The sequence below is a fragment of the Acartia tonsa genome, chromosome 4, assembly GCF_053477335.1.
Source record: "Acartia tonsa isolate MP-2025a chromosome 4, ASM5347733v1, whole genome shotgun sequence".
NCBI lineage: Eukaryota > Metazoa > Arthropoda > Copepoda > Calanoida > Acartiidae > Acartia > Acartia tonsa.
This window is the reverse complement of record NC_137263.1, coordinates 31,584,950-31,657,038: the sequence shown is the minus strand read 5'-3', so window position 1 is coordinate 31,657,038 and position 72,089 is coordinate 31,584,950. Positions and strand designations below refer to the sequence as shown.

Sequence of the window (72,089 nt, the reverse complement as noted above, 5' to 3'; positions counted from 1 at the left end):
CAAGATAGTCATCCAGCTCTGATTTCATTGATTTGATCAGCGGATATTTGCCGGTGCCGCAGTAGCCGCGGAAATCGTCCAGATCAATGGACCAGACCATAATGCCGCCAAACTTCTCCTCTTTCAACCATTTTATTTTTGTTTTTAATGATCTTTCATCATCAAAACCCACCCATTGTTGGTCTCTGTATGCAAATGGAACTTGTTGCTCGTTATCCCAAACCAATGTTGTGTTGTCCTTATGCAAGAAATCACAGATTTCATAGTAAGATAAGAAACCTGATTCTCCTGTGTATCTGCCCGGGTCACCGCCTCCACTAGTTGGGGCTCCAATATCAAACTGAGCAGGATCCTCCAGGGTGAATGTTCTGCCGTACACTGGCATACCAATAATCAACTTTTCCCTGGGAGCTCCCTGGCGCACCCACTCCTTGGCGGAGAAATCAACGGTCAGTCTTTTCTGGAATCCAGTAGCAGAGTTCAGAGGATAGAGGGGACTGTTGTGGCCAACCTCTTTCTCCCACTGTCCATGGAAGTCATAAGTCATAACATTAATAAAGTCCAGGTATTGAGATATTTCTGGAACATCATAACCGGCCTCAATGGCTTCAAAGCTGGCGGGAACGGCTGCTGTAAGTATCAGTTTTGTGTTCTTTGTTCCCTTGGCCTCGCCCTCAATGGCAAGCCTCAACTCTCTGACCAAAGAAACAAAGCTGGCCTTGTCATCAGGACCACGTGGATACTCCCAATCAATGTCAAGACCATCAAAGTTGTGCTTTCTAAGAAACTCTATGGCATCATAAACAAATCCATTCATGCGGAAAATATTTTCTGTCAACTCTTGGAATGGCTTGGAACCAAAAGCCCAGCCGCCAACAGCAATCAATACTTTCAATTTAGGATTCTTTTGTTTCAGCTTCATGATTCTTGTGTAAGTGCCATCTGTGATAGAATCTCCGATATCATTATCATCAGAATATGAAAGTCTGTTGTCTTTTATTGTGGCAAAAGCAAATACAACATGGCTGCATAGAGTTGGGTCAACATCCTCGGGGGTAAACTTGCCCATACCTGGCCGCTTATAGCTCCAATTGGTGAAGTAACAGAAAACAACAGGTTCTCTCACATTTTCTGGCAGGGCAGGGGTTAGCAAAGCTGGGCTACTGTTGGACTGCTTGTTTCTGGTTGCCAGTTGCTTCAACAACAGTTCCACATCAAGCTTCTCAGGGGGAGGTAAGGTAGTGATTTTTTGGCTTAGGGAAGGAGCAATGCTTTCCCAATCAATATCGGCAGGCTCAATGTCAGCAGCAATTGTATCTCTGGGTGTTCTGAACAATTCCTCTCTCATGGCGCCAATCAGAGGATATTTAACTCCACTGCCACAGACCTTACCGCTGAAGTCATCCATGTCAATAGACCAGACCATGGCTCCGCCAAAACCACTTTCCTTCATCCACTTCATCTTGTTTCTGATTGATCTCTCATCATCAAATCCAACCCATTGATCTCCTTGCACCAGGTAGGGCACTTTCATCTCTTCATCCCACAGGTAGCTGGCACCCTTCTGCAGCATCTGACACACTTCATAGTAGGCCAATGAACCTCCCTCCCTTGTGTACTCACCAGCAGTGCCACCACCTGATGTAGCAGAGTTCACCAGGTACTTGTTGCTGTCGGTCAGAGTGAATGATCTGCCATAGGTGGGCATACCAATGATCAGCTTCTCCTTGGGAGTTCCTAGCCTAGTCCACATCTTGGCCGCAAACTCTACTGACAACTGTTTTCTCCATTCTGAATCAGAAGAGGGAGGGAATAGGGGAGCATTGTGACCAGCCTGGTTCTCCCATTTACCATGGAAATCATAAGCCATAAGATTGACAAAATCCAGAGCCTTGGCTACCCTGGGAACATCATATCCACCACGAACATTGTCAGGTCCAACAGGTACAGCAGCTGACAACAACAATCTCTCCTTTCCACTCTCCTCAGCCTCATAAGTAAAAGCTTCAGAAAGTTCAGTCAACAAGTCAGCAAAGATCTCCTTATCAGCACTCTTGGGGTACTCCCAATCCATGTCCAATCCATCAAAGTTGTGCTCTCTCAAAAACTCGGCAACACTGAAAACAAAAACTTGACGTGTGAATCTTGTCTTGGCAACTTCCTTGAACTTGGCAGTGCCAAATGACCAGCCACCAACAGCTAGCAGAACCTTCAGATTAGGATTTTGTGCCTTAAGACCAACAACTCTGTCATACAGACCAACCTTGCCACCAGCACTCTCATCATTCTCTTCAAAAGATGCAAGCTTGCCGTTTTTAATCCAACCAAAAGCAAAGATGACATGAGTACAAAGATGAGGATCAATATCTTCCGGCACAAATTTACCAATTTTTGGTCTGTATTGGGACCAATTCGTGTAGTAGCAGACAAGCTTGTATTTGCTGGAATCAGCTGATGATGACAAGCTGGAGCTAGAACTACCTCTGGAGGATGTGCTAACAGGATCAAGCTTGAACCTGTCAGGATTTCTGTTAAACTGTGAGATTCCTCTGCTGGGTGTGAATCTTGGTACAAGATCATCTTCCTCATTACTATTATCATCACTAGATTCTCCATTTACAACAAAAACATCCTGCTCTGGCCGTCGCCTGATATTAGGCCGCCTTAGGCGAGATCTGTCTCTGTCAAGTTGTCTTCCTTCCTTCTCACTTTGGTCATCAACAGCATCAATTACTTTGGCATCATCAGCGTCACTGCCAACCTCTCCAACATCTGGGCGAGTGCGCAGCCTTGGCCTCCGAATTCTAGACCTGGAGTCCTGACCATATACTGCTACAAGTGTCACACAGACAAGGGCCAACACAAGGACCCTAGTCAACATAGTCTTTTTTTAATGAAAAATCCTCAAAATAATGTGAAATATTCACTTTATAAGATTGAGACGGCCAATGGGCTGGCGAGCTCGGATGCCCTAGCTAGCCACTCACTCACGCAGAACCGTACACACTCACAACAAACACGTAAACACTTTCACTCTATTATATATATATGTAATATACGAGTCTGTGTGTATATATAAAAGATGGAATTATTTGTAGCTGCTACTCTGCGCCACAGAGTACTGGAGCAGCGTGCATTAGCGACTGCTAAATTGTGGTGGATTATGCGCGGCGCTCTACTTGTGTGTGCGTCGCTGTGCGTTTGTATGTTTATAAGAACCACCCCTTGACTTTGTGTGTATGTTTGTTTGTGTGAGCAAGCAAGAGTGTTTGTTAGTGTGTGCGCACCACCTCTTGGATGGTTGTGGCACCACAGCCACAGCCTCCCCACCCCCCAACCGCCCCTTCCCTATCACCTCCACCCTACTTTCTTGCCATAGCTTGAACCTGACCTTTCACAACCAGAACCCTGTCATTTCATTCTCTAACCCCCTATCCCAATTCTTCCCAATCATATATTTTCCTTCAACCCCATGCCCCTCCGGGGTCCTCCCACCCCCCAACCTATACCATTTACTTACAACCAGAAACAATCGATATCGCCCTCCGTCCCTCAATTTATTTCTTTCTAATTCTCAATTTTACTCTTTCTATCACTCTTTCACCTTCTCTTTTAGATTGGCTATCTATCTATCAATTTCTCAGATTTTATTACAAACCTACAAATTTATATTGTATGATTTCGTGTTAATTAATTGAGGAAATGCTTATTGTTTTTATTGTTTTAAATCAAAAACAAGCAACAGAGCTGAATAAAGTATAGAAATATATATCAAAGAAAAAAATGTTGAAGCTTTTGGTGTTTATTTATATTCTTATAAAAAACTCCAATTATGCCTAACACAAAACATAACAAATCGAAATGTTTTAAATATTTTTTTTATATAAATCATTTGGAGAAACAATGTGTAAATTCTATTTTAATTACCTAACACATTTATATCAAGTTTATTGTCAATAGATTTTTAAAATCCGTCAATATAGAAAAAGTTTGCAGTATAATTTTAACTAACTTTCGGCGATTCTAAAAAAATCAAGAAGACAGCATAATTCAGAATTTCTAAAAATATAATGAATGGATATTGCTAAATGTAATTCAGCTTTTAAAAGAAAATGACGTATTTTTTTTAAAAAAATTGTCAGTTATAAGCGTATGTCATATATAAATTAGCATAATGTTAACATATTCTATTTATATTATTAAATCCTAATCTAACATGAATCCAGATGATTTTGTATATATTACAGTTTTAATTATCTATTGTTTATGCAATATTATGTTTTGTCTTAATTTTAGCAACAGGAATGCATTGTAAATTTTTATCTGATTTTTCATATTTTGTAAGATAACTAAAAAAGATATAGGTTAGAACGTCAATTACAGACGCCCAGTAATACCTTTAATTTTAATTACTTTGCAATTTTTTTGAAAATTACTTTTAGATTACTTAACTCAATTTTAAAAATGTTATGTTAACCTTTTTATGAGTGAAGCTACTCTATAAGTTATAAGAGTGCTTTAGTCTGGTTTCTATTGTTTCTCTGGTAATTTCTAACACGCCAACATTTCATTTTCTTAACTTTCTCGTTATATTACTGATTTACATTTGTGTGTGTCTTTTATGAAATCGTTCTTTTTTTCTTAATAGCGGCTACGCCCCTAGAGGCCTCTATTACCCTCTCCCAAAATAGTTTTGAACCATATCCTGACGTTTGCCAAGCTTCACTGTAAAAGAGTACCATATCGGTTCAGCCGTTAGCAAGATCCTTCGCTTCAGACAGACAGATACATAACCATCCTGTTATTTTTCTATAAGGATATACAAACAAAACATAACTTACATTGAACGTTTTTGTGTTTGTTAAACCTCTATTGGTTACTAAAACTGCTTAATTTAATGGTTTGATTGGAATACAAAGTTACGGGGAAGTGATGATAAAAACACTAGCACACAACATACTTGGCGTGAGCACAAAAATCCGCCAAGGGGGTGCAGAAAGTGCACAGAACTTTGTTTAACCCTTTTAAAATACTATTTGTTTAAGAATTTTGGATTGTATAATTTATATTTACTGGGGGGCTGATGTAAATTCGCATGTGTGGCTTTTTGGAGGGTTTCTTAAAAATCCTCTCATACCTTCTCTCCATCTTGCACGCCCCTAATACATAAACTTTATAAATAATCTGAGCAAAACAAGAATATGTTAAGAAGCAATACACTACAGTTTTCACTATGAGAGTCTCAATTATATCTAATAATCTAATACTTTTTCTCGTATTCATTCAAATCCGGTGGATAGGAACCGGTTCTCGTCCATACGAAAAAACTATGTCTAGCATCGTATTATATCCAGTTTTCTACGAATATAGAAATGTACAATCATAAGATTAAAACCAGTTTTTTAGCCCGTGCCTTCGGCATCTCGGGGCTAAAAAAACTGGTTTTAATCTTATAATTGTACATTCTATATCCGCGGAAAGCTGTTTATAATACGATGCGAGAAATAACTATTATATTGAACTAAGTTTTTCTACATTCAGACATGACTGAAGGGTCTCATTGTTTTGAAGCAGGAATATTAATTTATGAATAACATCTGAATAGCTTCTTTGTAAATAGTTACATGCGCGTCCAATTCAAGTCAAGCGCTTTTGAAAGTCCGTTTTAGAATTTTTTCATTGAAAAAATGATTTTATAACAATGTTTTCAGCTCAACTTCTATATTCAATCATGCAGTGTTTTGCTGTTAAGGACCTGATTCAGGAATCATCATTAATTTAACAGCAATTAAAATTTGTATTGCTAGGTAAGAATTATCATCATTTAAGTGCAACTTTTATTTGTCCCTAAAAATCTTGCTAATTACTTAACAGATCAATTTCTCCATTATAGTAAAGCTTTACTCAGATCTTTTTTAGGCTTTTATATCTACCACCTACCTCCACCTTCTAATATAGAGCCCCTAGATTCTAGGACGCAAACGCTAGTATTTTTTTTTTCTTATAGTTGTACTAAAGTTTGTACTAATTATTAATGATGCATTAATCCACCATCTTCGCTTTTATGGATGTCATAATCTATAAAAAGGTGAAGTATAATAAAAATATCATACATTTTTCTCTAAAAATATGCTTGAAGTCTATCTATATTTGTTTTTAAAAAGATCTCTAAAAGACCAAAGTAAATCAGGTGTTCTATATTAATAATTTACCTTTCATATGCTCTACTCTAGCACCTTAGAAATAGATACATAGATAGATATTATATACACTAACAAAACAAGCATATCTAAATTCACACACTTAGCTAACTGTTTACTATAATTAAGTAATCTTAACATACTTTGTAAGTAGGATATTGTGTGTATATGTGTAATTGCGTTTGTGTGTGTGTGTGTATGTTTTTGTGTATTTGTGTGTCAGAAGTATCATGCATTCGTTTTTAACCTTCTTATTTACAAAAACAAAAATGATTTTGTCCAAGTCCAGTTAAATCCTCTTGAGGAGTATAGATGTTTAAAATTGGTAAATATTGTTTCTACCTAAATAGTTTTTCAAATTTTTATTGCAATTTAGAAATAAGGGTATTCCATTACATAAAGCTAAGATTTTTTCAATCTATCTGTTAGTATGTAAGGCTAAGTTTCTTAAAATATATATCATCTTCATATAGTTCAAGTCTTAATAATGGTTTAGCACTTTATCTTAATTATGTTTAGCATAACAATTACAAAATTCCTACTAAGCGTTTTGGAGGGGGTAAGAGGTTCCCTTCACCTACCTACCCCCCTAAAAAATAATAGAAGATACCTCCAATTTGGCAAAGCTCCTAAAGGATTATGGTGAAGTATTTTATAACATTTAAAGCAAATAATCATAACCATAACTAATAAAGCAAATTTCATTTCCTAAAATGAAAACTCATCCCCCCCCCCCCCGACAACGAACAACTTTTTTAGGTTAGGTTATAGGCTAGGGAGCCGAGCGCTGCGGCTAGGCAGGCAAGAGGGCCGAGCGCTGCGGCTAGGCAGGCAAGGGGGCCGAGCGCTGCGGCTAGGCAGGCTAGGGAGCCGAGCGCTGCGGCCAGAGTTCATAGAGTTCGGGGGAGGGGAAGACTCAAATTTTTAAAATTGAAAAAAAAATTTCTAAGAGGATATTACTAAACTCTATTTTTAACCACTAAAATTTTCATATTTACGTTTATTGTTTATGCCTGTAGCATCTTAATAATTATCTTTATATAATGATCTATTACAATAATCTGTATAAATTTTTTATGTTCTTAAAGAGGTGCAGTGGAGGTATTGGCCAAGTCACATAATATTTCGTAGTAAAAATTCTTAGCGAGATTCTTTGGTACAGACATACACCCTTTTACTTTATCATAAGGATTAGCTAGGAAATTTTAAAGAACTTGACACAATATATTAATGGATAATGTTGGTTATGATTGAGGCTATTTGAAAGTCGCGTGAGTATTATTAATATTTCAACTCTACAATTAAATATACAAAATGTGGTATGACTAAGAAAAGCGGTAAATTTAACAATTACTGGTTCATAAATTATTACATTCGTAATTTTAAAATCATAAGAAATATTATTTTAATAATTTAAAAAGTGTATACTTATAATAATGTATAGTGTCGAAAGAAAACAAGGATGACAACATCTGTATAGACGTAGCTCAACTAAACATTTAAAATTTTAGGAAACAGAATAGTTGTTTGTCACATCTAACCGTAGACAATTTTTAATAGAGTTTAACTGGAAGTAGAAGTACAGACAATGGAAATTTATGAAGTGACTAAATTATGGGGTTGCTTTGCTTTCAATATTATTTCTCAATGTGATAAATCCACATGAAAGGTTCCAAATTAATAGAACGACTCTGACATACTTAAATATAATATCCATAAATGTAGAAAAGTTTAAAATTGACACAAAAATTTTTTTTTTAGAGAATAGCTTTGATATACAGTAAAGCTCACAAGTTCAATTCATCAAAAAAACTAACATCTCCATTTAAGTACAACGTTACAGCTTGTTAAATGTCAGAACTTGGTTTGGAAACCTTTTTACCAGAAAATATCGTGTAAAACATCTTAGATCTGTTAGACATTACTTCGTTGTGCAGCTAGTCAATAAGCAATTTTGTCTCAATTCCAAAAATAAGTTTTTCATCAAATCTCATTTACAAATATTAATAGTGGACCTATAAGTAAGATTTTTAAATTCAATTTATATAATGAACAGATGTTCATACATGTTGGAATAGTTTTATAACTTTAAAACATTGCTGCAGATTAATTAAATCTTACATATAAATAAAAGATATTTGTTGTTTGCAAGTCTCAATTTAGAGCTTTGCTATACTCATTTTTTCATCCTTGTTTTTAAATATTTTCGCATGAAGAGACATCTTATTGTTATTGTTTATGCCTATTCATTCATATTTCATTTCAAAAGTGAGAGTTGCTTCATAACAAAGAAAAAATAATTTACAGAGGCTTAGCGTAAACAAATTAAAGACCACAACAATTTTTTATTTGTAAAAATTTAGATATTTTTTTGCTTAAACAAGTATGACAACATCCATAAAAGCGAAGCTCTGAAACGATATGACAGACGAACATTAACTTTTGTTGAGTGTCAGAACTGAATATACAAAATATGAAAATAAAAGGTTTGACAAAATTATACGTAAATTTGTTGCTTAACTTCTTAAATACAGAATTCTGTTTAAGGACATAATGACATTTTTAATACTTAATCATAGAGATGCTTCGCTCATAATATTGTACCTTATTGTAATAGGAATCAGTAATCAAAATATCAGATAGATCGGATGATTTTATCACATAAAAAATTGTTATTAAAAAAGTACAAAAATCAACATGTATAAAATAGACGTACGGACATTATGGTAACTATTATAGAGTTGTTACGCTTTCTAAGTCGTACCTAACTACTACAGGAATCACCATACAAAGTTTGAAATCGATAGGAAAATTTTAACATGCCTAAATTAACGAATAAAAGCTAACTATCTCGGACGGACAGACAGATCGACCCTAATTATAGAAAAGCTTCGCTTTTAATAAACTAAATTAATTAATAAATTCTTCATAATTTAACTTCATTGAGTAAAAAATCTAATTGGAATAATACTTATAATCAAGCCAAAGATACATTTTCAAAAGTGTTTACAATTGGCATAGGATATGTTTTCAAAACTTTCAAAAACACATCCTATATAAAATAAGTTATTTATTATAGACTTAAAAAGGATGATAACATCCATAAAAGCGAATCACTGAAACGGTAGGACAAACGGACATTAACACTTGTGTAGTGCCTGAACTGAATAATCAGAATATAAAAGTATCGAAAGAATCGAAGCAAAATTGTAAGTAAATTTGTTGAAAAACTGCTTGATACAGGATTATGTTTTTGGACATACTTACATTTTTAGGACTTGATTATAGAGTTGCTTCGATAATACTATTGTTCTTTGTTGTCCCAGGAATCAATATACCAAAAATCAGATTAAACGGATAATTAGATCACATAAAAATTTGTTGTTAAAAAAGTAGAAAAAATAACATGTTTAAAATGTACGTACAGACATTCTGGTAATGATTATAGAGTTGCTACGCTTTCTAAATCGTACCTAACTACTACAGGAATCATCATGTTTGAAATCGATAGGACAATTCTAGCATGCCTAAATTAACGAATAAAAGCTATCTATCTCGGCCGGACGGACGGACGGACGGACCGACCCTAATTTTAGAAAAGCTTCGCTTTTAACCGACCCTAATTATAGAAAAGCTTCGCTTTTAAAAAGTCCAAGATAGTTTGCTTGTGAGTGGTGGTGGGGGGATGGGGGGGGGGGTTAGTATTTGATTTGATTCTTGTAATCTGGTAATGATCATAAAGATGTTTCGCTTTTAATACCATTATTTGTTATTACAAGAATTGGTTTGAATTCGATAGGATGGCCAGAACAATTTGTTGAGGACGCACGAACTCACCTTAGACGTAGAATATCTTCGCTTTGAAAAAGTATCTAAATGTGTCACACCATTTTATATGCGTAAGTGCATCATTCTTAACAAGCATGACAACATTATTGTAGCATAGCTGCAAGTTTTGTTCTAATTTTTATATTATGCAGTGAATGGGTCTGATGACATTTATGTAATAATTATAGAATAGTTTTTCAAAGTATTAAAAAAGCTGGCTTTGCCCCTTGCTTAAAGGGAAGGATGGTGTTGAAAAAAAAACAAGAGCAAGACAGATTATATCCCTAGAGGCTTTACCTTAGCCTCGATTTAAAAAAAACCGACACAATTATGAAAGCTTCCCTTAAAAGCACAATTTTAATCCCCCCCCAAAATGAAATGATTCAAATGTTTCTTTAAGCAATTATATAAATTGAATTAAACATGGAGCCAAAAAAGAAATAGTAAGATATCTAAGAAGACACTAAAATCTAAAAAAGGCAAGCACTAGAAAAGGGCAAATATAAATAAATACAAATTATAAAAGGCGGCGGGAAAATTTATCTATTCTTAAATAAATTTCTTTTGTCTGTAGATAAAATCCAGTTCTCTGTTCTAAAGACAGAAACAAGATTTGCTTGAGGAAGGGGATGTTCTGGAAAGGGAAGGAGTTTTTTCTGTGCTATTAAAATTTCTTTTTAAGATGGTAAGATTTTCACTCCAAGAGAGGGAGAGAGTATAGAAAGAGGGTCGGTTGAGTTTCACAAACACAACAACAGTCAATTTATAGATTTAGATAGGCTCTCCCAACTTTCAAGTAAGTACAACGATCAATTTCATCTATTGATCTAATCTATTGGTTCAAAATTAATTGATAATGATAAATACTATTTTGTTCAAAGACTTAAAATGACAAACAAAATTTTTTTACTTTTTTTTATGTAGATAATTCAAGTTTTCTCGCACGGTTAGATAGGTTATTAGGGTTTTTGAAATATTACAGAGATGAAAAAATAAAATATGAAACCACTCCCCCCCCCCCACTCCTCGATATTTTACATTATATTTCCTAATATTTCTATCACTACAGGTTGACGATCCTAACTAACTTTCTATCTTTGTTCTCTTAATAGTTGTGGTGTTGTTGGCTGTTGGATCAATAGGTGGGCATACAATACAACATTTTAATAGTTGTAATGTTGTTGACTGTTGGTTCAATAGGTGGGCATACAATACAACATCTTAGTAGTTGTGGTGTTGTTGGCTGTTGGTTCAATAGGTGGGCATATGATACAACATCTTAATAGTTGTAATGTTGTTGACTGTTGGTTCAATAGGTGGGCATACAATACAACATCTTAGTAGTTGTGGTGTTGTTGGCTGTTGTTTCAATAGGTAGGCATACAATACAACATCTTAGTAGTTGTGATGTTGTTGGCTGTTGGTTCAATAGGTGGGCATACAATACAACATCTTAGTAGTTGTGGTTTTGTTGGCTGTTGGCTGTTGGTTTAATAGTTGTTTTACTATTTGCTGTTGGTTTAATTGGTATAGGTACATACAATACAACATCTTAATAGTTGTGGTTTGAAAAACTGAATATTCAAAATGCTATCTAAATTTTATTCAATGATCCTGAAGCGACTAAACCAATGAATTCTTTTAGGTTTGTTTGGTAATTTTCTTTTTTATACCTCTCTCCTTTTTTGGAAGGGATTTCTTTCCTAAATTGACACCCACATTGACTTTGATTTGTATTGGTATTGATTGAACGTAGAATTCAACAGAGGTGTGGATACAAAATCTGAAATACATTATATAAGGAAACTCGATGTAGTTGTTGTCACAATAAAACAAATTTATTTGTTTATTTTTAAAATTGAAAATAAAAAAAACACATAATACACTTGATCTGCATAAGTAAAAAAATCTAGTTTCTTAAAAAAACAAGTTTAAAAATAACACCCATTGAAAATTATTTTTATTTTATTTTGTTAATATAATTTAAAATTAAATTAAATGAATAAGGAATTGATAAATTTATAATTAGGCAGAAATTTTCAGGAAACAATCGAGGGTTTTTAGAACATCATTAGCGTGTCAATACCAAGTAATTTTATGTTGCTTTCCCTTGTGATAAAAAATATCATCTTTAAAGTGGTTTCTTTGCCATTTAAATGAGAACAAAAGCCCACTTTTTCCACCACCTTAACAGCTGACTACAACCAACAGCTTATCTGAACCACCACCGGCTGCAACTTCTCTCCCCCCCACCCTACTCACACCGGCTGCCACCCTCCCCCAGGCTAATCACCTTCTCTCTTGTGACAACAATCAATAAAATTATACACAAGAAAAGTTTCTAATGCACCTTTGTTTTGTTTTTTTCATGGGGAAGCAATAAATTTCATAATTTTCTCTTTTAGAACAAAAGTATTAAATTTTTCATGATGTTTCACAGCAAATTTAATTTATAACCAATCAATACAAAACATCTACAACTTTCATTGACAACTTAGTGACTTCTCCTCTAGCCTTTGGTTTTTAAGCCATAAGGTGTTGTGGGGGTCCGACCCACCAAAAAGGAAAGATTTTTTTTGGGGGGGGGAGGGGGGGGGGAGGATGAGAGAATATTTTTCATGGAAGCGGTCAAAATTACCTTTCTTTTTAAAAGCGAAGCTTTTCTATCATTGGGGTTGGAACGTCAGTCCGTCCTTACGTCCATCCGTAACGGATAGCTTTTTCAGTTAACGTAGGCATGCTATAATTGTCCTATCGATATGAAACTTTGCATGGTGATTACTGTAGTAGTTAGGTACGATTTAGAAAGCGTAGCAACTCTATAATAGTTACCAGAATGTCCGTACGTCCATTATAAGCAGGTTGATTTTTAACTTTTTTAGCAACAAATTGTTATGTGGTATAATGATCCAATTGATCTAATTTTTGGAATACTGATTCCTCAGACAACAAAGTACACTGGTATAAGCGAAGCATCTCTATAATCAAGGCCTTAAAAATGTAAGTATGCCCTTAAACATTATCCTATATTTAAGCAGTTTTTCATCAAATTTCTTTACAATTTTGTTTAGACTTTTATACATTTACGGTATGGTTTTTCATTTCTGACTCTCTACAATTGTTACTGGTTGTTTGCCCTACCGTTTCAGAGCTTCGCTTTTATGGAGTTATTATCCTTGTTTTAATCTGAACACGAAGCCCTTGTGACTTGTGTATAGTTAATTCAGATGAGTTATTTAAAACCTCTACAAAATTTGATTCATTTTACAATACATTCAAGGCTAGAATATTATGAAAATAGAGAAATTGATACCTATTGCGCAAAATGTTGTTTATTAGTAGCGGAGCTGCTCTGAACTTACTTTGTTCGTACTTATGAATATCTGTAATACTATGGGGGATTATTAGTTTTACTTGACAAAAAACCTGCTTTTTAAAAAAAGATAACCGATATCTATGGGCATCCAGTGTTCAACTCACCTTACCAGTAGGAGTGTCAGTCCTGCTCTGAAAACATTAAAGACAGATAGCTAATTTGAAAATACCCTGAATATCAACTCCAAAGATTTCTTGAAAACCCCTAAAGAAGAAAAGGATAATCCCTCAGTTTTATGACGTTTTGTCCAGCTACATAAAAAATTAATGTATTTCTTTTTGGCTGTTATTAAAGATTGGTGGCTGAATTTTTCTGTTAATATTCTGCTGACCCATGAATACTAAATAATTCACTTTAACGATCTGTCATTCGAATTATTTGTATAATGTTTGTAATTATGGGCTTCGCTAGTTATGGCTGTTGTCAACCTTGTTTAATGATAATTTTAAATTTCCCAATATTCACATTCAATATAAACTGATACACATAGACATATATGATGTGTCATGCCAAAAACTTTGACACATTTTCTATACATCATTTAAATCATTTCAATGTCAAGTTCATAAAGTATTACAAATTTTCATTAACAAATTTGGCGGTTTCCCAGTCGAGTACAGAACTACCCCCCCCCCCCCCTCTTAAACAATTGGGGGATGGTTGTATTATGAAAATGATTTCCTAATCGAAGTATTTCAACCAATATGGTATATATTCATTTAGTTTTTGTATATTGTATGGGCTGCTGTAAATTAATTTAGGGTTAGCGACTGAGGATTCATTTTAAATGTTTTGGCGGATTGAATATGAATTTTTGTTGTTAGGGATAATTAAAATTTTTATAATTCATAAGAAATATGAAACAAACAAGAAAGATTAAATATTTTTTAACTCTTGTTATTATTTTTTGATCGATCGTTTGTTCATTTTATTAAAATTTTGAAAAGAGAAACAAACACTTAAAATAAATTGAAGAAAGTAAAAGAAGCACAACACTTGTAGAGAAGCTTTGTTATTAAGAAAATTAAGATTGAATAAAAATTTGTTTATTCTTCCCTTCAATGCAATTACCACCTAGAATAATCTCACATTTCTTTTTTATTACTTTAATGCTCAATAGAAACATGCTAATTAGAAGTCACAGTTCTTGTATTAAAATATTAAAGTTGGGTAGATGAAACGTGAATAATTAGAGGCCTCTAGTGGCACTTAAAATGTTTTTTTTTTATATTTAAAATATGTCTGTGTTGCGTTGAACTCTCTTTGTAAAATCAATAAACATAAACAAAATTTCGATTTTTTTTATTTTTCTTGGTAGGGTTTTGGTACCCTCCCCCAAAATAGTTATAAACCTTCCCGGGACCTATGAGAAGCTACCCTGTTTAGGAGAACCCGATCGGTTCAGCGGTTAGCGAGATCCTACAGTACAAACAAACAGACAGACAGACATCGTTCTACTTTGTATTATAGATTATAGATACTCTACAATTTCTACATGCACAGAGGGAAAATAATTTGTAACTTCTTTAAAAATGTTAAAAGGCATATATCATATTTGAAAATTTAATATTTTCTAAATAATTTTTGTATATGACAACTTCTCTAAAATACTTTGTTGTGTTGTTAGGTACAGGAGAAGACTGGTTTGGGTATTACATGGCAATAAAACTAGGGGATGCGCCAACTTTAAATAAAAAAAAATTTTAAAATATTATTGAATCGAGAAAATATAAGATTTACTCTTGCGAGGTTGCGTGTTTTAAAAATTAATAACATTAAGAATTTATGCTTATTTATTTGGTTTGGATTTATGTTCATTGTCAACGGCCATACCAGTTCTCGTCCGAATCCGCATAATGTTTATCAGCTGTAACAAGCCCACGTTGTTGTATGGAATGCAAGGAAGTGGCATGAAGACGTGAAATTGTTGCCTTCCTGTCAAATCTTCTTGTTAGATCTCAATTAAACTAAGGATACTGGGATAGGTAAAAATGTAACAAAGTTATCCATATTGTCTTTTATCTTATATAGGTTTGTACTCTGGTTCGTTAAACCCATAACGTTTACATGGACCTATAGTAGACATATCTTTATCAAGCATCCTTTCTCTCTCTCTGTTTCTCTTTTTTGCTCTCTATTTATCTATATCACACACACACACACACACACTTACACACTTAGAACTCATTGCTAAGTAAGAACCATTTGATTGTGACCCCTTTTTCATGAAATCTTATTGGTGCAATGTAATCTCGAAGGGCTAGGGCCGTTTCTCATATTGATGTCACATACCATAGCATCATCTACCTTTGTTAACGTCTTTGTTATATCTTTTTGGGTGCCAACAAGATACCTCCTCATAGAAGAATTGTTATTCATGACCAATCATAAAAACTTTTTATTAGATAATCTTTTGAATTAAATTGTAATTTATATGTCCTTTAATCCTGAACCTGAAATCAAGGTTACAGAATGTTTCTCTCTCTATGATACATAATCAGCTCACATACATATATATCAGAAAGAGAGGGATAATGAGCTGTTTATTAAACTAGTCCCCAAAATCCTAAAATTACGTTTTCTTAGTCGTTGCCTTAACAACTTTGGAGACCTTAGTGATTTTTGATTGGCTGATTCAATAAGTTGAGTGTTCAAACGTTTTAAACACTAATTTTAATCTAGAGACGGGGTGATTTTGTGTATTTTCATTGGGGATGTATAATGTATATACACTTTCAGCCATTGTCTTATCCCTTAGATCCCTGCGTATGTATACTTTAATTAACACATTAAACTGAATATTTATTGGGCCAATTTAACTCTAATCAACATTTACATTTACAATTAAGATAACATTAGTAACAAGGACAATACTGTTTAGACATGTTGGACGTCTATATTATGATATTGTTATAACAAGAAAGAATGACAACATCCATAAGCAGCGAGGCTCATGAAATATTTATGATAAATATAACAGACAAATGTTAGAGTAGATGATCAGTAGTCAGTAGAATTTTTTAAAAAGATGTAGTTAGAAGCTGTAAAACATATTTTTCTGATAAAAATTGTATTGCCAACAGTATAAAAATATTTCCTATTCTTTAATAACAGATTAGAAAAAAACACTTTTTTCCTGCTGGAAAAAAGACCATCTGCCGGGTCCTGATATAATTTGCACATATACATATTGCCAACTATATTTGAAATTAAACATCATTAACGATAAGCTGACAAAGCCCAAATTGCTTAAAAATTATGTCAAAAATTATCCATGTGACGTCATAAAAATGAGGGAGTTGAGAGTAGAAGTGGGAAAGAAAACCCCTAAAAAGGAGATGGATAATCTCTTATTTTTATGACGTCACTTGGATGATTTTTGGCACAATTTGGGCTTTGTCATAAAGCTGAACTTACGATTGTAACAAAAATGTTTCAATTTAATTTTAAGAGAATCCTTTAACTTATGACTAATCCAAAATAAGAATACCACATACGTATAGGTTGTTAGGCATTTACATTAAGGGATGACTGTAAATCATACTGTTACCCAATGTTTTATCTTATTTGTCGGTATAAAATCTTTGGGTACTTTAATTAAATTTAGATGAGTTGGTTAAAGCTAGCAATATACAGCTTGTCCACTAATGATTTTAATCATCTGAACAGAAAATGTTGTCTATCATAATTCAAAATGTAGGTACATCATTTTATCGTCTTTTCCCTTTACATCCCTGTTGTAAACTTTACGATTAATGGTCAGTGATTGGTCGGGGAATTTGAAAAGGAAGAGAGCTAGCAACACTTACAGATATCCCGAAGGTATTAATTTGTATTTATTGTATTAAGAAGGTATCCGGGACACTCTCACGTATCACGCGAAATAAAAACAAAGACATTAGAACGATGAGATGATTTTTTTCTATGGCAATGCTTTTCTTCGATCTGTACGCCGAAGCAGCATTTATATAATTATATTTTAATACATTATTTTAAGCCTTAAATGATAGAAGCAGTCCATGTGTAAAATTTAAAATAAATGGGGGGACGTAAAATGGCCAATAATCATTTCAAAACCTAAATTTAAAAATGAAATTGACTCAAACTAGCCCAGAATCACTAGGATATAACGTTAAGTAACATCCAAGCACATAACCAATACTTTGTTTTTAAGACCTTCGTCTGGATGTCCTAACTTTTCGTGGCAATGAGATGCGACTATATATGGGCCAAGACATTCTCCTACTCTCATCATCAGTGTTATGTGTTAGATTAATAGAATAAAATGGGTTAAAAGGCGTCTCTGTGTTATTGCATAGTTGACCTAGATATGTGACTCCTTTTTAATTTTCTTTTAAATTTTCCTTTCCTTATAATATAAGGTTTTTATTATTGTCACTTCGATTAGAGAAGAGCCATTAACCATAGAAAAACATTGTAATATTAAATAATAAAATTTTGAAAAAATTATATTTAACTAAATTTTGACTATATATTATTTGGTATTATTACACAAAATATTTTTATGATTCGAATAATTGTAGTGTCTTTTTCTTTGAACTAGGAAGGTATTATTCATTTGAAGATAATTAGAAAAGTATTAAGAAATATCAACATTAATTCTTTTGTTAAATAGGGGATATTTTTTTCTCGTATTCATTTGAATCCGGTGGATAGGAACCGGTTCTCATGAATACGAAAAAACTATGTCTAGCATCGTATTATATCCAGTTTTCTACGAATATAGAAATGTACAATCATAAGATTAAAACTAGTTTTTTTAGCCGGTGCCTTCGGCACCACGGGGCTAAAAAAACTAGTTTTAATCTTATAATTGTACATTCTATATCCGCGGAAAGCCGTTTATAATACGATACGAGAAATAACTATTCCTGCTCTCATATCTCCTCAGGGTGATAAATGCTACAAATATAAAACTTCCCTGAAAATTGTATACGAGATCTAACTGGACATACAGGCAGATGCCCAACAAGTTACTTTAATAAAAATGAAGGTTTGCCTCCAATTATTTTATGACGCATGCAACAAACAAACAAACAGACTTCCGGTGGTGTGTTTAGTTTATAATAAAGAACAACTAACTATCCCATATTCATGTCATTGTTAAAATAAATGCGTACATAATACATATATACGTAATTCTAAGAAGTAACATTTCCCTCCCTCTTTTCCCTAAATACAGGGTGCGCAACATAAACTGTCACTTTTTGAAGATTTTTATGTATTTTTGAAATTGATAGATTATTAGATGTATCTTTTTAAAACCTTGAATCATTAGTATGTTCTACTAACGATGAACATACTGAAGTTTGTAGCCTTATCTTTGCATACAGTATTGATAACGTTATTACACATATGTTTCGAAAATATTTGTTCCTCCACATATTATGACGTCATACGATAGAATAGCCACTGGGAGACCAGTATACACTGTAATTGACCAATGGAAAAATTTATTCTGGCCTCTCATTGGTTATTTTATCATATGACGTCATAATCTGTGAAGGGACTTTAATCATCTTCATATGTTTCTGGATACCTTTTTCTGACTAGCAAATGACTACGAGAGGTTCCGGAGCCTTCAGGAGAACCTGGTCTTTAAATTTAAATGTTTTGCATACTAAATGTATCTTTTGAATTTTTGAAAAGGTGATAATTAAGGCCATGCACCCTGTACTACCAAATCTATAACAGCATGGGAATCCAGAAAAAAACAATGGCTTTTATAGTTAACTGTTTAGACAATTATAATTTCTTGTAAGATTAAATCACACTTAATAAAAAATAATTATAACAAAAGCTTTTTTACATTAAATACAGGGTGCGGCACATAAATCCGGACTTTTTTTAAACGGCCATAGCATCAAAACTACTTGACCAATCAGGACGTTTGACCCCACTATAAAAAGCTTAGATAATGACCTTTTAGCACAAAAAAAACTTTGGACGAAGATGGACGTGTATTACGAGCTGGCCGCGCATATGTTCAACAAGGCAGATTCGAAATGCGCAGGTGGTTTAATCTTGATTCTCGACTAGGGCCCACTAAATCTGACCTCAGCCTATCTGTAGGTGAGATATGCATATAAAACTTGCTGGAGATACTGTTAGATACATAAGTAAGACACTAGAAAAGACTAGAGCTTGCTATCTGAAATGGCTTGGCCGTAGTACTCCAGCAAAGTGAAACGTGTCAGATTTTAAGATGTCAAAAACGTCAAAAATGGTGAAAAATTGTTAATATTTCTCGGTTTTCGATTTCAGGGACCCATATGGAACTTTAAAACTCATTTTAGACTATGAATTGCGCTGACAATCCTAGCTGAATCGTCATGCAATTTTTAAAAAGGTAAAAAACGTCGTTGTAGCTCAACTGTGGTCCAAATGAAAGCCTTCGTGTCTAAGGGTAGCTTGAAAGTTGTGTTAATTTGGACCCTGCGGTTACTCACGTTTTTAAGGAAATGTGGCCTCCTAACAGCCTGATCTTAATTCAATGGACTTTCGGGCCTAAAGCTACTTTGAAGCATGGACCAATAGATGTGCCCATATCACAAAGACCTCCCTCATTGCCACTATCAAGGAGAACTTCGCCAGCTTGGACAGGTGCATTTTGACCTGGGCCTGCCGGCGGTTGAGGAGGCGGGTAGAGGCGGCGAATGAGACTGGCGACCATTTTTTTTGAATAATCTAATAGTCAAATACCTATTCTGCCTCTCAGTTTAATTTAATAATATTAATTTAATTTAATAAAATCTTTAGAATTGACGATTTTATGTTCATTTGTTTAAAAATTAAAAAAAGTCCGGATTTATGTGCCGCACCCTGTATGCTTAAGTCTGAAAAAATTTGATAACTAGATTCCGCACAGTTTTACAATATCAATCAAAGATTAGGCAAAACTTTCTATAAATATAAATAACACTTTTGTATGTTTATCAAAGCGAGACATAAAATAGTTTGTAAATTCTTAATTTAATAAAATGAATGAAAATTACAAAAAACATTACAATAAAAATCAGCTTTTATATTTTAAGTTAATAATTCACAATAGGTTTAATTTTTGTGTGATTTATGGAAAATTCATATTATCTTTCTAAATTGTATTACATTAAATAATTTATCATCTTGCCAAGTAGAAGTTGGTTTTTAAATGGGCCGCCCTAGAAATGATCGATTTGTGAGCTTAGAGAACTTTAAACGATCTAGAACCGACAGAAATGATCCAGAATGGCTACGGTTGTAGCTCTAGAAATGTCTTTAGAGTATAATAAATTCTAACGTATGCAAAACGTTTTAGGATACTAAGTTTAAGCTAATCCATGCTATTTTCACCTTAAGGTAGTCTGTTGTAATATTTCCCCCAAAACTTGTTTTATTAAAAATGCTTCGATTTATGTTTTCTTTTTTCGTTTTTATATTATAATAATATTTAAATTAAATGTTTTGAAAGTCTTTGAATGATAATCACGAAACCTTACGTCGAATAATTAAAACAAAGCTCCCAAAAAGCTATTACGTAAGAACGTTTTTGGTAATATGATAAAGATAAAAAAAGCCATTGGTAATTATATTAATAAGTTTACACTTAAGAAGAAGCCCAATTTCTTAAATTTTATGTTTTGCTCCGTTTTTCAATTAATAGCAGATTTGTATTGAAATTGAAATTATTAAATCGGTTTATTCCGCTGTTGGTTGCAATGCCATTTACGACAAATAATCTAAAATGCCATCCTTATTTAAAGTAACAGGTTTATAATAATGAAACGATAGGTGCCCCTAGAGATTCTATTGGCGTATGCGATATTACTGTGCAAAATTACAAAATTGTATTGTATAAAGTGGCGTGAACATGGTTTTGCCAGGGAGAGTGTTTCTTGTGGGGCTGGGAAAAGAAAAGTAGGCCTTTCTAATTTCGATTTCAAGTGGGGTGTGGTTCCCCTTTATCTTTATATGATTGTATATTTATATTTATTCAATGTATGTTTCATTTTATACCAGATAGGGGACGCGCGACGTAAACCATTTAAATTGCACGTCGCCAGAATACAGCTTGCTTTGACAGGAGAAGAAATTTGATGAATCGAAGTTTAGAGACAAAAAGGAAAGATGCTCCGAGGGTGTGTGTTGATTAACATCACCAGTAGGACTTTTGACTGCCGAACGTAAACACTTTAATTATTTAGTAGCTTTGCTACTAGTTACCCTTCTGAATTTTTCTAAAATGCTGTCGTCTCAATAAAAAAAAAGAGTGTTGTCTCCTAGCTGCAAATAAATCTAGCTGTCAACAAATCCGCCTGTAGCTCAACAATTATTATTGATTTATTTAATCATTGCAGATTATTCTATCGTGACCGCCAATTTTAAACATTCTGCAATTTTTTTTACAGCTGCACTTTTAAAATTTGCTCAGTATTCTGTATCTGAATCTGTGATGGCACTAAAAATTTGCGGGTAGAAAGCGCACAGATTAACGGCATGTATTTGCAATATTGCGAAGTACCATAGAATTTTTTGCAATCCTACAAATTTGCAAAATTGTTTGCACACCTGAAGTACGTTTTGAGCTTCTGGCCATTTGAGATGAAAATGCATAATAATTATTTTCTCAAGAAAAGAATGCAACTAACCAGTAGCGTGCACAGAGATCAGTTAGGAGGGGAATGGGGATGAGACGTTTTCCTTTTCCCTTGGGTCAGGTGGTTAACACTCTATAAACCCTACATCCTCTGCAACAAGCTTTTTAGTGCAATCCAATTAAATATTTTTAGAAATTAATAAAGCCAATTTTAATAACAAGGAGATTATTATCCAATCGCATGAAAAGTGACTAAATATACACAAACTTCACTACTTAAATATGGACAGCTCTATAATCTACGCAACTCAGCCAGCACAAGGTTCAAAGATCAATGAAAAAAGCAGAAATGGATAAAAATATCATGATAAATAAAAAAAGGAAAGAAGTTTAGATGTCTGTCTGATAAAAATGGTTCATAGTTAAATCGTCGCCCCAACTATGTCCCCCTAAATGGTGTGCGCGAAGCCAATATTAAAAAGGAAAGTGTTATAATTTCCCTGATTTTATTTTATGCACTATCAACTATAAATCAGGTTATTTACAAAGGCAACTGATAAACATTATGCAACAGCAAGTAAAGCGTTGAATCTTCTTGCACTTTTACACTGCCCAACAGTAACTTTCATAGAATGGGAGTTAGTCATTTGTAACAGAAAACAAAAGTCTGTTGTGTTTGATACATTTTTGGTTGAGAAACTTCTCTATGAGACACTCTTGTCGGCTTGTCTATAAAGCTCACGAATTTTAGAGTTTTTTTTTCTCTCGTTCTCTTTTCTGATTAATTCTAAACATTTTGTATAATTTTATTTAAAATGCAGTTATAAGCTTACCTTAAATTTGTTATTTTTAAAGCATATATGGCTATCCAATTGTTACAATTTAGACTTATTAATACAGTTTCGCCACTATTGTATGCATTGTTCCTTGTTCTTTTGCGTACAATTTAGAATAATATGAAAGAACAGTACCCCAATTAACAACTCACACATGTATTATAGAATGCTGAATAAAACTCCCTCTTTATATATGCAAGTCTTATTTTGTGTTCTGCATCATTGCAATTTCTGTGAATCTTTGCAAAATTTGTCTTTGAGTTGTGCAGCCGCTTCAAGATGGATCTAGTATCCCTTCATAACTTCAATGGGGTTTGTTCTAAATAATTTTGTTACTAGTATCAATCTACTTATCAAGTATCAATGTTGTTTTCAGTTTAGTTTAGTGATGTATTTGTCAATTTTGTATTGTTTATGAAGTATAATATTGTAAATACATATATTACAGGATAGTGTTTCTATTCTGCTTTCATAAATTTATAAGTAGCGCAGCTACCTTAAAAGGGACTTTTTATGTAAGTCGTGCGTACTTTGTGTAATTTTTAATAATAGTAGCGTAGTTAAAAATAAAATAACAATTATGTTAAATAGATAAACTTAATAAAGATTTTAAAGTGAACACAATTAAAACAAAGAATTTCTTCTTTTTAAATAAGAAAATGTATTTTTACTTTTTTTGCTAAAATATTGTGCAATAAAAATTTGAAACTCATACCTAAAACACTTGTAAAATTTTTAATGATTAGTTACAGTGAATTGAATAAATAGAACAGTTAAATAAATGATTACATAGTTAGTCTTACTTTAAATGTTAAAAGAAACTATGTATTTTACTTTAGTGATATCTTAACTTTTAATATTGATAAAAAATAAAGCATAAAATTTAATGTATTAAATATTTAACGTATGAATAATATAGATGTTTATTGACTTGTTTCTAGATGATATAAAAAATAATCAATATTATTATATTGTAGATGAAGTTTGTAGGGGATAATGAAAGGAAAGTGTGTAGTGACAAGAGGGGAACACTGACAGTAGCAGCCTCCAAGTCATGATCAGCTGATTCTGTTAGTTCATGCCGGGTTATAACACAATAGTTACAACATACAAAACAAATTAAGATTGTTATTTCATTAAAAAAATAGTTATTATAAAGCATATCAAAATGGAAGGTAATTATATTTTTGTTTTTATTAATATTGTATATTTGGCACGACCTTTTTAGACATATTATAGGTTAATCACTTAACATTAGAACTGTTTTCTTATCCTTTATAGGCTATAAAGCCACTTTTAATCTACTAATTATAGATTTTTGTATTCTGAACCCTTTTCATGCTTGGAGTATTCATTTTTTTAATATCCTTGAGTGAAAGAAAAAGTACTTGATTCCAAGATTTTCCTGTATATCAAGTTGAAATATACTTGATATCATATACATATATACATCATAAAGATAAAAATCTTTTAAAATTTTAAGCCTATGTATTGATATAATAAAAAACATAAAATACTTTTTCTATAGTGTATATCATTATAACTTATGTAACAATTACCTATCTTTCTCTAAAATACAAAAATGACTCAAAAACACCTAAATAGCTGATTTTGTTTTTTTTACAGTAATACATCAAACGCGCTGTCAAAGTCTTTATTTCAAAAAAAAATGACAAAAAGTTAAAAATAAGTGAATACTCATTACTCAAGGACGTCCAAGCTTTTTACTTTTTTTAGGGAGGGAATATAAAATAAGGAAATTTAAAAATTGAGGTGGGTGAAAACATCTCTTTACCCCTTCCCATAGAATATGTTTGAACGAATATTAGGAATTGCAAAATATGCCCTTTAGAAGATGATTAAAGTCCCTCAACAGATTAAGACGTCATACGATAAAATAACCAATTAGAGACCAGCATAAATTTTACCACTGGTCAATTACAGTGTATACTGGCCTCTCATTGGCTATTCTAACGTATGACGTCATAATCTGTTGAGGGACTAGACTTTAATCATCTTCTGTCCTTTAGAGCAAAATATTAAATTCATCAAAGTAATCTGCTTATAAATCAATGATTATGCCAAACAATACCTCTAAACTTAATTTAAATAAATAGTTTTCTGGGTTCATAAAAAAAACATAGTTTTACTAAATTAATTGTTTCTGCAACCGCACAGATTTGACATGGTATAAGAGAAATAAAATGATGTGCTGGTTGCTAGGAAACCTTAAAAGTATCATATTTAATATCTATAAATACACAGTAAAAAAGTAATTTTAAAATCCAACTTTCTGCTACAGTTTAGTAGCGGCTTTACTAAAACACTAGGGTACGCTTTTTGCTCTTGTCGACCGACATTTGAATATTGTAAAGTAGTTGATGGCAGTTATCCACCAAAAATATTATTAAATAGAAAGGTTGTTCCCCCACATAGTTATACTAACGTTTGATTTCTATGGGATAAGACAATGGACGATAAATTGATTTACAACCCCAATATTGATAATATGATTTTAAAAATATTACTTTGTAACACTCTTATACTTTGATCTTCTTTCCTATTGTTAGCTTGCCAATGTTACTAAAATTTCTTTGTCTTAAATCTTATTTTACAGATATTGAAAAACCTTAGAAAAGTAAAAAAGTTTTACTAGAAATCTTATTTCAACAGTGTACATATGAATGTTAGCTCTTACTCTCCCATCTCATATTATCTTATTAACTTACAATACTCTTATTTGTTTTGTATACAAACAAACATAAAATTAAATGTCTCTCAATCCTTCCCGCAACCTCCATATAATTGTTAGTCGTATATTGTTACAGCTTTAAGTTATACCTAGGATATGTGAAGTTCTATAAAGTTTAGTTTTTTATTTATTATAGTTTACACTTTTTTTTTATAAAAATTACCATTAAATAGTAGCGCATTAACATAATGCTAATAGTTTTTAAACGGACAAATATTTCAGTAATTGTAATGTTTACGAATGACGAACAGAAGAACGGACATATCCTCAGTACTTCAAATCTGCATAAAAAAATCTGTTGAATGTGTGAGGATTGATAATCTACCTTCCACTAGCGGTTATGCCCATAGAGGCCACCGCTAGAAGCATTTTAAAGAATAGGGGAGGGGAAAATAGACATTTCACTTTCAATTCTAGTTTTTAAAAATGTTTAAGGTGTTTAAGTTTTTTGCAAGGCACGATTTTGCTTTTGTGATGGAGCAAAACATAGTCATTAACCCTACACGGACCTTAAATAAGCTAAACTTCGCGAGATCCTTTGCAAAAGACTGACTGACAGAAAGCTAGACATCCTGCTACTTTTTTTTATTTAAGGATTTTTCAAATTCCTGTTTATAATGACAAAATAAAACCTAATGACAATAATTTATTATTTAATTTTAGACTGTAATGAAAGCAGCATGATACCTCTGTATTCAAAGGAAATTTGCACATTTTATTATTTTTATGTTATATTGATTTTTTAATATTATTAAAACAATCATTATTTCTTTTTTTCTACCTTTACAATTATATAAAGATATACAATTTTGCTTTATTTGTTTAATGAAAAAGACAATTATAATTACAATTTATTAAAAATGTAATATTAGATAAATAATAAAAACAACATTCATTGCAGCGAAGCTTAACATATTACAAGGTCTGACAAACGAAAATAATCAATTATAAAGTAACAACGAATTTAATATTCCGCATTATTTAGAAATATTAACCAAAATTCCGTATGAATCTATCCCAAAATAGCTCATATAAGAAAGCATAATCTGGACATGCACTTACATTTTAAGACTTAATTTTAGAGATACTAAGCTTATATTTTCCTATGAATCCTTATTCCAAAATTCATGTGAAAGGAATTTTTAAAATATTTCTTTTAAAACTTTATATGTCTAAATTGACCTACGGACTTTTATGCTTATAGAGTTGCTACGTTTCTATATAACTGTCACTGGAGTCATCATAGTAATTTTAAAATTGATAGAACAATTCTAGCATACCTAAATTAACGATGTAATGCCCAACTCTAAATGAAGTAAACCTTAAATTAAAAAATGTGCTTATTTAATTTGATTGTAGACACACAATTCAGCAATGGTAGATTCAGGTAATATCTAACTTGTTAATTTCCTCGTTCAAGCGTGGTTCTCATGCAATGTCAAGACATCACCCAGTACATCATCCGCTTGTAATGGAATGCGATACTTTAATAATATTATATGATATTACTTCAGTATCAGACAACCAACCCTTTGACCGCGCAACCTTTGTCTTGAGTCATAACTTTGTATTCTAATGAGTTGCACCTATATACGGGCCGAGGTATTCCCACTATTGTAATTGTAATTGCAATAGCAGCAGCAGTTTGTACCATTTCTGCTTTGTGATTGAGTGTGTTAGTCCGCGTGTAAAAACTATGAAACACAAATGTGTTTATTATTGTTTTTAAGTATATATAAAAAGAGCCTTAGCCCTTTGTTTAGGCTAGGTTTTAATCGATTTTTATTAGATACTTTCCCTCAAATTTCACAGAACTCCCCCCTTATTAATAAAGAAAAAAGTTTAACTCTGCGGGGCTACCCTAAAACCTAACTCTGCGGGACTACACTATAACCTAACTCTGCGGGGCTACCCTATAACCTAACCTTTACTCTGTGGGGCTACCCTATAACCTAACTCTGCGGGGCTACCCTATAACCTAACCTTAACTCTGTGGGCTACCCTATAACCTAACTCTGCGGGGCTACCCTATAACCTAACTCTGCGGGACTACCCTATAACCTAACTCTGCGGGGCTACCCTATAACCTAACTCTGCGGGGCTACCCTATAACCTAACCTTAACTCTGCGGGGCTACCCTATAACCTAACTCTGCGGGGCTACCCTATAATCTAACTCTGCGGGGCTACCCTATAACCTAACTCTGCGGGGCTACCCTATAACCTAACTCTGCGGGGCTACCCTATAACCTAACTCTGCGGGACTACCCTATAACCTAACTCTGCGGGGCTACCCTATAACCTAACTCTGCGGGGCTACCCTATAACCTAACTCTGCGGGGCTACCCTATAACCTAACTCTGCGGGGCTACCCTATAGGCTAACCAAACTTGACCTGACGTAAAAAAGAAACACACGTAACTACCTCTCCTTTTATTTTTAATCAATTGCTGTGCTTGAAAAATACTATAAGGAAAACCACCGATTATTTATTTTTTACTATTCTGTATAAAATATCTTGCCACCCAAATTAACAAATTGTTTTTCCTGTAAACAATGTTTAAACTCCTTAATCTTATCATTTAATAAATAATTATTGCATAATTTATTTATATTTATCTGAGAGTATACTTAGTATAGTCTATAAAACTCATTTTATTAATGCTAATTATATAGGATAATAAAACATTATTTCAAAAGTTGAATTTTCTTTAAAAATGTGTTTAGTAAATCCTTTTATGATAAATAAGAGTCATTTTTACTTATTTAAAGACAGCTATTGTTTTAAGAATTTAATTAACAATTTAACTTCTTAAAACTGAGTTTTAAATTTGAGATTTCTCGTTCTAGTATATAGAACAAGATACATAAGCTGTACTGTGAAAGTACTTATACAGAGATAAATTATGGCAGAAGTTAGTTACAATTAAGTCATAAATCTTTGTACATTTATATAATTAAAAGAAATTTATATTAGTTTAGTTTTTCTTCTCAAGTTAATAATGAATTATAGATTTATATTTTTGATTTTAGATAGTTTACTAGCTTTACTTTATAGCATTAAAATATAACCAAAGATTTCTCTTTTTATATGAACTCCACAAAATTAAATAGGCCTATACTGTTACTAGAAATATATTTCTATTGATATAAAAATGGTTTTGTTGCCCTAACTGTATTATAAGCTTTTAATTGCAGATGCACTTAATTCAATGTTATTTTCAAAGCATTAATAAATCTTTGAGTGATGATTTTAATCATCAAATCCAATTAGTCATTAAAACCAATTAATAAATCCAATAATAACCAAAAAACTTGCTAAATTAACTCTTCTGTAAATTTCTAAAGCAGATTTGATAAATAATTATCTTAAGCAATTTTAAGACAAAATTGTATTTGAACTAATAAATTATGGATGATCTGAAAAAGTTTATAAACTAGGATGATCTAATCGATCTAATAAAACTAGGATGGCCTAATTGATCTAATAAACTAGGATGGCCAAATTGATATAATAAAACTAGGATGGCCTAATTAATCTAATAAAACTAAGATGGCCATTGATCTAATAAAACTAGGATGGTCTAAATGATCTTATAAAATTAGAATGGTCTAAATGATCGAATAAAAATAGGATGATAGGATAGTCTAATTGATCTAATTTAACTTGGGTCTTGGGTAATATAATTGATCTATTAAAACAAGGACGTCATTGACAACACTAAAGCACAAAAATATTGATCTATGAAAATATCAAGGCTCGGTAGCCGTCAGCCGCATGTAAGCCTCAGAGAAATCGTCATATTATAACATTAAAATCTAGCTGGGGTCTTGATCTATCCCCAAATAGATAATTCATTTTTGGATTTTTTATGCATACAAGTGTTTTTAATTTTATCTTTTTCCGGATAATGCATTCATTTAAGATTATAGAGTAGCTTCGCTACTAATAATGTTTCTATGCGTGATCTTGTAATGTGTCTTCATATTTTAATTTATAATAAAAAGGGTTTTACATATTCTTGAATGTTACAAATCAAGATTGATTTAGTTCAAGTTGTCAGGAATTTAAAGGGATAATACAATGACCGATAAATGGATTTACATCCCCTATGATAATACACAAAATTACTCCTTTTGCAAATTACAACTAGTGGTTGACATGTTTGGACGCTCAACTTAATAAACCAACTATTAATAATTCACTTAACTCCCCAAAGTTTTTAAGCAAACGAATATGAAAACGGTATTATAAAAGTTTGGGGACTAGTGTAATAAAAAGCCCATTGTCTCCACTCTCCCTGTCAAGTTGTACTGTGAAGCAAGATTTGAGTGAGGATGCTGATTTCAGTCTAGAAATATTATTTTCTATCACATGTGAATTGCAAATTTATAAAAATTTTAAACACTTGAACAAAAAAAAGATTATTAACAAATAGGTTAATGTATCTGCGTATTTAAATCTGGCATTGACCATTCTTTCAAGCTATTTATTAAGGTTTAATGGTAATAGTGCCTATATCAGTGTCAAATCAAATTTATCCTTAAACAATAAACCTTTACTTCGAAAATGTACAGATTGGTTACGGCCAAAATGTGGTTATTCCTAATCCCTGAATAAGTCTTTTATGAGTAGGGGGTGGGGAAAGATGATAGTTTGGATCTATTATATGTAAAAATGCAATTTTAATGATAAAAAACAATTAGCATCTCCTTTATTATGCATTTTGTTTGTATGTCTGTCTGTAGAGCAATTAGTGACATGACATTTATAAGTGGTAATTTGAAATCTCGTATTCATTCGAATCCGGTGGATAGGAACCGGTTCTCCATACGAAAAAAATATGTCTAGCATCGTATTATATCCAGTTTTCTACGAATATAAAACCTCGGGGCGAAAAAACTGGTTTTAATCTTATAATTGTACATTCTATATCCGCGGAAAGCTGTTTATAATACGACGTGAGAAATAACTATTATTTTTAATGATGTTTGAGGAACCAAGTAAAAGTGTAGAACTGTGACGTCAGAAAAAATTAACAATTAACCAATGAGAGACCGCTATATATTTTACCATTGGTCAATTACAGTAAATACTGGCTTCTCATTGGTTAATTGTTGTTTTTTTCTGTCGTCATAGTTTGACACTTTTACGAGGTTCATGTTTGAGATAGAATTATAATATTTCATGTGGATAAACAATAAACATGTAGTTACTTGGCTCCAAGTGTTTTTATCCTTGTTATTCCAGTACGGCTTCGAAACCGATTGATATCCACTGGATTAGAACCGTTTGTCAGTCATACTGAAAAGTCATGCATAGCATCATATTAAAGACAATTTTCCACGAATATTAAAATAAAAATAATAAAAATTATTTTAATATCCGCGGAAAGCTGTATATAATACAATATGATAGATAACTACAATATCATTTATATTTTAGTTGAAATGCCCGACGAGGAGCCTGCCATACAGGTTGCCAATGTGTACAAATCCTATGGAAGAGGATCAAAGAAAACACATGCTCTTAAAAACTTCAGTATGTCAATTCCAAAAGGGAAAATTTATGGACTTTTAGGTAAGCTTTATACATAAAAAAATTTATTCTAACCTGATCGTAGAATTTTTAGCCTTTAAAACATTTATTATATTCAATATTCATCTAAAGTGAGAAGAGGATGGGATTTGTCAAAGTCATTAATGATTTTTATAGAATTTTAAAAGCTATATAGTTTTTTAAGCTTAGTTAAATAAGTTGAACAAAAAATAACATCTGATGCAATTCAAAACATTCTCAGTTTCATAAATTACTTTTTTGACTTTTTCAATGCATTTGTTTCTTTAACAAAATTTGTACCTGTAACTATAAAGAAAAATATATATCCTAGTAAATACCTTTAAATTTGAAAACTTAAATTACGCTAAAAGCCCTTCCTTCAATTTATATAAAAAACCTTATACAATATACGTATACTTCTGTAACCAAAAGACCAAAGTGACATTTTGGTAAATAGCTTGGTAAAAGAGAGTACAACAAGGATGACAACATCCATAAAAGCGAAGCACTGAAACGGTAGGACAAACGGACATGAACACTTATATAATGTCAGAACTAAATAATCAGAATATAAATGTATAAGAGTTGAAGCAAAATTGTAAGTAAATTTGTTGAAAAATTGCTTTATATAGGATAATATTTATGGACATACTTACATATCTAGGACTTGATTATAGAGTTGCTTCGCTTATAACATTATACTTTGTTGTCCCAGGAATCAATATACCAAAAATCAGATCAATCGGATGATTAGATCATATAAAAGTTTGTTGTTAAAAAAGTAAAAAAATCAACATGTTTAAAATGGACGTACGGACATTTTGGTAATGATTATAGAGTTGCTACGCTTTCTAAATCGTACCTAACTACTAAAGGAATCACCATGCAAAATTTGAAATCAATAGGACAATTCTAACATGCCTAAATTAACGAAAAAAGCTATCCGCTACGGACGGACGGACGGACGGACGGACCGACCCTAATTATAGAAAAGCTTCGCTTTTAAAAACATTGACATTTATTTACTTTTGTTGTTGCTATACAGATTTATATTATTCATGTACTTTATATCATCTATGTACTTTTAAAACCATTATTTTTAATGCATTATCATACATAAATATTTGGTATTTTTAAAAGCATTTTTTCATTACTTTTAAAAGAACGGCATTTATTATTGCTTTGTCGTTAGTAGGAACAATTAAAGATTTTGTCATAACTCATAAGGTTTATTATGTTTATGAGGGATTGATGGACTTGTTAGAGATTTTTTATTCAAAATTAATAGATATTTACATGTTAGTTGCATTTTTAGGTCCTAGTGGATGTGGTAAAACAACCCTGTTACAATGTTTAGCCGGAAAATTAACTGTGGACACCGGGCAGGTTTTAGTCTTTGGCTCCAGGCCAAATTCCAGGTAATTTGTTTGGTTAATGATGGTCCGTTTTTATCGCTAATGTGACTAGACGATTCCATGTCCTTAATGGTTCATAATAAACGATAAAAATAATCATGCCTACATACGCCAACAAAGATGAAAGATCATGGAAAATGCGTTTTCTTTAAAGAAAGCAAAATGTTTTGTTTTTTATTTAAACGTTTTTTAATACTTGTAAAGGTAAGTATAAAAAACTCAACAAAATGTAGGGATTCCTTTACTTTGGTTTAAATAGAAGATTTTTTTTATTTTAGCTTTTAAGTTTCAGAAAATAATTAAAGATTTGTATGTCTTTTTATGGAAGTAATACTATTTTTTTGAAAAAGGCATCAGTTTTTATGAAAACTAATCTTGTTATTTGTAGGGATTCCATGGTTCCTGGTCCTGCTATAGGGTATATGCCACAAGAACTTGCTCTATATGGAGAATTTACCATTAAAGAAACTCTCAAATACTTTGGAAGGTCAGCTTCTTTTTCAGTAGCAAAACTACTCTTTAATTCACTTTAGGAGAACACTATGGAAGAAATGGAAATTTCTCGGCTAATTAACTCATTAGAAAGAAATTGATCCATTTCAAAAAAAAAATTCAAGCTTTTCAGAAAAGTACAACTCAATTCGGAGATCTTTTGCTTCATACAAAAAAATTATACTTTATATCATACGATAATAATGAAAATTAATATCTTATTTAGAGATGAATAAAGAATAAAATAAATCTTTCTGTAAATTTACAAATATTAAGGTTGTATAACATGACTACTGAGAAGGTGAAGGAGAGAACAGACTTTCTGTTGGACTTTCTAGATCTACCAAAGAAGTGGGTGCTTATCATGAACCTCAGTGGCGGTCAACAAAGGTTTGTTTGCCTCATTGATATGATAGGTGTATTACAACAGAGAAATTATTACCTAAAAGTAACAGGATGTCTGTATGTACGCTAGACCGACATGACTTTTTTTTACAGGAAGAAAACTCTTAAAGGTTTTGAACTTTATTACAGTAAACTTTAACTTGGCAGTGCGTTCCCCCTTCTCTGGCAGTGCGTTCCCCCTTCTCATTATAGAAGACACTAGGAGCGTTGCATTTTTTTGTAAGAATAGGAAAATAATATGTTCTACGATCTGGCGCAACTAATAACCTATCCAAGTAGACAGAGGTTTTGCCATTAAAGTGTTGGATGTTATTAATATTATTGAAAAGTAATTGCAAATTAGTTGATAACCATATAAAAAATTATAATTTATATTTAAACCTCATCTTAACTTCTATTTCTTAGGCGAGCCAGTTTAGCTGTTGCCCTGCTACACGAGCCTAAGCTAATAGTCCTTGACGAACCAACAGTGGGTGTGGATCCAATACTCAGGCACAAACATATTTTATAAAGACGACATTTAAAAAGGTTTTTTTTATAATAAGATAAATTGTAAGAAAAAAATCTTGGTGCCATTAAAAGACAATTTGTTAAATAGTAAACTCTTTTTGTGATCATACTTTTTCTTATATAACAATTTAAAACATATGTTTGTTTTATGAAGGCAAACAATCTGGAACCATCTTGTGTACATATCTGCATCTACCCATGCTACCATCATTATCACAACTCATTACATTGAGGAGGCCAGGCAGGCACATATGGTGAGATACACTTTTTATTTCTGCAGTATTTTACATTATCTCAACAAGTATGGAACAAAAATCTAACCTCTCTTATCGGTGACAAAGTTTAGGATTTCTCAATTTGCTGCTAAATTACCCAATCAAGTACATCCATGTTTTTAATGGGTTTTCAAATGATATTGTATATTCTCTTATATAAATCTAATAGTTGTATCTAGATATTACCTATAAAATATGAATAAAACAAACCAAAGATAGTTAACTTTAAAACGGGTAAAATGTATACTTACTTTTTCGCGTGGCGTTACTCCCCAATTTGTTATTATATTGATTTAAATTGAGTTCAAATGTTTCTAAAAGTTATCATTTAGGTTGGTATGATGCGTTCTGGACTGCTATTAGCCGAGGACACGCCAGCAAACCTGCTCAATAAACTGGAAATGGACAGCCTAGAAAATGTATTTCTGAACCTATGTCGTAAGGATGGAGAGCTGGACAAACCTGGAAGCAGTCAGGATGATGTGCAGGGCAACCTGGAGGCTGGCAGAAATTCTGTTAGTAGCAACGGTCAAGCTAGTCATGTTGATCAACATTTAGTACAAATTAAATCTAATCGGTTAGTAAATATCTGTTGTCAAACAATTAAATCAAATGATTCCATTGGAATTGCCACAATCGTATTCAAAATGAGCACCTTTAATATCCCAAGCACAACGTGGGGCTATCTAAACTTTACAAATCTAAATTAACCTAACCTAACCTGATATATGTAACATATCTATTTAGTACAATTAAACTATGGTCTATTGTTTTATGGTCTATTTTTTAATATTAAGTTATTGACCAATATCATAAGTATAAGAAACGAACGCAAACAATATTTTTGTTTTTAGATCCCCCTCAAGACGACGAAAATCCAAATGTGATCTTGGTTATTGTTCAAACATGTTTAAATTACACAGAATGCAGGCACTTCTAGTCAAAAATTTTATCAGGTAATCTAATTTGCATTATGTTAAGCTAAGAACCAAATTTAATAGTAACTAAGCCTTCAGAAAACAATCTAAAATTTAAGATGTAGAAGAACGATTATTAAAGCTGTTAAATCGACATATAATACATATATGTTTTAGCGGCTTAGATCATTTATTGTAATTTTATGAAAAAGAAAAAAAATATAACAAGTTTGCCATACATTTTGTGGCATAATGTGTAATCTACTTTGTTGTCATCTTACAAAATAGATTTAAACCTGTCTTATGCGAAATTTTATCTATTATTTTCTATATTTTAAAAGTGTGTGAGTGTGCTAATTTACGCGTTGACATTATCATTTATCATATCATAATAATGTTTTCATCTGTTTTAGAATGTGGCGAAATTTGGGTTTTCTAATATTTCAATTTATCCTTCCTACAATACAAGTCAGTCTTTTCTGTTTAGCTATAGGTAAGCATAAAAATTTGAAATACTGGCGGTTTACCTTAAAGCGACTAGTCAAGCGCATAACCCTCCTCCCCATTATTTTGAATTGAAGATAAGAGGTAGTTTGGTTTTCTTAATTTTTTTTTATGTTAGGTCAGGTTAGGTTAGGTAATATTGTGTAAAGGTTAGCCCCGCAGGTTCAGAGCTTTCTACAGTGGTAAGGCATACAGAAAACAACCTCATTTCTATTCATTTTTTAACTAAGGAGAGCCTTTGAAAAAAGAACCGAACTACTTTATAATAAATGCATGCTGTATACCCGTATAACCCAGTTTATTTGTGTAATTTGTAATTTTTTTTACAACTAACTGCTTTTTATTGAGTAATTAGGGAAAGGAGGTTTTGGAGCTGTTCTTTCATATATACATTATGCGTATTTTCAAGGTTCCTACCACCTATTAAATACTTTGCTCCTGTTCTATTCCTTCATTTTATCTAACTTTTCTTCAGAACCAACCAATTTTTTTCCAAATTTAGCTAAATAATTTACTGCTTATATTGTAATTAAACCCTGTTTTTTTTTTTATAGTTGAGCGAAGATTAATTATTTTTTTTTGTTCTGTAGGTCGCGATCCGTCTGGTATGAGCATAGCCGTTGTAAACGAGGAGATGCCGGGCAGTATCTGCACAACCTGGGACGAGGGCTGCCTCATCTTCGGGGACACTGGCCCCACCTGGGTCGGGGATTGGGTGGAGGGGGAGGAGGAGGTGATGGTACCCGCCCCGAGTAAGAACTACAGTTGTCGTTTCCTGAGCCATATAGATCCAGAAGTGCTGCGGCTGGTTTATTTTGATGACTATGATGAAGCTTATGAGACTGTGAGACATGCTAAAAACTGGGGGCTCATCCATTTCAACTCTAATTACACAGAGGCATTGTTGGATAGGCTGACCACTATTGGGGGAACAATTATGGCGGAGGTCTCTGGAATTGGTGTGGCTGCTAATGTTCACGAGGAAAGTTTTCTAATTCTAATTTAATCTAAAACATATTCAAATAAAAACAAGCTTTGATTAATTCCGTTGAATTTCAAGTGACTCTGTACCATACTTCATTATGTGTATAAATTATTTATTTAGTATTTGTCAAAGGATTAATAAGGGGCAACAAAACAGGAATCAATATTTCAATTTTTTTATTTTAATATCCGCGGGTAATTGACTTTAATACAATACGAAAGAAAGATGTCTTAAGGTCATTAAGAACCTGTTTTGTGATGATCTTATCCTTATTTTTATTAGAGTGGTGATATTATTTACTTGAAATCTCCTTTATCAAATAGGGTGTAGAGTGGTGGACACCTATATGGGAGAGGGGTAATTCAACCACCTCTATTTTACAGTTGGGATGAAAACACTTACCTTCTGCACACTACAGGATGAAACATTAGTAAACTATAATATTTATCAGGATACAATCTACAACAGTACAATACATATCAACCTAGATATGACAAACCAACAGGAAGGGTTATGCTATGAAATTCCATCAAAACAATATATTTATTTGCTACATTTTTCATGAGGTTTTCAGATGCATAGAACCTCCTAAATGTCCCTCTCTCTCACTTACAGACTGACTGAGTTTCGTAGTTTAATTTTTTGCGTGAGGTAAATTGTAAAAGATTCTTAATTATTTTTCCTTCTTTCATTTCTTATCATCTTTTCATGAAAACCTTTCTGACACTTATCTTTTAGATTCTACCAAAGGTCTGTAAGTACGATAATTGTTTAATGTTCAATATTAGGCATATAAAACATGAATTTATCGTCCATCGTCTTATCCCTTAAGATCCCTGATAAAGATATGTATATGGTCGTTTAGTAATAAAATGTTGAATTTAGAATTATTCGCAATTAAACTGTAATGCGATATTCTATGATTCAATGAAAAGGCATTTATCAGATATGATATTTACAAACTCGATTATAACGTTACTATGCTATTAATCAAATCATCATTTAAACTTTTTTTTTCAAAATTGCCATTCATTTGAATTATATTTATAAACAATTGTTTAATTTTTTTATTTTGCAGACCCGAAAAGGACATAATACAAGAATTTTTTACCTCTTTAAAGAAAGACTATTAAATCATCTTCTATTTTCCTATCCCTGTCTGGTTTATTGCAAATAAGTTCATTTTTTTAACATAACCCATTGGTCCTAACAGGTTGGTTACTCAATACAGCTGACTTTGGCCGAGGCATTCCGTCGTTTCTCCGAGGAGGTGCTGGCCTCCTGTAACATCGACAACACCACCACAAGTCCTCCCATGAAGTTCGAGACGCCTGTGTATGGAAACAACGAGCCCACCTTTACGGAGTTTATGGCTCCGGGAGTAATTTTGTCCATCACTTTCTTTATGGCTGTTGGACTTACTTCCATCAGTTTTATCATTGAAAGACGTGAAGGGCTGCTTGACAGGTAATTCAGTTAATAAAAAGTTATAAACTAAACCTTTTTTACGGACCCTGTTAGACAAATAAGCATTGTGATGACATACATTTACAATACCTTCTGTCGACTTTAGAGCAGAATTATCGGATATTGTCACCATAGGCAATAAAATAAAGCAAAATTACTAAATTCTCTGGAACCTAGTAATAGTTTCTAACTTTTTATCTTTGTGACGTAACAAAAATCGAAGGATGAGAGGGGATGTGGGAAAGAAAACCCCTAAAAAAGAGATGAAGTTTGTTACGTCACAAAGATAAAAAGTTAGACACTATTACTAGGTTCAATTCTCTGTTTTATGAATTCTTTATATTCAGAAAACATTGATATATATCAAGGAATGACTGACAATTACTTATAACCTTCTAGAAAAAACTTAGTATTAGGCCCATGAACGCTTGTAAATGTTATTCTTCTTATTTTTTAGATCTTGGATTGCGGGTGTAACGTCTCTAGAAGTGATGCTTGCCCATGTTGTAGCTCAGTTTGTTGTCATGGTCATGCAAGCTTCCCTTGTTCTCATATTCATGATCCTTGTTTTTCAGGTATAAACTTAATATGTACAAGGATGGCAACATCCGTAAATACAAACAGTAAAGAATGAAAAAATGGAAAAAAAGAGAGTTATAAAGCAGATGTTCTGTTGTCATACAAATAGAGGGCATAAAAAAGAGACAGATAGTGAAGGGATAAATGGCAAACAATTTATATATGAAAATAACTTGTAGCATGGTCGACATACTGACAGGCTTACCAATTAAGTTGCAAAGTAATTAATCTTTATTAGAAGAGATATTTTCACAAAAAAAAATTATTGTAACTATGTAATATATATTGCAAAAAAATTCAGGTACCAGCCCGCGGCCCTATAGTGTGGGTGGTATCTCTGACAATCCTGCAAGGTACCTGCGGAATGGCCTTTGGTCTCGTCATCAGTGCTCTCTGTGATACTGAGAATGATGCCATCCAGCTCGCCCTTGGCTCTTTCTATCCTAATCTGCTCTTGTCAGGAATTATCTGGCCACTGGAGGGCATGCCAAAAGAATTAAGGTTTGTTTCATTTCCTGATAACTTATAACCTTCAGCAGGTGATGCTACAAATTCGAAAGAGATTATAACAGCATTGATAAAAATACCACTTATAATGATACACCGACAAAGGTCCTAAAGGACAAGCGTACGAAAGCCAAAGATACCAACGTACATCATTTAAGTAAAACGAACTAGGATTTTTTAGAAATTATGAAATGAAAGAATCTTCCAAAATTTGAGGACAAAATCCACGAACAGTAAATAAAAATAAAAATATTTAAAAAACCTAAAGTATGTTATTAATAGTCATTTCTTGATACACAGGGGTACTAAAACATAAACGATTGACATTGAGTCCTTTACAGGCTCAGAAAGTTATTACTTATTTTGTAAATATTTCAGATACATCAGCTATGTGTTGCCCCAGACCTTTGCGTGTGAATCCATGCGGGGCATATTATCCCGGGGATGGGGTCTCCAGTGGGAGTTGGTGTACCTGGGATTCCTGACAACCATCATATGGACAATCATCCTTCTGGTTCTCAGTGCAGTTATACTCAGAATACGGAGATAGGGATAGTCATAGTTTTTAGTTCTTTAAACTTTTAAGTTTTAATCGGGGATTTTAAGGGATAAGACAATGGACAATAAATTATCATATACCCACATGAACAAAACTACTCCACCTCTATATTAAAATTATGTGAAAATTTGGAGAACAAATGTTTTTTAACTCAATCAATGAAATTATTGTTTGAAAAACTTTGGGAACCAGTTTAATTTAAAGTTCAATGTCTCATCCCTCCCTGGTTTTACCTTTTCGACTTGAAATCCTACGGGGTTCAGCAAAAAATATAAACGTTCTAAGCCGTAAACAAAAATTATGTCTCGCATTAGTTGATAAATATATATTCTCCATGAAATGAAAATGTAAAAAAAATTTACAGTTGCTCACCCATCCAAAAGTGAAAATTCACTTATTTCTTCAATATGTAAAAATATGTAAATACACATATTTTTTATTTTGATTTTCGTATTCGCGGGAACCGTTTATAAACTCTTGCGAGACATAAACAATATATATATACACATTTAAAAACACTTAATAATTACACTCTGTCCGTTAATTTTTTTTATAATTTGGTAAAAATATAAATAACACAATATCACCAGAAAGCTAAATTTGCATAGTCCAGAATCCAATTAATGCATAAATCAAGATCTTCTAAGAAACGGTGCCAATACTTTGTTAAATCTGCTAAATTTATTCAAAATTAGCCAATACTAGAGGATTATGCTATTTAATAATGTCAAATCGATTCTATTTTTATTGATTTAAAAAAAACTAAAATAAATTTAAAATTGTATACCTATTTATCTAAAAAAAACCTTATCTAGTCATATTTTAACATCAATCACATTTCTTGTAATTGTAAATTTAGGAATTGGGCGATGAAACATGAAATATGTTCAAAATATGTTAAATCTCTAAGCTGCAAATATTGTCCATTTTTAAAATTCTAGGACGACATTTTAAACTTCATGTTTCAACTCCTATAAAAAGTTAAAATAGATTTTTCATATAAAATAATGACAAACTGAGGCATTTATGTATATATTAAAATTTTGTCAAAACAGAAAATCTGAGCTTTGAAATAAAGTTATCTTTCATAATGTATGTAGATATAATGTATTTGAAAGAGGTAAAATTTATTCCCTAAAAAAATTTAGTGAGTCTCAAAGGTCGTCTTAATTTAAAAAAAATAAATCTAAGTTGCGGCATTCTTAGGACAACCATTGGGATTATTTATAAATAAATTTTTAGAATTCCCCTCCCATAAAAATGATATAAAAACTGTTTAAAAGTGACCTTTCTTGTCAAAATTGTTGTACATTTACCGTTGATAATATTTTCATTGTTAAAATAATCCATTTCATATACATATATAATAAACAAAAATTAATTGAATAAATTTTTTTTACATAAATTCAGCTTCCGTTTTTATGCTTGTTAAAGAATTTGTTTATATAAAAAGTGTGTTATCCTAATTTGAATTATGATGATAGTTAGTTGGCGAATTATTGTGGTTGGTTACTGGTATATCTGACCCTTTACTTCCAAAGTACCCTGACAATAGACGAATAGAGTCATTAGGTCAAGTCAATAAATAATTTTATCTCTATAACCATTCCCATATAATTGTTGATAAGATATCTGGGCTTTACACGGGGACTTCTAAATGCTGTTCTATGAAAATTTAGTTCTTATTTGAAAGATGTTAAAAGCTTTATTTAAGTCCTAACAACTATAAGTTCGCATTAATCATGTTAAGATTAGATTGCAAAATAAACTTTTTTTTATCGTTGATGAAATTAAAAGAGATTTGATTTGCTATGTTTTAACATACAATTTATTTCAATTAAACCTTAATTATATTCCTAATTTCTAGTTAATGAAACTAAAATTATTAAAATATGTTTAAATTTGAACATTAATACGTACTATATGTGTGGTATCCGCCGAGGATAAATGGCAGACACCGGAGTTCAATTAGATTACGGCAGTGTGACAGACGTGGACACCTTACTATAGAGAAGCTACGCTTCTCTAGCTTTCACTAGATAATGATCAACATCTATTTTCAGTTGTCACTTTATTGAAGGGTTAAGATATACTAAAGCTATATACAACAAACATTAACTACAATGGATAGGAATAAATAATCATAACATAAAAGCATTGTAATACATATACAATAGTCAGTTTGGGCAATCATGAGTCCCCATCCCTGGAAAGGGTGGGGGGAATTAAGAATACAGTTAACCATAATATAAATACATATGGATTAGGAATAAAGATAGTTAAAGATAAATCATACAGTAAAACATAGGTAATTGCAATGGTTAGGTAGATGGCTATCCCTGTCTGGGGCAGGCAGGATAGCCCATGGAGCAGCACAATAGGTAGATAAGCATAGAGGGGTTGAGTGGTAGGTCTGGGTACTAAAGAGGGAAGGTTTGATGATTACTTGTGACAACAACAGTCTGTGTGGGGGTGATCCTATCAGGTGAGGGCAGGTTTAGATCCTTTATCCTCAGGGTTGAGGTGGTGCTGATAACTTGGTGGTTGAAGGGGAAGGTTCCGGTGCTTAAGATGGGAGAGGGAGGGGTAACACCCCCTCCCTCCATTTGCAGGACAACTGAGGGATGAAACCAGTACCGTTATCTGACATATTTTCAGGTGGCTTTATAATTGTAGAACAACAGGATTTAGCTAGGTGCGTAGCATCACTATAATGTCTTGGTTTCTGCATGGTCCAGAGCTGCCGCATACCACAACTCTCCCCTCGGAAGGCTGGAGGGGTTGTCTGCACCGCCAGACTTCCGACAGTGGTTGCGGCCTTCAGTTTGTTGTCCTTGTGGAATGGGTCCGCCAGGATACCAGTTGCTGGATGGTGGTGGACTCCAGCCCTCCCCAGGTCTAACGGAATCGGCTATATCTGCTGGAATAGCTGGTCCTGTTGGATATTCTGGCCGTTGGATGTGTACCTCTGAGGCCACCCTGGCAACCTCCAGGAGTGGCACAGCACATGAGGGGGCTTGGACCAACAGCCGCCTGGTATACACCTCTTCAGGTTTCTCCACTGGGCTGGTGGTCTCCATCGTGTTGGTCACCTTGCTGCTGGCAGGCTGGCTACTGGATGCAGGCGCAGTTTCTTCGCCCTCGGGGCTGGTCAGGTTCATTCGGCTTCCAGGGTCTCTGTCAACGCGGGCAGGTGGTGGTTGCCATACTGTAGGAGCGTTGCCTCCTTCAGGCTCATTCTGGACATTGGCAGGGTGGTGCATGGCAGTCCGACCTGCGGGGTAGGGAAAGGTAACAGTCCATCCTTTATGCCGGAGGCTGTCTTGGATCTGCAAGGGTGGCTCCGCTCTAGTTGGCTGGGAGACAGGCCCATCCACGGCCACTGCTGCTGGTAGACTGGAGGCACAAGGCTCCGGATTTCCTCCCCTAGCCTGAAGGGGTCCAGGCACATTGTCTCCATCTTGGGTAGACATAATTGTTGGGGATCCTCTACTTCTATGGGTAGGCTCGGCACTTGGCACATCTAGTGGTGTTACTCCCCAGGCAGCGGTCAAAGCTTCTTCAGTTTGGCTGGTAATGGCTGATATCCTAGCTCCTGGGGCAAATGCAGGGGGCGCAGGCAAGTTTGGCCCAGCCCAAACTTCCTGGTACACCAGTGCAATACAATTACCTTGGCTTGGTTGAGGGAGGTAGACAGCTGGATGCAGTTGAGGGTGAGGGACAGCTGGACCCTCCCTGCTGGCTGGGGGCTCTGGCTGACTGGGGGTGACGGGTGTCACCCCTTCCTCTGGGGCTGCGGGCTCATTCCGGGGTCCAGGTATCTCGGTGGCGGCGACGGTTGTCGCCCCAGGCACCAGTGTGGGGGCGCTGGATAGCACCCCCCAGTCTTCACAGGGGTCCAGGTCTCTCGGTGGCGGCGACGGTTGTCGCCCCAGGCACCAGCGTGGGGCGCTGGATAGCACCCCCCAGTCTTCACAGGTGGCGGCGACGGTTGTCGCCCCAGACATCAGCTTGGTGGTGCAGGGAAGCACCTCTCGTTCCTTCCAGGTGGCGACGCCGGTTGGCGTCCCATACATCGACTCAGACTCGCTGGGTAGCGCCCCTCGGCTCTTGCTGGGGGCGACAGGGGTTACGGACACCGGTCCCCTGTGATTGAGGCTGAGGTCCAGGCCAACCCGGTTGGGTTCAGCCGCTCCTCCCAGCACGTTGATCCTGGCCACTATGGTCCCAATCTGAGACACAGACTCCTGGGTAGCCGCGGCCCCAGCGGCGGCAGCTAATTGGGGTGACGGCTGGGCATCTCCCTCCAGGTGGACCTGGGTGGCAGACTGGTTGCATGCAGGTTGTTGGGCGGCCTGGTGTTTCTTCATTGCTTGGTCCCAACCGGTTCTACACTTGGCGGCTGTGTGGCCGTTGAAGCGGCAGCGCCCCTTCGTCCAGCTGGGTCCCATCAGGCCGGCTTCCCCAGGGTGTATCAACCTGCCAGGTCTCTCCTCCTCCAGTTGGGGCACCAGCTGACAAACAGGGTCTCCCCTACTAGGGGTCAGGCGGTGCTGGGCTGCTTGTGGTGGCCCCTTGGTTACATTCAGCCTCCTCCCCATACACACAGGTTCCTTCCATCCAACAGCGGCTCTCCTCCCCTGGGTGGCGAGGCCAGCCTCGGCCTTAGCTTCTGCAGGTGCTTCTCCACATGAGGGATCCTCCCTCTGGGTATGCCAGGTAGTTGGTAGCAAAGGCCGTTGATGGTGCCAGTCGGAAAGGGGGCTATGAGCTCTGGGGGGTACCTGTGGCCAGTGTGTGGACAGGTACCCACTGGTGGACCAGCAAGGCCCAGAAGATGCCATACTGATGGTAGCCTGGACTGTATTCCGGACTGTCAGCAGACTGTTGGTAGCCACCTGAGTTGGGCCAGAGTTGCCAGCTGGTATTGCGTCCCTGCCAGGCTCCGTCAGCTGCTGGTGGGGAGCCCCTGCGGTGGTTCTGGTTTTGGCAGGTGGTGGCCTTCTTATTGACTCCCCTAGTTTGAGCTCTGCATCCTGGTGGGCCTCCATCTTCAGCAGCATGGAGGAACTTGGCTGGGACATGTGCAGTGGTTCAACAAAGTAGCGGCATCTGGTCTTGGAGTGTGGGGGGACAGCCTCACTGCTGCGGGTCAACCCTGCTCCCTCCGTGCTGGGTAAAGTCTTCCACTGCGGCAGGTCACCAGTCCCCATCCTTAGGCCGGTCCCCAGTCGTTCCATGCCTGGGGGCTCCCAGGGAGGCTTGGGTGGCGGCTCCCCCACCCCCAGGTACGCGTCGGGCATCTGGGTGAAGGGCCTATTCCCCTGGGACAGCTCCCCATCCTCCAGATTGGGGAGGCCAGTGCCAGGGAGGACCTTTCCACCCCAGAAACAGGTGGTACTGGCCCTAGGGCTGGGCCCCTTTGGAGTCTCAGTTCTGGTAATAGTGTCCATCTTGGGGCTGGCCACTAAGTTTCTGAAGCTTGTCACCTTCTCATTAGGCTCAGTTGCATCGTTCAACACCCCCAGGGGGACACCTACAGGTTCAGCAATCCCCAGTCCAGTATTGCTATTTCTCGTACGTTGAGCACCAACTGAACAGGAGCTGTGCAGCGGACATTCAGTCATCCTTCCAGACAAGGGCATCTCAGGGACCAGGGGTCTGTGACCTGGCATGTGTTTGATGTTCACTGTACTCAACACAGTAGGCCAAAGTAATAACAGGAGCAGTATCTTGTAGATATAGGAGCAGAGTAGAGTAGCCGCACCGCAAGGAGGTTCGAGCCGGCTCACCCCTAGTATAAATACTATAGCTGTGTAATTAGGGTGGTAGTCCACGTAGCCGTAGGCTCGGTCCTCCTGGCTCAAGAGTTTCTGTGGCTGGCGCGCCCCCATGATAAGTAGCAGGGGGTTGGTCTGTTTGTGCCAGCGTCTTGTTTAACTGTTGAGCCTGAGTTGTTCTCCTTTCCAGTATAGCTCTTGATTTCTGTGGTAACCAGCGGATCTAAGCTTAAAGGTAACAGGGAATATGTTAGGTATCCCCAGATGTCTCTAGGAGCGTATCCGCTAGTAGATATATGGATAGGTAGGCTATCTATATATATACATGGCTACACGCCCATATATATATATATACGTGTATAGGAATATCCCCAGAGCTAGCTAGCTTTTCCTCCTTGCTCCAAAAAAAATCACGCTTCCTCTGTATATAGTTCACAACTATGAAGGTCGATGGTCCAGGTACACACCACCACTGCCCAGTGTGGGGCAGCAAGTCAGGCTATGTCCACAGGGTGGGCGTACTTTCGTTCAGTTACCATATCAGTTTCCAGTGTTGTTTGGTGAGGTTAGTATTCACTTACTTGTACCCATGGTACAAAAAAAAACAACCTTATTTATCACTTGGGTATTTATATATACATATATTTGCTTCACTAACCATTCAGCTTTGAAGTAGGGTTGGCAGGCTAGGAAGATGTTGAGGGTCTGAGCGGGTTTAAGGAACTGGTTTAGTTTTCCTTATCACACTGTAGACAGGGAGGGAGGAGCTTGCAAGTTTTTCTCCTAAAAAAATATCTATGATGTATGCTATAGAATGGCCCCTCTCCTGTGTGGGTGTGTGTGTGTGTGTGTGTGCGTGGAATCTCCTGTCCTTGTAACGCGCGTCCGCGCCGTCAAATCCGCGCACACGGGGAAAACGCGCTCTCACCCCTCAACTCGCTCTCTCATTGGTCCGCTTCGTCCGTTGGATTTATGATATTTTCCGCACTCTGTTGCGCTATCCGTGAATGGCGCTCTGTGTGTCCGATCGCTAGCCCCACACTACAGACGGACTTAGTCTAGTGTGGGTAGGAAGGGGGAAGCGCGTGAGGGGACGGGGGTAACTCCGTCCGTTCCCCCTGTGAGGGAGGGGGGTAACTGTGTGCTGGTGTAATAGGGCCTTTTCTTCTTAATCCTAGGTTTATCTATTATATCACCCTGATTGTATTTGCCTTCAATGGAGAGGGGCCCCTCCCCTTCCCTTGGAATAAGGGGTGTATTGTTGTTGTTGTGATGTGGGCTTGAGATTGTTTTGATTGTATATCAGGGTCTTTATTATGTTACATCTAGCTTCTATTTCTGTCCTTATCACAATTGCATAACAGATTTGTTTACCAACTCTGTTCTATTTTTAGCTGTTATCACAATACACAATAATCCAAGCCTGTTCTATTCTTAGATTTATCACAACACAACAATTTGTTTGCCAAGCTTTGCTCATAAATCTATTGTTTGGCCATCACACTAGGGTGGTAAATCCCTGAAAATGTGATATAATATCTGTTTTCTAGATGGGTGGCTGCATTGTAGCCTCTCAGGATACTCGGGGTTGACGTAGTTTTTCTCTGTTCTGGTGCACTACACTCGTATGTTAGCTCGCAGCTTGCAGCTATGTGGCATGTTTCAGCCTATCGGCGGCAGGGAATGTCCCGTCCTGCTAGCGCCGCTTGCAGCTATGTGGCGTGTTTCAGCCTATCGGCGGCAGGGAATTTCCCGTCCTGCTAGCGCCGCTTATCCAAATCCAGCTGATGGCGGCAGGGAATGTCCCGTCCTGCTAGCGCCACTGGTTCGGATCCTGCTATCTCTTGCAGTAAAATTGGCCTATTTTCAGCCGTTTACACTTATTTGGCTTGTTTCAGCCGGTCCGCAGGCCTGTTTCAGCCCTTTTGGCGCTCAATTCTCCGTTAGATATCAGCGCTGCTCGCGGTTATTCATCAAATTTCGCTGTCTCGCTTCCACAACTGCCGGATGCAGAGTTAAACTTTGCTGTCCAGGGTGGGTAATTCAGGTTGCTTGCGTCAGTTTTGCCAGATTCACTGCTGGGAGTACCTTAGCCTCAGATGCGCGTCTGCTCTACACTTGTGGTTCGCCGTAATCTCACACAGCTGTCACCAAAGTTGTGGTATCCGCCGAGGATAAATGGCAGACACCGGAGTTCAATTAGATTACGGCAGTGTGACAGACGTGGACACCTTACTATAGAGAAGCTACGCTTCTCTAGCTTTCACTAGATAATGATCAACATCTATTTTCAGTTGTCACTTTATTGAAGGGTTAAGATATACTAAAGCTATATACAACAAACATTAACTACAATGGATAGGAATAAATAATCATAACATAAAAGCATTGTAATACATATACAATAGTCAGTTTGGGCAATCATGAGTCCCCATCCCTGGAAAGGGTGGGGGGAATTAAGAATACAGTTAACCATAATATAAATACATATGGATTAGGAATAAAGATAGTTAAAGATAAATCATACAGTAAAACATAGGTAATTGCAATGGTTAGGTAGATGGCTATCCCTGTCTGGGGCAGGCAGGATAGCCCATGGAGCAGCACAATAGGTAGATAAGCATAGAGGGGTTGAGTGGTAGGTCTGGGTACTAAAGAGGGAAGGTTTGATGATTACTTGTGACAACAACAGTCTGTGTGGGGGTGATCCTATCAGGTGAGGGCAGGTTTAGATCCTTTATCCTCAGGGTTGAGGTGGTGCTGATAACTTGGTGGTTGAAGGGGAAGGTTCCGGTGCTTAAGATGGGAGAGGGAGGGGTAACACCCCCTCCCTCCATTTGCAGGACAACTGAGGGATGAAACCAGTACCGTTATCTGACATATTTTCAGGTGGCTTTATAATTGTAGAACAACAGGATTTAGCTAGGTGCGTAGCATCACTATAATGTCTTGGTTTCTGCATGGTCCAGAGCTGCCGCATACCACATATGAAAGAAAGTTAATTGATTCCTAAGACATATCTAGTTACAGCAGTTCTATATTTGACCTTCATATGCTAAATACTATTAATAAATTATCCCCCCAGCAGTATAAGCAAATTTTAAGGTGTTCTTTTAGCAGGTATGATATTGCAGCTTTCCAATATATTATACAGCATGACCCTCGAAAAAGTATTTTTAAGCATCTGCAGCCTATATTTCTCAATAAAATATTAAAAGATTCATATGTACTTGTTCTCTATAATTTTCTACATCAAAGGATATCAAAATATTTTTTTTACATCAATTAACAGCCGAGATTTTTAAAGCCAAAGTTTGGAAAAAGTGCTTGAGATATTGGATATTGCTAAATATTTTTTAGTTTTTTATTAGTATATTACTTTTTATCAACCAGTTAAAAAACAAATAAGAAAGAAGAGCAAGTTTACAATTGATACATTTTTTATTGCATTAAAAAACGTTACTTTTAAATATAAAAAACTACTTTTAAAATTTTACTGAATACATTTTTCTTATAACCATTTTCCCTCAAATCTTATAATATCTCCCACTTATTAATATGACCTTAAATAAACCCCTCCTCAATTTATGCTCATTACCGGAAGTATTAGCGCAACCTTTACCAATAAATTCACGCCCACTCATCAAATTAATCTAAGACACATAAAAATCATTTAAATTGTTAAATGTTCAATAAAAGTTTGTAGCTGTAACTTTTTGTTTTTTTAACTTATTTTGATAAAATAAAAAGTGTTTGATTTCTGTTTATGTAAACTTTCAATTTGCTACTATTTTATATAGGATTTCTTTCTGTAAGGGTGTTTTTGCAATTTACACTAATCTAAAAATGCCTTTTAGAGCAAGTGAAAAAAGTGCTTTCAGCATGAAATAAATTTCTTGGAAACATCTTTATATAAGTTTTATAAAAAGTATTGAAATTATGAGGAAAACACGTCATTTCACTTTAAAAAAACATTTTTCTTGAAAAGTTACATTTTCCTCAGCCACTTTTTCAAAACTTTGGCTCTAAAAATCTCAGCTGTTAATTGATGTAAAAAAAAATATTTTTATATCTACTTATGTGGAAATCTACAGAGAACAAGGACATATACATTTTTTGATAATTCATTGAGAAATATGGGCTGCAGATGCTTAAAAATACTTTTTCGAGGGTCATGCTGTACATATATGAAAGTTAAAGTACATAGTTGACACTCTCTGATAAGGGCAAAAATAAATAGATCACATTGACCTAAAAGGGGTCAAATCTTTAAGAAAAAAATTTACTTCCCGGTATTAAAAATAAAAATAATTCTATAAAAACTATTGATGATTACATTTTAGATCAATTACAAAAATTTAAGAAAGGGCATTTGTAATGACTTGATAATCACATAGTTAGATATACTAGATTTAATATATGGGATTATTACGGCACTTAGATATTCTTAAAAAATGCTATTTTTCAAAAAAAAAAGAAGAACATACAATGTAGAAATAAATATTGGAAAGTATAAGTTAATAAACAAATGTAAAAAATAAAGAACGTAAGGAAAGAAGAGAAAAACAAGAAAAACGAATATATGAAGAAAAACCAGTATAGCCTATGACGTTGTACGATTATATTTGTGAGGCTGTACTATTTCCTACGTATATTTTTTGATTTGTTGTTTGCAAAACCACTGTAACCATATTAGATTCTTTGTCATAATAAAGCTAGAAATAAATCTTCTTTTCATGAAAAAGAGCGTAACTACAATTATCCAGGGAGTAAGGGAGGGGACAATGGGCAATTAATTCAATTTAAGAGTTTTTGAAGAAAGGCCATGAAAACCAGAATAATCCTGAAAAAATGGTGGAAATTGTAAAGTGATTGTTGATTAAATCTAGAAAACCATAAACTAAGAAAAAAGTTCCAAGAAAAAAAGCAATCATTTGAAAATAAGATTACCAGTATTACAGACTGACATAACCATTCTGTAATTAATTACTAGAAATATCTCCCTGGAACTCTACAGATGACAGGGAAAGAGAAAAGAGATTTGGGGGCAAGTGCTGTGAACATGGAAAAAAGGGGCAGGCAGGCGTGTAGCTGGATGGGCAAGTATATGACCCGCACGCCTTCCTGCCCCTTTTTATCCTGTTTATTTCCCCCACCTCCCTTCTCCATTTCCCATTCTCGTCTACTTTTAAACAGGAGGTGGGGATGAAGGGAGTGAAATATAGTATGGGGGTGGGGGGCGTGTATTTATATTTGAACTACTCTCTGTCTGCAAAACTATATATATTCAAAACTAACATAGCGAGTAACGGCATTTCTTGCACAAGTCCCCAAACTCAGTCAGAAACTGCTAAATTCTTGCACATTCCCTTTAAGCCAGTCCCCAAAGTCTGAGACTCCTAAAGATTGAATATTCGATCCATTGTCCCCTCCCTTACTCCCTGACAATTATCATATTGTTAAAAAATATCTATCAAGAGCCCTATGAACCTTTTTTTTTATCAATAGGACCAAAATATTGATAACTTATTATAAACCATTCTTATACAAATGAGCATATCAGCATCCTCATAATATAATTAAGTCAATCATAAGCTACACCAAATGATCAATTAGGATATAAAAAGTGTTGCAGGGAATTTGGGGGGTATAAACTATTCAATATCAAACTTTAAATGAAATGGGGAAAGAATAACTTTTGAGATGTGTTGACCTACGTGTAAGGCCAGGCTACCTACACAGCAGCCACCATTCACATCAAATGTGCTGACTCAGCATATGACCAGGTTAACCTGGGTGCTGTAGCTGGCAGGTACTTGCCAGTAGGATAGCATCGTCCTCTCACAAAGTAGTCGGTCTACTTCACACCAACCCACACTACTTAGCCACAAGTACGCAATTCATTTTAAAATTTTATTATTTTTATGTATAAAAAGTTGATAGAAAAATTATTTGCTGCTTTATAATATTTTAATACTTTTTTTTATGTTTTTAAATTTTTTTAAAATGAAATGTTGCAAAGTATAAAAAAAACGTTTTAAAAGTAAAAATGAAAATAAGTTTTATCCATAAAGCAACATTATTATCTTTAGATGATTTTTTGTAACATTATTTCTTTACGGTAAATCTGATATTGCTTTTAAGCTACTCAATTAGTCCTGGTCCGTCCGTCGGTAATAAAGTAAAGACAGACTTGTATATGAATACAACTGCAAGGTTTCTATATAATACATAATGTAATATAGTTTGTTTATGGGCCGTTTTCCCCGGTAATGAAAATACAATTTCAAAGCATATTTTTTTATTATAAATAATTTCATTCGAAAAGAAGAAGTCTATAACTTATAGCAAATTAAGATGCAGAAAGTAAGATATTTATATAGATATTTCTGTACATTGAAATGATAGCCTTTTCTGTGTCGTAATTAATTACTCTTTTACGAGAAAACATTGCTACTCTTGAAATATTTTTTTGCTCAGGATGCAAGGAACACCTTCAGGCCACTGGAAACGTCCCATTACTAGGATGTACTCCTACAACCACCAGGTACTTTGACAGAAATATTTAAATCAGTGGCGTGCACAGTTTTTTTTTCAGAGGGTTTCACGAAACTTAATTCGTTCTGTTAATTATTATTTAACCCCCTTGGCTCCTAAAGAGCTAACTTGGCATAACAATAATAAACTTTAATAACCCAGCTTACCCTAAACTAAGTTTATTTGCTTGTACAAGGTTGGTGAGAGCTACTACATGCCCATGAGTAATTATATTGAGAAGAAACACGCAGCTGAACTCCCTGGACCTCTCTGCTTCTCTGAGAGAATAGCCGTCAATGCTTTGAATGACGTGTAAGTTCAATTTTTTTTTATATTTCCTTACTGTTGTGCAGGTGTAGAAGAGCTTTATATTGCCTATAAAAAATAACGTCATACAATACAAATTACTAATTATAGGCCAAGAATCTGACTAAATTACCAATGGCAAGCGAGTATGCATTTTAATTGACCAATGGTGGGTCAGTATGACGTCATTTTTAATAAGCCCTATAAAAATCTTCGAAGGTGTTTGTTCAGGGCGTGATGGGTTACACTAGAATTTGTTTCAAACATTTCTATTTTAGAAGCACAGCTAATTTATAGCCAGGGGCTGTCCCTTTTTCCAAATATCTGTCCTAACGTCCGTCCGCCACACCCTAAAGGTTAATTCACAAAATGAGGTCTTTTTTCCGCAGATTTTCCTGACTGTGAAGCTCTTTGAATGCTTTTATTTCTTTTTTTTATTGATTACTTTATTTCTACAATAAAAATATAAAATCTACGCTAACAATCGAAGTATTATCAATTAAAATAAATGTAAATTATAATTATCACGAAACCTGAACATGTTATTAGACACAATTTAACTTTAGTAAAACATTTGATATTTTTAACATATGCTTTTTACACATCATCATCATTGCCTTTAGTTCTCGGCAGAACGTAGGCCATGCACAATGGTTCTCCAATCTTCTTTGATTGGGCACGCTTTGAGGCATTGCTGAAAGATGGAATTTTCTTATCTTTCAGTTCCCAACCTCTACTTCGTTCCCGAGCCCAAAGTTAAATTGGTCTTTACTTTGTGCAGATTGAACGTGAGCAGGTTTTTTCTAGGGAAGGATTGTTAGCCCTACCCAAACCCCCTGAACTGGGGGAAGTGACCAGAATTCAGTCTGGCATCTACCCTAGGATCTTTCAAGCACAGTAGGACTCTTATGGTGTAGCTCCTAGGATCATTGATGCACGGTGCAGAATGGACGACGTGCACGTATCTGGTCTCCCATCCCGCTTTTCACACATAGAATTAGAAAATCACATGACTTGTAAAAAATAGAAAATCATTACACAACTAAAATAATTTATTTGTAAATCGCACGTTACGTTTGAAAAGAAGAAATGACATGACACGTCAATGTTTTTACTATTTCATTCTTGTTTTGTCAGACAAATACATTCATCTGCAAAGAAAATAATGGAATTTTAATTTTGGGGAGTAAGGGGACACATTGCTATTCTGGTAGAGAAATAGTGCGTGAATTTTAACCCTCATCCCCTCCAAAAAAATGTATATCACAGGGGTAAACTAATTTTAAGGAAAAGTAATCCACATATAATATAAGCAGAAAGTACATTAACAAGGATGACAACATCCATAAAAGCGAAGCTCTGAAATGGAAGGACAAACGAACATTAATACTTGTAGATTGTCAGAACTGAATTAGCAGAAAATTAATGCATCAGTACAAACAATATTTTAAGAAAATTTGTTGCAAAACTGCATTAATAGATGATACTGTTTAAGGACATACTTACATTTTTGGGACTTGTTTATAGAGATGCTTCGCTTATAACATTGTACCTTGTTGTAATAGGAATCAGTTTTCAAAAAATCAGAAGAATCGGATAATTTTTCTAAAAATCAGAAGAATCGAACACAGTAATAGTGTCTGACTGATTATGACGTAACAAAAAAAATAGCCAATGAGAGGCCACTATAAATTTTACCATTGGTCAATAACGGCCTCTCATTGGCTATTTTTTTTTGTTACGTCATAATCAGTCAGACACTATTACTGTGTTCAGAAGAATCGGATAATTTTTCAAAAAATCTGAAGAATCGGATAATTTTAATATACAAAAATTTGTTGTCAAAAAAGTTAAATATCGACATGTTTAAAATGGACGTACGAACATTCTGGTATTGATTATAGAGTTGGCACGCTTTCTAATTTGTACATAACTACTATAGGAATCATCATGCAAAGTTTGGAATCGATAGGACAATTCTAACCTGTTTAAATTAACGAAAAGAGCTAACTCTCTGTACGTACGGACGGACGGACGGACGTACGGACGGACCGACCCTAATTATAGAAAAGCTTCGCTTTTAAAAACGGTGGATGAAATGAAATATAAACTTGTAAGGAGGGGGGGGATTATTTTTCTCCCCTCCAGCTTGGACGTCCATGCTTGTCACAAAACAAAAATATATGAGTATTTTAAGTGTACAAAATATATGCTTAAACCCTTAAAGAATACATAATGTTTATTTTAACATCAACTTTGTCCAACGGTCTAATCATGGTAACAAATTAATCTGTATCAATCGTCACGGGGTCTTAATTTTTAACGTACTCGTACTAAATACTATCTATTTAATTTTTCTCTTTAACTTGAGAAAAAATTAAAACTTTACACAAAAACCTAACATAACATAATTTTCAAATTTTGTACATTAGTACTAAACTAAGATTTTAATTGTGATTTTAATTTCAAGATACCCCATAATATATAACATAAATATAGGTTTAATACTCATAGTATTTTAAACAAACATTAGTTAGGATATGTGATAGGCCATTTGAAATTTTAAATTGTTAATCCTAAGTTACTTTGTTTATATTTTTAAACAAATACGAGATTTATGAAGTAAGATGATTTTTATTTTTTTTATATCTTCTAGCTTTGTTCTTTCAAGAATTTATAAAGTATTTTAAATTGCCTGAGAGTTCAAAGGTGTTTGTATTGTGTAAAGGGTAAAAAAATCCAAGTACTCATTAGAAACTCATTTAGACATGCTCTGGTGTTCTATTATGTTTTGCTTCCCTCAATAAGATGTGTATTTGAATAAAATCTTTTATTTTTAATTCAATGACAATAATGCTTAAGAAGGGATGGTAAATTGTAATGACTTTTTACTTCCCATTTAAATTTTTATACTATTTGTGTAAAGATGAGTATGAAAATAATTTATCCACATATAAGTCAGACTTTTCGAGTAGCTTTGCTACAAAAAACTGCATTTCTTTAACAATAAATGCAGTTTATGTTTTATTTAAACTTGCTACGCAACTTTGCATTTTTAATCATTTTTTTCTCTCCTTCCTTCACCATTCCCTTTTGTCTAATATATACATCTCTCTCTCTTTCTCTTTTTTTTTCTCTCTAAAAAATTGTATGTTAGCTGGGCGGTCTGCGTGCGCAGGTCTCTATTAACATTCTTTTATCATTTAATTGCTGCTGCATTTTTGGCTGGCACAAAAATTCTTAATTAGCTCACTAATTTTGACAGAAAAAAAATAATTAATTTATTTAATCACTAGACACTGAAAGCAATTAATAATGATAAAAAAGTATATATAGTTATATTTTCTCTCTAAAAATGGTTTTATTCTTATTACTTCTTTTCTGCTATCAAAGAAACAAAATACATTTTTTTATTTTAAAGGATGCTAGATAAATTTTTATCTAGTCTGCGTATTTTAAAATTGTTATGTCAAGTATTTGTTGTAAAGGTTGTCTAAATCAATTTTGCATCGAGTCTGGTGAGGATATACATTAAAATAACTGTCACCTTTTTAGAAACAGTCTAGCTGAAAAGTAGAGACAGCTAAAAGGGGCACCAAAAATAACGTCATACAACAAAGTTGACCAATAAGAGGCCAGTATACACCAATGGTAAAATTTATACTCGCCTCTCATTGGTTATTTTATCGTAGGACGTCATTTGTTTGGTGCCACTCTACTCTGTCTCTGAAAAGAATGATTTCTTGCAGTTTCACTGTAAAATGTAAAGCGCTCAAAAAGTTATCAAGTTTTAATCATACTGTGCTAGCTAATTATAAGAATAAGGGGGAACGTCTACTTAAAAACTTGCATATAAGACCTATTGTTTCCAGAAAAGGAGGGGACATTGGGCTGTTTATTACAAAAGTCTCAAAAGTTTTATGATAACATTTTCTTATTCGTTTGCTTAACCACTTTTTTGACCCTTATTGAATTTTTATTGGTTGGTTCATTAAGTTGAATGTTCAAACGTTTAAACTACTAATTGTAATCTACAGAAGGGTTAATTTGGCGTACCATCATTGGGGATGGATATCTGTTTATCTGCCATGAACTAGATCATTCTTGTTAACCTTGAGTTGCACTTTTTGCAATAACTCTGCTTAACACATGCTCAAACTAAAAGCATTTTCAATGAATATCCCTGTTATTCAAACTAGAGTACACATAACCCCCCGCCCCCTCTACAGATTTTTAAAAATCCAAATGCATATTTTTAATGTATCATAGAATCATAGAATTTGGCTAATTATAAAAAAAAGAAGAGCCCTACAATGTTAGAGCCTATTTGGGGTTGCAAAAAAGTTTTTTTCTTTTTTTTATGTTATGTGGGTTAAAGGGGTTATGTTTGGTCAACTTGTCGACTAGAGGGATTTTGCCGCATTTTCTATCAATGAGACAAATGTTTCTCATTAAACTTTGAGTAAAGTTAACAAACTATTGCAAACGGATTCTTTTCAAATGTAAAATAGAACATTTTTAAACTTTGGTTGCTAACTTCTAAGATTGTTTTTTTTTTTACTTGGGGGAAAGGGGTATATTTCAAATAATATTAACCTTCTGTCAAGTCTTCTATATAAAATGTTATTGTTGAAACAATCAAATTAATTATTTGCATCATAAGAATAGGTAAATATCAATTTATCCACTATTGGCGCATCCTCAAATTCTTGCTCTTTTCACCTAATGACATGGTCTAACTTAAACAAGAAACTCAAATATGTTCTTGCATTAGTTTTAGATTTACTTATCTTATTCTTTTCTGCTGTTAACTGTTAAAAAATTCTTTTTGATTAGGCATAGTGGAAAAGAAGGTACTTTTTAATAATAAAGCTAGTATATGATCCAAAATAACAATCTGTTTGTCCTAAAGAAATGCGTTTGAAAACGTATATTTGTATTCGTCAGTTCATCTTTTACACTAACTAAAATGTATTTCTTTTGGCGAATCCTTGGCTGCTATATGAGATAAGCATTTATATGTTAAATTACTTTTTATGGAAGATACATCTTTGTCTCTGTACTGTATTAAATCCAAATATTTTTATTCTGTTTAGGAAGACCAAAGTGAGCTTTTCCAGGGAGATCACCTCTGTTGTCAAATCCTCTACAATTGGACTCTAATAAATCAACATTTCATAAATATTGTTCATTTAATGATATCATTACAATAAAGTATTCAATATAAAAAAGTAATTAGATTTAAGCCTCTGTACCTTTGTATAGCTACAGGATAAGTAATTAAGGAAACGTCGTTATAAGGATTTTTTCACATATATCCAGCCGTTTTAGAGATCACAGAGCTCAAGAGGTAGTACAAACACAATCAGATATTAACCTATAGTACTTTTTGTGTACTTCAGTAACTGGGTGTGTTTTTGTTTGTGTGCGTAAGAGTGTCATGTAAGATCTCTGAAACCACTATACTCTGGTCGTTTGGGATGCTGCCATTTTTATTAAAACTAGCAAAAATACAACTACGTGTTTCTGTCAATAAATAATTGTGTGTACTTTTCTATATAAGGTTATGATTACTTGGCAATATTAATTAAAATTTTGCTTGTATCATAAATAATAAAGAATTAAAAGTGTCGATGAGCCTAGAATGTAAGAATGCAATCAAATAAAATGTCTCATGGCCAAAGCAATCTTTGAAATAAAAAAAGTATCTAAGAAATTTTCTTTAGTGACCTTATTTTTACTTTAAATAGCATAAAATCTAATTTTAAACGAAAGATGTTTAGTTTTTGAAATACCTTTAATGTTGTAAATTTTTTGGGTACTGATAAAAAGTTTTTGCAATTTACCCAGATAAACCTGGCAACAAATTTACCTGACCAGGACATTATTAGCGATAAATCCTGCAAAACTTGCTGGTGGCTGTATTTATCTTGATAATGTAATTCAAATAAATAATTATCCATAAAATTATGATGTTTTAGCAAATATTATTAATAAAATTAGTAATTAATATCGTGGAGATGTTATAGCCAACAAGTGAAATAAATCTGAACTAATATTTGGTGGACAGATAAAAAAAATCGTCATTACCACACTAATCTTTGTCTCCCGAAATTGCTCAAAATTAAGAAACCTTAACAAGTATTTTTTCAAATTAATTAGTTGTTGGTTACAGCTGTATCAAGGAAATAAAGTTTTGGTTTTACTTTAAAGCTTAGTAAACGCTTTTATGTGACAAAAAAGACTTTTTTATATAAAAGGTTGCGTGATCGAAATATTCATATTTAATTTTTTCCCCACTCACCACCTCTACTATAAATAATTAAACTCAATGGAAAAAAAGTTATTAAAAATCTAAATATATATATTTGTATATTTTTCTAAATTTAAAGATACAGAAATATTAATATTTGACTTTCAAAACATAATCGTCATAGAGTAATAAATAAATTGTTCTAAAAAATGGGAGCCAAATAAATAATTTCAAATCCAAATATAAACAAACCACAAATTTTAAACAAATACATAAGGTTTTAGGAAACAAAAAATCATTATTAGAAATAATCAATTGATATTATGATAATATAAAAGATGAATGATAAATAAACCAAAATACAAACCTTCCATTTATTTAGAACAATAAAAGTTCTATTTTATTTATTGAAAAATCAAATCTAACATTAAATTATTGTTGTATTTCATAATTAGCCTTACTATGAATATGATATGAAAAATTTATGATACTATAAAATAAATGTTTTTTTTTAGAAAAAAATTAAATTTAAAGCATATTAAAAATTAATTGAATAAGCTGAAAGAAGAGTTAAATTTTATGCAAAATATATAAAAAAAACTTTGAAATCTATGAATATAAAATAAAAGATAATGAAATGTATGTTTTTTTATGTAATTATATAATTTTATTAAATAAAAGAAAAGAAAATTTTAACATTAACATTTTAATTCTAAATATTTAATAATATCCTTTACCCCCCATAACTGATTTGTATATGTTGCTAGGGTCACAGAAACCATTGCTCTGACCGTCGTGTCCGCCACCGTTGCCCATAAAGGCGGAGTCAACGTTATTCTGGAACTGTCTGCTTGGAGCCATGGGGTCTTTCATGGGGCGGGGAGGTAATCTGTTCATCTTTGTCTACAAATAAAAAACTTTTTAAAAAGATATCCGAGATATACATTTTTACTTTACTGATAATAAAATTGAAGAAACCTAATAACCGCTTCCAAAATCAACAGCCGCCTTGAATTTATATATCTTTGATTGACCGTAAGCCTATAAAAATAAAGTTAAGCTGGTCTACCTGTTGAGGAAAAACACGAGCTTCGTAACTTCCATTTTGTCCACCACCATTCGCCGTTCCATTCAATGCACTTCCATTCACCCCGTTGGCGACTCCGTTCAGGCCGTTGACGCCATTCATACCGTTTACGCCGTTCATACCGTTCACGGCTTGTCCATTGGCCTGGTGACCATTCATACTTGGCTGTGGCTCTGGAGAGGAGGGGAGTGAAGCAAGTAGGTCTGTACCAAAGTTGAATCCGACAGAATTCTTTCGTCTGAGTTCCTCCTGGCGAGTCTGCTTTACTATTTCTGGCACAACTGAAAATTATATATTTGTATCATTTGATATTTTACACGCTGCATCGTAAAAGAATCTTTATTTTCTAATTTGTAATATTGTGTCATAATTATTTTTAGGATATTTCGTCACAACTTCTGTTGTACGTAAAAGTAAACAGTATGTTTGTTATTTTACCTTACAATGCCTGTCGAGCACTGTAAAATAGATTAAATACAAGATGGGGGAGGGGGGGGGGGGCGAGGGGTAATTTTTTGCCCTAATCATAACCCAGAGGGACCTTTACTGTGGTGCCATTACCGAGGATATACAAACTTTCCCGATTTTGTATAATTTTTGAGGACCACGACTCCAGTTACGTCATATTTTTCTTTCCCGAAAAAGGGAAGGGGGAAAGAAAAAAAATGGAAGGGGGGAAGAAAAAAGAGATGGGAGAAAAAGGGGTTTTCCCCATCTCTTTTGAAGAGATTTTCTTCCCCCTTCCCTTTTTCGGGAAAGAAAAATATGACGTCACTGGAGTCGTGTTCCTCAAGATGCTGCGCAAAATGGTACAAAAAAATGACGTCATACTATAAAGTTGTCCAATGAGAGGCCAGTATACATTGTAATTGACCAATGGTAAAATATATACTCGCCTCTCATTGGTTATTTTATCATATGACGTCAATTTTTTTGTACCATTTTGCGCAGCATCGTTCCTCAAAAATTATACAAAATCGGGAAAGTTTGTATATCCTCGCCATTACCCTGCGGCACTCAATATAACCTAACCTAACTTAAAGTATGATCAAAAGATGTAATGCTACTAAATTTCATTGGTTAATTATGTAATAGAATATTCTACTGAACCAATAAATAAAATAGATACCTTTGTCCTTATAATGATAAACTTGGATTCCGCCGCCGCCGAGAAGAGAATCTCTGCGCTCTGTCAGGTCAACTGTTTTGCTGCGCATATTTCTAGAGTTGGCGAGGATCTCCTCCTGCCTCCGGATCTCCGCCTTCCTCGCCTCGTCTTTCTGTCTCCTCTCCTCTCTCTCCTTGCTCAGGAGCTCCTCGCGCACTCTCTGCTCATTCTCTATTCTATAGGATACAGTACACTTGATACGCTTTATTTATTATACATACATTTGAGTAAAATCTAATTTATTTGTAGTTTACTGTGAAAATCATCAGAGTTAGAGGATAAGAGTAAAACACTGGAAAGGGAAGGAGTTAAATAAATGTATATACCCAAACCCATCCCAAGGACCTTGTACCTACTCTCAATTGAGTCTTTGAAAAGTAACCAATAGAAAATAATTTGGTAGCAAACGAAAAAGGTCCTTGGAAAAGGGGGTTATTTGTATCTGTTACATCTATACTATATATCTTTTGTGGGAGGGATTTTGGACTGTAAATTATACTAGTTCCCAAAGTTTTATGAAGATGTTCTCTCATTCGTTGGCCACAAAACTTTAGGAACTTTTATTAAATCTTGATTAAGTTGTACAAATCTGCAGTGGTAAAACTTTATCATCAATGATTTTAATCGACAGAAGGGGTAATTTGTTTATCATAATTGAGAGTATAAAACGTCAAAAATCATATCCCTTAGATCCCTGGACTATGAGTCAACATTGTTAGATACTTTTTTATTTCCTACTATCGGCTACGCCCCCTAGAGGCCTCTAGGGGCACTTTAGGAGGGGGGAGTCGAATTTGATGACCCAATTTCTAATTTTAGATTTTAAAAGAAAAAGTTTTAAAAAATATTTTTGGGGGGTGGAATTTTTTTTTTTTTTGGGGGGGGGGTTCCCACACAGACACAGAGACAAACAGACAAACATCCTGTTACTTTAGTATAAGGATAACTAAAAAATCTAAATATAAAAATCTTTAAATAAAAGGTATTTTAAGATGAATATTTTACATCATATACTGATTTAACATAACAAGACTTAATTTGTATGAAACAAAACCCTCAAAATAATTTTAATTTCATGGATCTATCACTGTATCTTTGATTTGATGAAATTTAATATAAGGTAGCTGTCCTCCCTGTCTCTTTCTTTCTGTAGATATTCACAGCGCTTTCGGTCATCCTGGAGTACTCGGTTATACATCCCTTCAGCTTCCATTTTTGTCTTCTCTATTTCTCTTTGGATTATCTCATCTCTCTCCTTTTGTAATTGCATCCACGATTTACATTCAATCTAAAAACAAAAATAAATAAATTAGGTATTTCATCCTCTCTAATGAAAGATAACTAAGGATTAAAAGTTTTTTTCTAGCCAAAGTTGAATAATATTTTTGAAAAGTTCTGTTTTTCTTTGCCTACTAATATAATAATATTACTAAAGTTGTTTGCAAAAACAAAACTGTTTCTTATATCTATTCTTAACAATCAAAACATTCTAAGAAAAAAGACTGTTGGATAAACAAGATGTTTACAGCCCTCACAAAAGTGAACAAGCTCTGCTGTAAATTACTCAGTTAACTTAGAGTAAACTTTATTCGTCGATGAAAACATGAGATCTTAATAAAAATATTGATAAAAATGACTTAAAAGTGATTAGGAAATCAACCCCTCCATTCCAATATAATTTTTTAAATAAAGGAATTCAACCACCTTTTGTGTGGGTATGGGGGACATGGACCTTGATGACCTTAATGGTGAGTAGGGGTATGTTTTGTTCTCTCCCCCTTAGTATAATATAATAAATTAAAATCACCAAAGAGACAACTGGAAGCTTCCCTACAAAGCAGACTATATTTTTTTAACCATTACTGAAACCTCTAATTCATTTCAAATTTTGCACTTAAGGAAGAACAATAATCAAACCTATTATTGTTTAACTATGTAAACTGCTATCCTTGTTAGAATATTTTAGCTGTGAGCAAGAAATATATTGTGTGATAGTTTTTATGAAGTGCATCTGCAAAGAAAAGAAAATCATATGATACAAATTGCAAATTCTTCTGCAAATTAAATACCTCAGATGTAAAAACTTTATTTTGATGTTCTTTTTGAGAAATTTCTAGTATTGTTTTAAATTTACAGTACGTTAAGTCTAGGGACAAAAACAACAATATTTTTTTGAAGAAAAAAAATCATTTTTAGCTTTTGCTTTCACTTAACTGGCGATTATCATTTTTTAACATTTAGTTATTTTATCTTAACCTAAAATCCCTATCACAATTAAGTTTTTTTTCTTCAAAAAGTTAGTTTTATGTCCAGTTACGGAATCGCCAGAACAGTTTAAATGGCTATTTTCAAAATCTCTCACAAATATAACTTGTGTCTTAATGTTGAAACTCCTTTTCTTTCATTCATTATTAGAGTATTGTAATTTTTTTCAAATGATTATTCTAGACCATACTTTTATATTTACTCCTTGTGTTTTCAAAGGACTTGTTTTTTTTTATCTTTTATAAATCATTGACAAATAAAACAATTTAATTAAAAATATGGAAATTCTATGAATAAATGAAATATTTAGGTTCTAAAGTATTTTGTACTCTCCTTTTTAGAAATGATAAAAGATGCAAAATTATTATAAGAGAATACTTTTCCGTCTAATAAAACATGCATATGACAATTTAAAATAAACGTACATATGTACTTGGAACCCGGTATTAGTGTCGGACTGATTATGACGTAACAAAAAAAAATAGCCAATGAGAGGCTACTATGAATTTTACCATTGGTCAATAATGTCCTCTCATTGGCTAATTTTTTTGTTACGTCATAATCAGTCCGACACTAATACCGGGTTCCAAGTACATATGTACGTTTATTTTAAATTGTCATATGCATGTTTTATTAGACGGAAAAGTATTCTCTTTTTAGCTTCTATGCATGTAATTATGCAGTTAATTTTATATCATATAATCAAATGAATAAATTTTCAGTGAAGCATTTCTTGAATAAACAGTGATCTAATTCTATTGAAATTCTTTACATAGCATTCAAATTTTAGTCCACAAAGCAAGAAACTTGCAGATATTTCTTTTCTCTTGAATTCTAATTCTATGTATAAAAATTGCGTAACAACATAAAAAAATAGAATAAAATAAAAATAAAATTTGATCTTCAAAATTTTTGGATTTAGATAAGCAGTTAACTAAAGGCTATTACATCGAATTTTTTAGTAGTGTTATATCTAAGACTAGCGGCTACGCCCCTAGAGGCCTCTAGGGATACGTAAAATTGTTTTTTAAATCTATTTTAAAATCCGCTATTTACCAAAAATATTATTTTCGCCGATAGATGATGTTAGTTATGTTTTTAGCTAATTGCTAAAATGTCCGCAGAGTGGCATTTTTTATTTTTTCAATTTCTCTTGGGCCGGAGGGTGGTGGTATTCTTCCCCCGAATAGTTATAAACCTTCCCGGGACCTATGAGAAGCTATCATGTTAAGGAGAGCCCGATCGGTTCAGCGGTTAGCTAAATCCTTCGGTACAAACACAGACAAACAGACATTTTTTATCCTCAACATCGAGATATTGAATATGCTAAAGGAAGCTAACCTGTAACATGGATTTAAAAAAAAAACAATCTCTACGGACATTATTATCTCTGTGTAGTCTTCACTTCGTTATCCTCACAGTTTATCTTTTTCTTGTGTGTAGTACAGTTTACTAGTCTTTTTAGTGATTATTTATTTCTCTGAATGTTGTTACTCTTGTTTAAAGCGAAGCTTTTCTATAATTAGGGTTCTTCCGTCCGTCCGTAATGGGTAGCTCCTATCATTATTTAAAGCATGATATAATTGTCCTATTGATTTAAACTTTATGATTACCGTAGCAGTTAAGTACGATTAAGAAAGAGTAGCAACTTTATAATCTTTATCAGAATGTCCCATATTGAAAAATGTTGATTTTTTAATCTTTTTAAAAATAATTTTTTTAATTGAGTTAATTATTCTTTTTATCTGATTTTTGGTATACTAATTCCCATTACAAAAATGTATAATTTTATGAGCAAAGCATCTATATAACAAACCACTAAAAATTGGTTTTACTTGCAATTTTGTTTAGACTTGTGTATTTGTAATCTGCTAATTTAGTTATAACACTGTACAAGTGTAATGTAAGTTTTTCCTACCGTTACAGATCTTTGATTTTATGGATGTTGTCATCCTTGTTATAATGTATTTCAGGAATTGCACTTTTTTAACCAGGAAAAAATATCCAATGTCCACATTTATCTTTTTGTCTTTGATCTTTAAACTTGTAACATTGACCGGCACATCTATAAACACTCTCAAATATTGAAATCTAAAGATTATTTTCTTTCATTCAAATAGTTTTTAACAATATCTTTTAGATGCTGCAAAATGTTATCAATATTTGCAATTTGATAAAAGACAAACAAATAATTAAACTATACAATTAACAATTATTTTTCTTGAATCTAATGACACTGTAAATTGACATTTATGTCACGTTAAAATCAGATAAAAATTTTAGTAGGCCAAGCAAAATGAATATGATTTTTTTTCAGTATATATTTAACTTTATAAAGAATATATTTGAAATACAATTTATAAAAATACAATGTAATATTCTATACAATAACATAAGCATAAAAAAATGTCTGCCTTCTTTTATTTTCTCTTTATAAATGATGTGCTATTTTTTTTATCATTATCTTAAAATCTCCTATATCAATGTAAATATTTTATCTGAATAATTTTCTAATAATTTAGATACTTTCAAGCTTATAAATTTTCTTCTTTTAGCTAGCAGAACTGAAAAGCGGAGTATCTAAGTGAACTTATGTCTATTAAAGCGGATATTCACTATTATTGTATATTGAATTACGAATAAGGACATTCTTAGCTTTTGAGTCTTATTTTTAGAAAGGCTAAGCTTATTAAATCAGCTCTATTTGTCCTAGGAATCACTATTTCTAGTATAAAAGAAAAGGAAGATTATGTTTTGTCATATTTCGTTACAGCTTGTAACGTTTCTAGAATATATCTTATTATTACAGAAAACTTCATACACGATTTGAAATATGTAAAAAATTATAAATATTAGATTAGAGATATCCGCTAATCTGTATTGACTGTTTCGTCCAATATGAAAAATTCTGGATATCCTCTTTTAATATCAACGTATTTTCCTCACTAGTTATAAGTTTATTAGACATAAATTTTAAGAATATTCAAGATTAATTTCTCATCATATAGCATGTATACATAAGAGAAATTTATCATTTCAATCAGATACAGCTAATCTGTTTTTAATGTATGTAAAAAGTGTAACTACTCTATAACTATACTTCATTCGTTCGTCTGTCTAACGAGACCTTTAGCTAATTAAATCAAGTCATGACTTTCCTTAAACAAGATTTTTAATCAAAAAATTACTTTGAATTAAATGAGTTTTATCATTTATTGACAATTACACACGCCAAAATTCGCACTCAATGAAAAATTTCCAATTATTCAATTGTCAGAGGTCCGAAAATATATTTTGTTCTTATTATTATGGCCTTCTGGAGCTGCTCTGCCGAACCAAAAAGGTGGTTCAGTTAATGTTGACAATTTGCATAAACCCATTCCAGACATGGGCATTCTGAGAACTGGTTTGTACCTATGGAAAAAGTCATATTTTTGGGCGAGAGTGAAGCTGGTATCAAAAGAAATGAAAAACTTGCATCCATTTGTTACGCCAATGGGACCTCTAGGGGCATTTGAGGGAAGGAAAGGGAGAAGGTTTTAGTTCTGAATAAGAAGTAAATTTGTTGGACGTCTGTGGTATTTATTATAGAACGGATTTATTTTGGCAGGTTGAATGTACCCTCAACTAAAATAGTTTTAAACCATATCTGATTCTATTAAAAGCTTTACTGCAAAGGAGAACCAAATCGGTTCAACAATTAGCGATTACTTTTTTATTAGGATTAAATTCCAGTAAATTCAAAATTTTATGAATCCTACAAACATGTGAAATTTTATCTGGTTTACGTAAAAAAATTGTGTCCAGCTATTTTAAATGAATCAAGTGAAAAATATTCATAAATATCAGACACAAATATTTGATCTGAAACGTTTCAAATTTTAAAAATATTTTCTATGTATAGAAATTAACATATTCTGAAAAGAAGGAAACTTTGAATCTATTTTTTTGTAGGAAGACTTCTTTAACAATAAGGTCTCATCATGGAACTATAGCATCTTAAAGGTTAAAACGTTTATTTAAAACATTTTAAATTTATTGTAATATTTAAAATATTTTTGACAGAAGCATGTTATGTCTCTATTTACATTTTGAAAGGTATGTATGTCAACATAAGAATCTAGAAAATTAATCAATTTAAACATGAATAAACAATAAACCCTCGAATAAATTCTTGAAGCTAGGGCAAACACAAGTAAATATTTATAAAGCTGTTGATTGATCTATTACTGTTTAATAAAACTAGCGGCTACGCCCCTAGAAGCCTCAAGGGGCACTGGTAGGATGGGGGAAAGTCGACCTCATCCCATTTTAAACTTAAGTTTCAAAATAGTTTTAAAAATATTTTTTGGAGGGAGGGGGAGAAGACTCCCTCTCCAAAAATAGTTTAAAACCTTCCCATGATCTATAGGAAGCTTCACTGTAAAGGAGAACAATATCGGTTCAGCGGTTAGCGAGATCTTTTGGGAGAGACAAAAACGCTTACTACTTTATATAATAGGATAATAATTGCTGTCTGATTTGTTTTCAAGGATATTGCCATCTTTGTTTTATATAATGGCAATTAGATCTTGCATTAGCTTTATATTTAGAATTTTATTTTAATAATGACATCCCTGAGTTCATTAATATCAAAGAAAACTTTTATCTTTTTAATGTTTGGTAGTGGTACCCTATTTTTGCTAAAAATGAAATATTCTTTCAACTATTAATGACAATAGCCAAAGATCACTCACTAAAAATTAATAAATATGAGTGTTTATCAACATTTTAAACTGTTTTTCTCAATCATGGTTTGTTGTAAAATCTGCTAAAACAATTTTAAATGATATAAACTAAACATTCTAATAACGCCTTGAGATGTTGATGACCCCCTATCAATAATCAGGTTTCGTAATTTTGCCTTCTTTCCCACCTGAGGCTAATATTTTCCTTCTGATTACACCTACTTTATTCAAATAACAGTTTAAGATGTTAAAAAACACACACAAAAACGGAGTAGCATATAAAAGTAATTTCATTTTTTAGAGATGGAATTTTAAAAAGTAGTGGTTTCCCCATATTTTTGTGTGACCATTTTATACAGGGGTTAACCTACCCCTGCTAACCATAAATAGCCTTTAAACTGCTTAGGACAAATACTAAGCTATAAACACATTTTCGAGATGTTTAAGGACATACATACAACCTGCTGATTTAATGGTAGCCAATGTAACTTGATTAATAGTAATCCATTAGTTCAACGTGAATTGCAAATCTGTATATACTAAACTACAAGCAAGTTCGTAAAGCTACAAAAAAAAGTTATTTTAAATATTTTATAATTGTTTGAAATTGGTTCAGCTGTTCTTCTTTTAGATAAAATTATTCAGTTTTATTTATCTTATATGTAGAAATGCTATGCTTGAAAAGAATTAAAATCGTCTCCACAATGCTTTGACCACAATTTTCACACATTCTTTTATCCCATACTTTATGGTCTAATGCCTTCCAAATGATTACAAAAAAGCAATGTAACTTTAAGAGCTGAAAAATGTATATTAGTATTGCATTTTTTATTTAATTTTACCTGTACTATATTTAAAGTTGGAATAGGTTCAGGTTTCGGTAATGGTTTAAACAATTCTTGATATGATTGTTTGTCTTTGAACGTTATAACGGGACGAGGCGGTTCTTGTGGCTGAGCTGCAACCGCCTGTGGTGGTTGAGAAGCTGCGCGCAGCCCCCCGACTGGTCCTGCCGTCAGGGACATGCTACGCTTTGCTTTCCAAGTAACTCCAACCATATTTTTAAAAAAATATGTGGTTATGTAGTTTTTGTAACTAACTTCACTGTAGGTGACAAGTGCAAGACTGGAGTGTGTGTCTTGGGGGGAAATTACGGACCTGTCATGATAGCCAACCCCCCACCCACTTATAACACAGGCCTGTAACTATCTCTCCTCCCAAGGGAAAGCCGGACCGGACTAATTTGCCCCTCCGCTACACCTTCTCCTTTTTTTGTCCACCTTGATGTAAAATCTAAATTTGTGTTTGTTATTTCTCCTGTGTGCACAATTGTGTTTTTTTCCTCTGAAAGTTTAAACAAAATGAATCTGATAACAGAATAACAATTGTTTCATTGTATTATCGCGGATTCTTTGTTTTAAATATAAAACTTCTACCTGAGGATTTATAAATATTTAAGCCTATGATTGAAAATTGTAACGTTTGTACATATTTATTTAACCTTGACATAAACTTGACTTATTTCTTGAGTTGACGCAACATAATATGAAATATGTAATACAGAATATCCTAACCCTGTAGCAGTTCTATGATATGTGTGCGCAAATATTGTTCTAAATAGCTTTTATCCTTGTTTGTACCCCTTATAAATTATTAATTACACCGGTTTTTGTCTGATCGGATATGGACCAAAAACTAACTTTTTGATACCTAATTTTATTTAAACCTCCAACTCTTAGTTTTGGAATAAATTAAAGATACGGAGGGGTTTAGTTTTTGAAAATTTCGCCTAACCCCATCGGAGCAGGCGCCTATATTTGCGTTGTCTCATTCCTACATGGCTACCCTTTACCAAATCTAACCTAGCCTTACCTGATACCTAAAACTTAAAAGGAGGTAGGGTGCAGGTTCTATGCTTGAATAGGCACTTCTAGTAAAACCGCCTTATATTCCTTTTTGATTAAGCAAATTTGACATATAAGAAAACATATTTTTGTGTGTATACAATATTTTATTAATTTTAAATTAATTTGTTATGGAAATAATTGTTCTTGCTTCCTTATGAGCATAAATTATTGGCGGTGTGTTTGCTTCTGAACTATAATTAGGATATCTTATTCTGACAAGTAATTAATATTCACATTTTATGCAATTTCCAATGAAAAATAATTATTAATTATACAACAAATTTTGAAATGTTTCAAGTAGCGAATCTGCTATATAATTCATCGTGTCTGTTTATTCTGTAACGTAATTTCTCTCTCAGTATCCTCCTATCTTGTTCTATCTTTCTCTTTCTTTCTTTTTCTTCCTTATTCATTCGTTTTGTCCTCTTTTTTCTTTTTTTTCTATTTCTATCTTTTCTTTCTTTATCTTTCTTTTTCATTCGTTTTCCACTCCTTTTTTTCTTTTTCTTTTTCTATTTCTCTTTCTTTTTTTCTATTTCCACTCTTTTTAGTTCTATCTACTCTTTCTCTTTCTTAGACTTTTGTTTTAATAAGCCTTCAAACTATTGGACTTTTCGTTCTCGTTAAATTTTAAATAACAAAATGCATTTAGCTATATTTGGAAATTTTAGATTTTAGAAAATTTATTAGAAAAATAAAATCATAAAATTCAATATTTTTTGGCTTTGCTGTTCAAAGAATCAATTTTATTTTTAGGATAGAATTTCGGCTTTTAAACAATGCCTTTTTTCAATTCTGTCAGAACAAAATACTCGTCACTAAAATCAGAGTTTTACTCAATTTTAAAATTACATCCTTAATGATTGACACTCATACCTGTAAAGAGACAATGCTTGTTAGCATGCATGAGCCCTACAGACAAAGATCGTTTAATCTAAGAGTTTTTTTCTGCGTAGGTTATATATGTTTTGTTTTGTGCCAACCCCTTTTACCCTCTCACATTATAAGGTTAAGCTTTCAATAACAGCTTAACAGATTTAGTTCTTCACTTTAGGGAAGATTCAAGGTCCAGATTATTTTTAGGGTATTTTTCAATATTAATACAGAGCCCCTAGATTTTAGGGTTCGAGCCTTAATGTGTTTATAAACTAATGTTAGTTATAGACACATGGCAATGAGACAATTATGCACGTATGGGCCCTCAGATGTCAAAACTTTATTTTAGTGTTTGGCCAAAATGACTTAGCAATTGTATCTGTAAGTACGTCTAATAACATCCTTTGCTATTTTTAAAATCCTAGAAAATTTTTTTTGCAAGAAAATTGCATAAATTCGCAACCTTTTTTAGAACCACTACATAACTCGAGTTTTAAAACTTTTTATATAAAATCCTTTTTACAAAAAATATCAATAATTACTTAAAATTAAACCTGAAAGAAAAAAAATCTCATTACACGTGTTAATTTGCATGTTTTAGGTCTTTTTTTGAGGAAAGTATAACTTCCACATTTTTGACAATAATATATTTTTTTAACATTTCAAAGTAAAATATAATAAAACTTAAACGATTTTTCTTGAATTATCAGTTGAAAATTTCATCAAACATGCAATTTAAGTGATGAAAATTTAATAAAATCATTTTTAGAATGTTTAGAATTACCAATTTTCTACATTTAAAACAAAATGTTAACATAATTTAAAAACATTTTAACATATAACTTCAAAAATCATTAACATTTTATAAAAAGATGTTTCAAAAAATAAATCATTAAAAGGTATTAAAATGCATTTGAAATTACTTAAAATTAAAACGAGAACATCTTTTTACACTGTATTCTATGTAATAGAGTTTAAATGACATGATTAGTGAATGAAATATTTCCTAAACTCATTAAGCCTTTTTGTGACTATATTAAAAATAATTTATTTTGTTTTATATTGCTTTTTTATTCAAATATTTGACAAAATTTTCCCTACGTCAATAAAATAAAGTCAGTTTTTTACTGTTTCCAGGTTTTTCTTTATAATTATAACAATTAAATATAATATAAATCTTCATTATCTTTTATTTGAATTATCATACACATTAAAATGTAAAGTATAAGCTAGAATAGCACTTTTTTCAACGAATATTTTAATGACATTATATCAAAATAATTCCTCTTAAATATCACACAACATATGATTGGGAAGTATAGCCATTTCTTGGAGGTATAATATTTACAAAAATACCATTAATTCTGTTTTTATCAGAAGTTAAAAAAATTGAACAATTCTAAAACAATGGTTGGCTGTCT

At 33.5% G+C, this 72,089-nt stretch overlaps 4 protein-coding genes across 4 annotated transcripts in view; 2 read left to right on the top strand and 2 right to left on the bottom strand.

The window, feature by feature from the left end:
* LOC145316786 (putative chitinase 10) overlaps positions 1–3,145 on the bottom strand; it is a 6,172-nt gene extending 3,027 nt beyond the window's left edge. The window contains exon 1 of the mRNA XM_080157521.1: positions 1–3,145. This exon is cut by the window's left edge and continues 279 nt beyond it. Coding sequence (XP_080013647.1) covers positions 1–2,881 — 2,881 coding nt within the window. The 5' untranslated portion in view covers positions 2,882–3,145.
* Positions 3,146–23,871: 20,726 nt separating this feature from the next.
* snu (ABC-type transporter snustorr) lies at positions 23,872–41,169 on the top strand. Its single transcript, XM_080157520.1, has 18 exons — positions 23,872–24,011; positions 26,252–26,289; positions 26,948–26,975; positions 31,034–31,168; positions 32,463–32,565; positions 32,951–33,049; positions 33,331–33,444; positions 33,865–33,951; positions 34,124–34,223; positions 34,577–34,821; positions 35,099–35,200; positions 35,575–35,654; positions 36,256–36,649; positions 37,104–37,156; positions 37,865–38,117; positions 38,575–38,692; positions 38,998–39,197; positions 39,582–41,169. Exons 1-18 carry the CDS (start codon positions 24,005–24,007, stop codon positions 39,751–39,753), a joined length of 2,328 nt encoding a protein of 775 aa, XP_080013646.1. The 5' UTR covers positions 23,872–24,004; the 3' UTR covers positions 39,754–41,169.
* Positions 41,170–51,300: 10,131 nt separating this feature from the next.
* Positions 51,301–57,635, top strand: LOC145316784 (uncharacterized). The gene is made up of 4 exons (XM_080157518.1): positions 51,301–51,433; positions 52,023–52,089; positions 52,276–52,391; positions 57,482–57,635. The coding sequence occupies exons 2-4, from the start codon at positions 52,024–52,026 to the stop codon at positions 57,546–57,548; spliced, it is 249 nt and encodes an 82-aa protein (XP_080013644.1). The 5' UTR covers positions 51,301–51,433; position 52,023; the 3' UTR covers positions 57,549–57,635.
* A 1,096-nt stretch (positions 57,636–58,731) lies between these two features.
* LOC145316783 (uncharacterized) lies at positions 58,732–69,047 on the bottom strand. The gene is made up of 5 exons (XM_080157517.1): positions 68,728–69,047; positions 62,029–62,181; positions 60,855–61,071; positions 59,708–60,006; positions 58,732–59,541 (listed from the first exon to the last, which is right to left on the bottom strand). The coding sequence occupies exons 1-5, from the start codon at positions 68,941–68,943 to the stop codon at positions 59,359–59,361; spliced, it is 1,068 nt and encodes a 355-aa protein (XP_080013643.1). The 5' UTR covers positions 68,944–69,047; the 3' UTR covers positions 58,732–59,358.
* Positions 69,048–72,089: the final 3,042 nt, after the last annotated feature.

Coding starts and splice junctions, on each gene's coding strand:
- snu (XM_080157520.1), top strand. Junction 26,976..31,033: donor TTCAGCAATGGTAGATTCAG/GTAATATCTAAC, acceptor TTTATATTTTAG/TTGAAATGCCCGACGAGGAG. Junction 39,198..39,581: donor GGCATGCCAAAAGAATTAAG/GTTTGTTTCATT, acceptor TAAATATTTCAG/ATACATCAGCTATGTGTTGC.
- LOC145316784 (XM_080157518.1), top strand. CDS start 52,024: ATGCAAGGAACACCTTCAGGCCACTGGAAACGTCCCATTACTAGGATG. Junction 52,090..52,275: donor TGTACTCCTACAACCACCAG/GTACTTTGACAG, acceptor TGCTTGTACAAG/GTTGGTGAGAGCTACTACAT. Junction 52,392..57,481: donor GTCAATGCTTTGAATGACGT/GTAAGTTCAATT, acceptor TATTCTGTTTAG/GAAGACCAAAGTGAGCTTTT.
- LOC145316783 (XM_080157517.1), bottom strand. CDS start 68,943: ATGGTTGGAGTTACTTGGAAAGCAAAGCGTAGCATGTCCCTGACGGCA. Junction 62,182..68,727: donor CAACTTTAAATATAGTACAG/GTAAAATTAAAT, acceptor TTTTGTTTTTAG/ATTGAATGTAAATCGTGGAT. Junction 61,072..62,028: donor ATCTACAGAAAGAAAGAGAC/AGGGAGGACAGC, acceptor ACTGTATCCTAT/AGAATAGAGAATGAGCAGAG.